Source organism: Pollicipes pollicipes, unplaced genomic scaffold (assembly GCF_011947565.3).
Source record: "Pollicipes pollicipes isolate AB1234 unplaced genomic scaffold, Ppol_2.1 Scaffold_4740;HRSCAF=5597_pilon_pilon_pilon, whole genome shotgun sequence".
Lineage (NCBI taxonomy): Eukaryota > Metazoa > Arthropoda > Thecostraca > Pollicipedomorpha > Pollicipedidae > Pollicipes > Pollicipes pollicipes.
The window spans coordinates 5,583,973-5,655,218 of NW_023596545.1; the positions used below are offsets into that span (position 1 = coordinate 5,583,973).

At 51.0% G+C, this 71,246-nt stretch overlaps 4 protein-coding genes across 9 annotated transcripts in view; 1 reads left to right on the plus strand and 3 right to left on the minus strand.

Annotated features, from left to right (window-relative positions):
* The window catches only part of spin (lysolipid transporter protein spinster), a 23,312-nt gene extending 13,544 nt beyond the window's left edge, over positions 1 to 9,768 (minus strand). For both annotated transcript variants that reach the window (XM_037221439.1, XM_037221440.1), the window contains exons 1-3: positions 9,162 to 9,768; positions 8,417 to 8,613; positions 1 to 149 (exon numbers count right to left, since the gene is read on the minus strand). The exon at positions 1 to 149 is cut by the window's left edge and continues 3 nt beyond it. In XM_037221439.1, coding sequence (XP_037077334.1) covers positions 1 to 149; positions 8,417 to 8,613; positions 9,162 to 9,378 — 563 coding nt within the window. In that variant the 5' untranslated portion in view covers positions 9,379 to 9,768. The remainder of the gene's footprint in view (positions 150 to 8,416; positions 8,614 to 9,161) is intronic.
* Positions 9,769 to 24,888: 15,120 nt separating this feature from the next.
* On the minus strand, positions 24,889 to 34,046 carry LOC119099150 (thioredoxin-related transmembrane protein 2 homolog). 5 transcript variants are annotated; one of them, XM_037222254.1, is made up of 7 exons: positions 33,982 to 34,021; positions 31,875 to 31,984; positions 30,526 to 30,711; positions 29,778 to 29,958; positions 28,944 to 29,127; positions 25,630 to 25,825; positions 24,889 to 25,003 (listed from the first exon to the last, which is right to left on the minus strand). In XM_037222254.1, the coding sequence occupies exons 3-7, from the start codon at positions 30,664 to 30,666 to the stop codon at positions 24,905 to 24,907; spliced, it is 801 nt and encodes a 266-aa protein (XP_037078149.1). In that variant the 5' UTR covers positions 30,667 to 30,711; positions 31,875 to 31,984; positions 33,982 to 34,021; the 3' UTR covers positions 24,889 to 24,904. The 5 variants fall into 5 exon arrangements, with proteins under 5 accessions (XP_037078149.1, XP_037078145.1, XP_037078146.1 ...); XM_037222250.1 differs by lacking the exon at positions 31,875 to 31,984 and having other exon boundaries at positions 33,982 to 34,046; XM_037222251.1 differs by lacking the exon at positions 31,875 to 31,984 and having other exon boundaries at positions 34,007 to 34,036.
* A 498-nt stretch (positions 34,047 to 34,544) lies between these two features.
* On the plus strand, positions 34,545 to 44,161 carry LOC119098803 (dystrophin-like protein 1). The gene is made up of 2 exons (XM_037221846.1): positions 34,545 to 35,723; positions 43,372 to 44,161. The coding sequence occupies exons 1-2, from the start codon at positions 34,926 to 34,928 to the stop codon at positions 43,747 to 43,749; spliced, it is 1,176 nt and encodes a 391-aa protein (XP_037077741.1). The 5' UTR covers positions 34,545 to 34,925; the 3' UTR covers positions 43,750 to 44,161.
* A 1,131-nt stretch (positions 44,162 to 45,292) lies between these two features.
* LOC119098937 (putative proline-rich protein 21) lies at positions 45,293 to 55,902 on the minus strand. The gene is made up of 2 exons (XM_037221992.1): positions 54,957 to 55,902; positions 45,293 to 45,438 (listed from the first exon to the last, which is right to left on the minus strand). Exons 1-2 carry the CDS (start codon positions 55,900 to 55,902, stop codon positions 45,293 to 45,295), a joined length of 1,092 nt encoding a protein of 363 aa, XP_037077887.1.
* Between the last annotated feature and the right edge of the window lie 15,344 nt (positions 55,903 to 71,246).

Genomic DNA, 71,246 nt, shown 5'->3' on the forward strand with positions numbered 1-71,246 from the left:
CCGATGGGGATGGCGAAGTAGAAGACGGCCAGCATGATGGAGCGCATGTCCTTAGCGAACATGTCGGAGATGAGGGTGGGCGCGATGGTCGAGTAGCTGGCCTCGCCGATGCCGACGGCGGCGCGTGTCAAGATGAACCCGGTGAAGGTCTGAAACGGGCCGGGCGGGGCGGATCAGGGCAGGCCAGATAGTGCTAGGAAAACAGCGCATGCCTACGGAAGACGTACTGTAAATCGAACATCATGCCGATACCTCACAAGTTGCCCAGAAGCGATATGCGGTAATTGCGAAGCATACGCAAGTTGGGTCACTAAGTTTAGGAAACATACAGCACACTTAAAACGTACAATGCCGCCTCCACGGCCAGCAGAAAAGATACACTTCTTATCAAGCGGGACCGCGTACAAACAAGATTCCGAGAAAACGCATCGCTGTGTACGACTGGATGAAAAGGTCAGCGGATAGCCAGTCTAACAGGGTCATCCTGGCTCCCAACCGTATCGGCACAACATTGGTGGTAAGCTCACAGAACTCACAACCAGCTCTGGTTAGCAAGTTACCTGAAAGCAAATTACCCGTGCACACCATCCAAAACACATAAGAACACATAGGAAGAGGAGCTTTCATCGGACAAGAGCACAATGCGAACAGCACCAAACACAACCTGCATACAATCAACCTTTCTCCATATTTTCGGATGCTGAAATGCCGCAACAATGCCCCCCCTATAAACAAGTCCGTTTTATATTCAACGTGACATGTGCAACACCTACGCAGGTTTTGCATGAGAGGCACGTAGTAGTTAACAGCCATAAGCCGGAATTCTGATCCAAGTTGAGGTATAGGTTTCTTTTTTTCTTATCCGCGTTTCTGAGACTAGAGGGGAGATGTCAAGATCGGATGGGTTAAGCTGGAATGACGGGCAACTTTACCGGAATATTGTATTCAGAGAGGGAAAATGTAAGAAACGTGTATTATCTTCGGAGTCATATGCTGAGCTCTAATGCGCCTGATTTTTGCTATATCACGACAGCTGCAGTCAAAAGAGCCAAAAGTGACAAAGGGTACAAAAGGGCACGGAGCCAAAAGTGACAATAGGGTGTCGTTGCAGAATGTTGCCAGTTGCGGTGTTTTTTTTCTCCCTTCGTTACAACGGAGTCATTTAAGGTTCGTAGCAAAAATTGTGGGTAGGTTTCAGACATATTTCGCCAAGCATATCTTAGACGTTTTGAGGACCATTAGAACACTTTTCATACTCTAGACAATATATACAAAATGCATGCCGTTTTACAAGTAACGGATTTCGTGATCAACGCTTTTGCGGGCAAAACTTTATAGAACTACTGAAAAGTGTTCTTGAAACAGTGCATCATCTGCTATGCACTATGAAGCATCGTAACTGCAGCCCGGCCCATTTTTGAGATAACAGTTATGTATTTTGTGCCAGCTTCATATCACTCATATTTAGCAAATATTTGATGCTTCTGTCTTTGTCAAAAAGTCGCATACGCATAATGAAGCTGTTAGTCGGTACCTGACTAATCTCTTTCCGAGCCGATGAAATCTCGGAATATGCTCATTATCAGAATGACCAAACTGCCGATAGGAGAGACGATACAAGCGATACTGATAGGAATACACAGGGCTCGTCCGCGAATTGTGCTTACGCAACCATGATCTTGGGGTGGGAAGTTCCACAGTAGAAAACTGGGAGGTCATCTGATCTTCACCGCATCGTAAACTCCGTGGCCTCTGACCCCGCCAGGATGATGGAACTGACCCGCAGGCTCGGACTGCATGAGCCACGCATCGTAGCACGCCTCTTGATCCAGCCCGTTCCGGACGTGAACATGGTCAGGATGCCGTCCTGCTCCGACGGACCACTGATGCCTGCCGACGGCTGCGCCGGCTCCTGCCTCACGTGCCGGACACTGGCGGGCACCACCCGCCGGCTGACGAGCGGCCCGGCTCGAGACGGCAGGCTCGGTCAGATCAGATCCCGCCGACGGCTGCGCCGGCTCCTGCCTCACGTACCGGACACTGGCGGGCACCACCCGCCGGCTGACCAGCGGCCCGGCTCGAGACGGCAGGGTCGGTCTGATCGGTGCCGTGAGCACGTCGTGATCAGCCTACGAATGGCGATGCATCCATCTCCGTCGAGGCGGCGAGTGGACGGTGTTCATCCCAGTGCGCTCTTACAACACGGGTTGCTGGGGTCAGCCCGTGGGGTTTAGCAGTGAGTCAGGTCCGTATGATCAATACCCTGCCTCCACATTAAGTGCAGGTGTGTCACGGTCTATCGGATGCGGCCTTTTGCTTGGGCTGCGATCCTTGCAGAAATGCTTCCCCAGGGTTTGAGTAAACGAGGAGAAAACAGTTGATTTCTATGCTGCATGCATTCGATGCCACGGTGCTATCGATCGCTAATCGTTCGCGACGTTTGATTTGTCCAATGCAAAGCACCACAGATGCATTCTATGGAAGCTGATCGCGTTGCGAAAGTGCGACCTCAGTCGCACGCTCGGGCGAGGCATCTCCAGACGCTACCCGTCTGAAGTGTGACTGCTACCGAACCCATACAATACCGGCCGCTCGGGCGAGGCATCTCCAGACGCCACCCGTCTGAAGTGTGACAGCTGCCGAACCCATATCTGGACCCGTTTCTCCGTTCCGGTCCGTCCATGCCGGTCCACGGTCTATGGCGAGGCGCCCGACCACGTGATGGTCACAGGGCCAGCCCACGCCAATGGCAGGCGACGGCGACCTGACCTCACTCGTGATGGCCACAGGGCCAGCTCACGCCAATGGCAGGCGACGGCGACCTGACCTCACTCGTGATGGCCGCAGGGCCAGCTCACGCCAATGGCAGACGACGGCGACCTGACCTCACTCGCTCAATAATAATCGCCCCGGCCTGCATAACCCGCTCGCGAAGCAACAGTACTGCCCACAGCGACCGTGCCAAGAGGTACAGACACGTCTCAATGCCACACCGTCACTGCGAGTAAGCGGCTCCCAGCTGCCGATAAATGCTTCCAGCGCAGGTTTCTGACGATGCGAACATATATATCACCAAAAGTTTGCGAGCACAACAGGCGAACAGCGTTAAGGTGGGACAGCAACAATCCGGGCACCGTCCGGGCAAACAAGCGGCACCGAAGCGTCCGTCCAACAGCCGTCGCCAGAAGGGCATCACTGCCAGACCGAGCGGCTAATGTTAGACGAGCCTCGGCAGCGATCTGCGACGTAAGGTCACCATCTGCCAAATATGGTCACGCCTCGCAATACGTCGGTAGAACGTTATAAACAGCAAGGCATGTGCTGAAGTGAAAAACCACAGCCCGGCGGCCTGGCATTGAGCAAAAGGTTACATGACACAAAAACGGAGCTCTAGTTCAAAATCAGACGCAGTGTCGTCCCACGCTAAATGTCTGCGTCGCGGCGAACGGCGGCTTCAGATCGGCCATGTCTAATATTGGCACCGTACGGCCAGTAAATACGCGATAGAATGGAAAACATTATGGCGCAGGTGTTATCTGTCCACGAACCAGAACACTGCGCATAGTACATTGCAGCGCGTCCGCTGCCAGCGATCTACTCGAACAAACCCCGTGTGTTTAGTTGCTGCGGGCAGATCCCGTGCCCGGAATGCATACAAACCTGCACCTCTAATCCCATATTCCTGCCAAGTCGAGGGGGTCACGTGGGGTTTCTCGGTTGACCGGGCGCAACCGGACGCAGCGCCAAGCGGAATCACGCGGCTTCGCGGCCGGCGTCGGCGGTCCTGTGATTCCTCCTCCCTCCCCCCCCCCCCCCCTCCCACTCCCCAGACGTGCAGCGACGGCGCCCCACCACGGCGCCACGTCAGCCCACGTGGTCGTGAGGCCGGCCGGCCCGTTAGCGGCGGCGCGATGACGTCATGGGCACGGCCGCCACGCGCCGGCTAGGCGGCGGCGCGGCCGTTGACGCGGCGTGGCGGCGGCTCGGCGGTGGGGAGGGACCGCGAGGGCCAACCGGCGCCGCGGTGGCTAGACGGCCGGGTCCAGCCTACGGCAGGGGAGGGCGGGGCGGGCGTCGGCGGCGCTGAGGGACCGCGAGGGCCGACCGGCGCCGCGGTGGCTAGACAGCCGGGTCCAGCCTACGGCAGGGGAGGGCGGGGCGGGCGCCGGCGCGGAGCAGCGCTTCCACCTGCCGGCACTGTAGGAGGCGACCTCGCCGAGCTTCGGCCGCCGGGCGAACGGACAGCCCGATGAGGAGAGTTCGGAGGAGATGCAAGAGCGATGTGACCAGGGTTCGCCGGCGCTAACCTGGAGATTTGATGTTAGGAGGCCAAATCCAAGGCTCCGCACTTATGGAACCTCCCAAACGTTTTCTAAATAACCGTGATGATCTGGCTGCAACCAAGCGTCCATTTCGCTGAAAACGATCGTGTACAACATATATCTACACGCGGAAAAACGTCTGACATGAGCTGTCTGCGTCGACATGAATATGCTGGATGAGAGAGAAGCTTCGTCAAAAAAGTGTTAGAGAGCAGAGCCCGGATACAAAGCTGAAACCCAAACACGAAAGCACAGAGCACTGCTTCACGGAGTACCACGTACACTTCCCTGAAAGCTGGGAATGGAGCCCCGCTCACAATGAAGTGGAGACTGTACCACTGGGAAATGATAAAGCATTGCCGCCCTCCCTCTACACTACTACCGCGGGCCCCAGGGCAGATGTCTCCTCCGAGCAGGACCTCTTTGGGTAGGGAGTGTCTAGCCAGCCCTGATGCACCCGCTTGGGCTGAGCCCCCTACAAAGCCTGGACAGCCGATTGGTCGCGAGATCTCGTAGCCGCCCGACTGACCGCACCGCACGCCGCACCCCGGCGGAGTCGCTCTCGTAGCGGCGGGTCAGCTGCATCTGACCGGACGGCCGGGCAGCGGCTGGCCAGCGGTAGGCCCCGGGCTCACGAAGACAGCGGCTGACCAGCGGTAGGCCCCAGGCCCCCCAGGACAAGTCGGATCGGTCGTGTACCGGCGTCCGACCAGGAATTACGCCAGCCGCCGGCTAAAGCATCGGACAGGAACAGGCAGCTTTAGCGGGATTGCAAACCGGGGGCGGCCGACCCGCTGAGAGACGAACCGACGGTCGTTGGAGGGACCTGACCACTATCGATTTGGGGGCCAGTATTGAAACGATAACATTGCAGCTGGCGACATACGGTTCACGTAAGGCACCGGCACAGAGGAGGGGGGGGGGGGGGGGGGGGAGGTTAGTCAATGGTCACTGCCCCTATTGGCGAGGCCCTTGATCGTTTTCCATGAAATCAGTGGTACAAAAACTGCTGACAGGTGTGCTACGACGTAACTTCTACCGACAATACCTTTACACAACGTAAGTGCTACGCGACAAAAATCATACTAGTCATTACTTCTACTGCAGACTTATATGCGGAATTATTGCTGTGACAAAACTTACCCTTAAAAACTTATACCAGTCATTACCCCCGCTGCAAGAACTATACAGTCATTGACCACGGGATTACTGCTAATGGCAAGGATTTCACGCAAAGTTAGTGCTACAGCAAATACTTGTGGCAAAGCCTGTTGTAGAAGTAATAATTGTTTCATGCTTTGGCGGCACGAGTTCTGTCGCGTAGTGTTTATGTCGTGTATGAGCTTTTGCAGTAGAAGCAATATCACGCGTGGGTCAAGACTGCGCAAATCTCTGCTGCATGAGTAATGAAGAGCACAAGTTTTTGCAGCATAATTTTTTTCGTGTTGTCCTCATGTCATGTTATTGCAAAAGCAATGCCGCACACAAGCAGGCTCTAGGTTGTTGCAGTAAGCGTAATGACGTGCATAGGCTTTATGCATTATTGTTCTGTGTACCATCCATTTTCTGAGTAAGCGTTTTACTCTGCAGTATAAGCATGTTACGCACGAGTAGTCTAGAAGTTTTTAGAGCAGAAGTAATATCGCGTATAACTGATGTATCACTCCCATCATCGGAGTCTTTTGCCGTCACACTTCAGCCGTGATACCCCTTGGACGTAACTAGAGGTCAGTCGATGACAACTGTACCATAAAAAACAATGACCACAAAAAATCGTCTCTCCGCGCAGTGACCTTTGAAATGGGCGCCTATCAACAGCTATTATCGCAAGTGCTGCGATTCGGTGGCAACGACCAGCTGTAGCCCAGCAGCTTTGACGCAACCACCCTGTCCACGTGCGCAACACACCATCGCCTCCTCCCCTCCCGACCACCGCCCTGCGTGCGTCGCGCCCGCTCGGCACGCCGCGGGCTGCGTGGCGATCAATCGGCGGCCGGCCCGCATACGCCACGCCCACTCGGCCGAGTGGTGACGTCACACCTGGCGTGATCGGACCCGGCGTCGGTGATTGGCCGAGCGCCGAGACGTCAGCTGCCGGCCGGTCGGGCCTTGCGATCGTCTGCTAGCGGTGCCGGCCCACCCCCGCCGACGCCAGCCGCCTACCAGGTGACGGGGAACGGGAACGGCGAGGGCCGTGGACTGCGCGCAAGGTGCGCCGCCCGTCCGAGCGAGTCGCTCGCGCTTCGGGCGGCTCGAAACAATGATGAAAACGTTGCCGCCGAGACCCTGGGCAGTTAATTGGTCATTTCTGGTCACAGAATCACGGGCTCCCCGAATGTTCCTGCACTTGTGGGGAGATGTTGATTTTAAGTTTTTGGGCTCAACGACAAACCGCGGTCGTTCAACGCCCAAAATTGACAGAACCAATCCGAGCGTTGACCACCCGGCGCATACACCGGCAAGCGCGCCGCCATCTTCAGTGAATTCGAAGGCGAGGCTTCGGCATGTGGAACAACTTTAGTGATGAGGTCACTCAATGTCTCCTTCATATTTTGATACTGACTGCACGCTGCAATTAAAATCCGCGGTAACAGGCCGCTCACGTCACCGTCTATTGCCACAGCTTCTCAGGGGAGAGGGGGAGGGGAGGGAGGCTCAAGGCTCCTGCACACCGACTGACAATAAATTGGGCCACGTACGGCAACCACGTTTTCTGCATGGCTTTGAGGTAAATTACCCATTATCTCCGCTCACCCCCGCCCCTCCCAGCTTCTTCGCGAAGCCCACACAAGGATATCCTGATTCCCCCCCCCCCCCAAACGCAGATAGCCTCACACCCAAGGATATCCTCCTCCGCCCGACAGGCAAAGATAGTGTCACCACATTCCTCACGCAGCACGCACCGCTCGTCGCTTGGCAGCTGGTTTGCAACCATGCACCAACGCCTTGGGCCAAGTGTCACCTGCCTGACGCGCCTTTGCACAACGCACTGACCGCACACTGCGGAACTTCACTGCCGCGAAGTGAGCTCACCACGGACTGGAAAACTAATGTTGGCTCCATGCCCTAGAGGCATTTAATCCGCACCAGGTCAGAAACCATTCCTATCACAACTAAAGATTCCGTAGCCAGACATGCGTCTGGAGCCAGAAATAGATCTCAGGATCTGATCCCAGAAGTATGCGACCACAGAACCATAGGAGCCTGGATCCATCCTTGGCATCCAGGCACATGCCTAGCTTGCGCCACAGCATGTGAGTAGCGAGGAAAATACCGGCAATAGAAGGTGCCATTAAGAAAAGCTAGTTAAATAAGCACTGGTTCGGCCCACACATGTTAAACGTCGCCTAAATACAACATCTTGCATCTCCACCAAGTATCTGTTACCATTTTCCGACAAAAATTTAAACAAAAACTGGAAAGACGGTCCCGTTTGCTGTAGCAGCCGCCCTGCTGGGACCCCAGTTCGATTCTCCACGCTGACAGCCAGATAAATCTGTGGTCGAGAGCTCTCTCAGCAGCCAACCGAGATGGACTGTCTGACAGGGTCGTTGCATTAATTTTAGGCCCCGAGTGCAACACGGACACGTCATGGGACGCCACAGTGAGCATTGGTGAGGTGAGGGCTTGTCATGAGATGAGACGCAATAAGAACCCAGGACCAGAACCCGTCACGGGGTGGGACGCGTTCCTGTCCAGGGGACACATCCCACCTCGTAACATGACCTGTGCGGGACCTGACAGGGGAATGCCGCTCCCTGATAGTGCCTGACCATTCACAGCATAGAATGTGCATGTTCATGACATCTATGGCCAGCTAACACGTGGAAGGATAAAGCAAATCCATAATGCAGACATGTGGTTGGATCTTCAAGTGTGAATCCAGGATCACACAGAGTTCTATGGTTACAGGATCCCGATATTCCTTTCCAGGGAGAAGGGGCTCCAGGCACATGCCTGCATGGGGCCACAACTGACTTCTGGGTGGAATGTGGCACAACCATGGGATGTGCCTAGCCTGTCACATGGGACCAATCCATTGGATGCAAACCAACTACCAGTTAGCATGCAACCTGACAAAGCACAGCACCTACCTCCATGAATGAGCCCAGCAGAGTTGTCAGTGACCAGATGAACACACCCAGGGCCATGATCCACTTGCGGCTGTATCGATCGCCCAGGAAGCCAAAGAGTGGGGCGAAGATCATGTAGGATATGATGAAGACAGTCTGGAGGAGGCCAGCCATGGAGTCGTTCACATCAAAGTGCGTCTGGATGTCTGTCAGAATGCCTGTGAAGCAAGGGTTGGTTGCTGAGTATCATGCATGAATTATGAATAAAAGGCATGGAAACCCACAAATCTAATTGTCTCATATAAGGTGTACATGCTATCTTTAAGGGCATTGCTCAGGATGAGTTGTGGAACATAGTAGCACTCCTATTTGAAACAAGCATCACCATTTAGTACACTCATACTTCAGACACATAAAATATTATATGCTACCTAAGCAAATACATAAACTGAAGATATGGATGACTACCTCTGTCCAAATCTGAAAACATGTTAATAAATCATTACACAGTTCATGAAAATCACAACACTGGATGTTCTACACTTTTGGTTTCCATAGCCGACCTCACACAGACTTGAACACCATACCTTGGTTTGCATTCTATTGATGAACTGCAGCAAAAATTTGCTTTCTAGCCACATACTGATACAAAACTTAACAAGCCATACACACTGCCACAATACCACACTGAAGTAAAAGACCCGCACTAACACAATATGTTTGTTGAAAGACAAGGAAAGAAAGGTCTCATAGAAATTGAGCTTACCAGCTATAGTAAATCTGTCCATATAATTTATAAGGTTAACAAAGCAAAGGATAGCAACAGATATTCCTTGACGAATCGTAATCTTTCTGCCAAATGTTGATGATGCTCTTGTAGGAGTCACTTCACCCGATGGAGTTGAAGCGAATTTGACATCTGGCACATCACCATTCTTGACCAGCGTTTGCTGGGATATATTTGGTTTGATGCCTTCCGCCATTGTGTGAGACTGCTGAACAGACGTGAGTAGCTGCTAGATGCTTTGTGAATGCCACCGGTTTGTTTTCAACGCACTGTTGGGATTTTTGGTGCTATACACTTGACAGCTCAGTAGAACAGCTACCTGGACGTCTGGGCACACAAACAGCGATGACGTCCCACGGCACGTCCAAACAAATCACAAGTGTTTTTCGGCAACGAATTTTCCCCAATCCGAAATCCCGATCAACTACGGGAGGATTGCTAATCTGATATGTTTGGTGGCTGGCTGGTGCACAACAGCAGTCCACTTCCTTGTCAAAGAATGATGGCACTGAGCAGCAAACTCGCGACAGGGCAGATTTCGGCCCGGCGACTGACACCACCGGCGGCGGCGATACCGCTCCCCGAGGCGCTCGAACTGGAGTGACGCCAACGGGACAAGTCGAGTGTAATATTGGTTCAAGGTTTCGTTTCAGTAGATCTGGCAGCTAAAACATCCTAAACTGCTGCTTTGAAATATCGTAACAAATATTGAGCGCTGCAGTGGCTTAATCGAAACAAAATTTCCAAGCAGTTATGAAATGGTGCAGTGCTAGCAGGATTCGTGACCCGTTATACCTGTTTGAATATATGATGCCGTAAACTGCATTCAAATTCACCAGGAGATATAAGCGATAAGGTCAGGGACATTGGTTAAGTCCCAATGGTAATGTGTGATAATTGTTATCACTTTTGGCACATCCAAAATCCGCAAGCTGTTCGTTATCGATTTTGCATATTCCACTGACGTTTTTACACTGGATTCCAAGGTCACCGACCCAGGCCACGTCAGAGGTCACCAATTAAGATAGCAATCGCTGCCTGACGCTTTTTAGTAGCGATTTTAGAAGAATGCAGAACTGATGGAAGTGGTCAAGCACAGCAAGCTATATTTTTTCGTATGCTTCTGGAAGTTCAATATCAGTGACCCGAGATCAGCTCAAACCTGCCCTTTATGCCACTTTGCCTTAATATTACAGTCCCAGCGAGCATGTCCAACTGGGAACCTCGTGCGTTCGAGGTGGGCAGTCATATGGGGCCCATCGGGGCTGCCCACTGCGGTCCCACGTGGGCATGCCATGGGCAACCAACTGGGTGCCACATGAGCAGCCCACCTGGAGTCATTTGGGCTGCCCAGTTAAGACCCATTTCGGTCCTATGTGGGCATCTCATGGGCAACCAACTGGGTCCCACATGGGCACCTCAACTGGGGCCCATTTGGGGCTCAACTGTGACCCACATGGGGCCCACCTGGGTCACCTAGTTAGGACCTACGTGGGTATGTTCAGCTAGGGCCCACGTGGGTATGTCCAGCTGGGACCCATGTAACCAGTCCAGATGGGACCCATATAACTAGCCCAGATGGACCCTTTTTTGACCGCCCAGATGGGCCCCAGTCTGGCTTCACCGATCCGCTCTTTCAAATTCCATCTGATTGATGGACCGCCGTAATTTCAGGCAGACTGCTTCATGTCATCAATGATGAGCTGGTTCAGGTTTATGCGCCATATATTTTACCAAAATTGCCTTGGCACCATTGCACTAAACATACACTTTTCTGTCATCATGCCCGATGAGCTAATCACTAAACCATTCAACGCATGTTATGCGTTGCCGTTGCTGCCGTTGTCGGTGCAATGGCTCCTGCCGTCGTCGCAGTCTCTCCCGCTGAAACCATTTTCCTGGTGGATACCAACCAGAAGACCTACCCCCAGGAGACCTACGCTCACTTGACCTACGCTCACGATGCCTACGCTCGCTGAAACTACGCTCGCGAGACCTACGCTCGCTGGACCTTCGCTTACCAGACCTACGCTCGCTGGACCTACGCTCAAAAGACCTACGCATGCTGGACCTACGCTCAAAAGACCTACGCTTGCTGGACCTACGCTCACGAAACCTACGCTCACTAGACCCACGCCCAGGAGACGTACGACAGCGTGATGCCCATGTTATCGAGTCACTGTTGGGGGTTCGTCGCCACTAACCGCGGAGAGGGTAAACGACAGCTGATATTAAAGGCACTAGATAGCGTTGTCCGCTGCTCCATGGGTGTGCATGGCACCTTAACATCGTAAACGGAACAAAGGCGAGGGAGGGAGAGAGAGAGAGAGAGAGAACCCATTGATAAAAGTGGTACAACTCCATAACAATGGACATTGACACATAAGCGTTGGAACGTTTCAAGAAGTGGAAGGGCCAAACTCAGGACGTACTTCAGGAACTTTTCTGGAAAGCAAGTCCGCTGACCAAGGGGAGGTGGGGGTAGAGATGGAGGTTATTTTTGCCCTTCATTCAAATGTCATAGCTGCTATGCTAGATATGCATCTAGAGCTGTTTCTCACTGGTGCATAATCTTTCCCATTTTACTCATATATGTCATTCGGCAAATATGGCTATCCAGCTTCCCAGGGTTATTCGTCGATTTCAACAATGTCTTTCCTGGGGAGACGAGATTCCATAAACGAGTAGACAATCTAGGTCATTGGGGAGGCAACTGTTTCCACAGAGTAGATACCAAAATGCTGCCTGGACATAGACCGGTGAGAATTTTGAAAGTGAATCGATGGCTCGCAGTGCGACGGGTTTTTCATGCGCCTTCATTTCGCTAGCTGTTTTTCAAAACAAGACTTGTCGCAGCATTTTAGGCGGAAACAAATCCAGACACTCAAAACTGCCCGAAAATGTGAAAAAAGCCATAGAACTGGGATTCTCCTTTCAAAACCAAGCCACCGAATGAAAGCCTTTCTGTCATATATTCCTTATCTGGGCCCTGCTCCCGTCCGCCGTCGGCGGCCACTGACCTGGCCCGCCTGTCTCCCGCGTGACTGACTGCGAACTGATCATATGGCTGCTTTGTTGCACATCTCTGGATCAGCGTTACTACTGATTGGTGCGTAAAACATATGTTGGACACCTGCAGCAGTATCTTTCTCCGAATTTTCTTCCCCCACACCACACCACCGCAGGAAAAAACCTGCGGGAAGGTGCCTGCCCTAGGTATAAGTTGGCCCAAGGGACATCCACTTGCCCATCATTCAACGTAGACGACTTGATCTGATTTTGTGTGTAGGCAGGGTCGAAGTCAGACCCTTGTCAAGGAGGAACACAAGGTTGACAAAAGCCCCTCTAATGGTGAGTCCCCCCGCCCCAAAAAAGCGTTCCAGACATAGCTTGCTTGTAAATAAGGGGCACGATTTTCTCCGTTTTATCGTAATTTTCACCTTGAAACCAGAACAGAAATCAGAAGCTACCGTGAGATCAATTTTGTTTGGATTTTGAAGTCAATAAGTTGTAGAAATCACGCGTTGAAAGACTGCGTGGAATAAATCGCCGGCGCCCTTAATTTATAAGGGTTAGTGGACTCGATGAAATTCGGAAGCTCTATCAGAATTGTATCTGGATTCTACAGACGTTAAAGACATCGCAAAGATAGATGATAGATCGATATGTTTGATCGAAAGTTGAAGATGAAAATCTGATTGTAGATCGAATGGTCAAAAATGTGTATCAACATGGCCATGCCATGTTTATCTGGAAATGGTCAACGTTCGGTAAGAACCGATTAGTGATGCAATTTATGTGAAGTTTTTTTTTTAACACGTCCGCTCGCAAATCTTAGCAGCAAAAACCTCTACATCAGGCGTTGCAGTCTCCGTAGTCCGCGGAGTGTTAGCCCAGTGGCTAATTCTTAACCGTAGCTCACCAGTGGAAGAAAATGATGACGCTTCTGAAATCATCACCTACAACACTTAAATCGTAACTGATGCAAGCTATGTGACGTAGTTTTGAGCATGCGCACTCGCAAGCCTCGACAACAGGCGTTGCAGTCTCCGTAGGGAGCGCTGCGTCGGTCCAACGGCTTATATTGAGCTGCGACCGACGAGTGGACGAAGATGGCGACGCTTCTGAAAGGACTACTTTTGAACTCTTCAGGACAACAAGTCTTACATTTAAAAAACGGTATGGGCGCATATTTCACGTGCGCGATTTGTAGACTGATGATAAGAACGGACAGGCCCTTAAAGCACCATAAAGTGGTGTGGAATCTGGTGATGGAACTGGAAGAGTAAAGCTAGAATCCCTAGTTTTCGTGTTTCTGTAACTACTAATTTGTCCACAAGACCGATTAACTCGGCGCCCACCGCCTGGTGGCACTTGCAATGGCCGACGCCGTTCGGTTTTACTGAAGCTGCAACCCAGGCCATCGCTGTCCTTTCTCTCGAGGTTGCGGGCGGGCATGATCAAAGCATTTAATGTAATTGGTTTCACTAGTCCACTTAGGAAAGAATGAGCGTGCTCAGGCAAACCTTGGTGGCCTTGTGCGTTTTTGATACTCATTTCGACCCTCTCTGTTCAACAATAATGCAACAACAAAACCCATTCTAATCAACAATATTGAGACACCTTGTTTCCTTCCGGGCAAGGGAACACCAGCGGCACATGACCATTTCCGGTCAAGGGCTGAAGGGCCATTCCGTCCCACTGCGAAGTGTCTTCAAGCTGTCATTCTGGTGACGCGGGGCGGGATCTCCTGGCCGATCCGGAAGCGCTTAGCAGGATACATCAGATCACATTGTTCCTATCGCTGACACGGGAGGCCTTCTGATCCGTGCAGCTGGCCCCAGATCAGCACAGGATCTCTCATTGACGCAGCAACATCCCTGATCGCTGCAGGTGGTTCAATAATTGTCACATAGACTCCAGTTCCATGTTTTTATGTGTTCTTCAGATATATTAAGGACTCTCGGATCGGAGGTTGTAGATGGAATGGCGTCCCAAATTTGTGTTAACACGGCTAATCCATATTCGTATTCAAATGTTTAAGGTTCAGTCAGAACTGATTACTGATAACAATTATGTGATAAGGTTTTGAGCATACGCGTTCACAAGTCACAGCAACAGCAGCCTCGGCGCCTGGCGTTGCAGTCTCCATAGGCCACTCGGCTTCGGTCCTATGGCTGCGACACTGAGCGATGGCCAGTAGGCAAACAAAACAGATGATGCATCTTGAGAAAGATGGCTGGTGATCTAGGTAAATCGGCATGCATGTTTAATGTAGTGCAAAAGTAAATTGAATACAGCCTTAATCTGAAAGGGGAGCGGGCACTTAACACTGCTGCCCCCAATGGAAAAGTGGAGGGAGAGGGACATGGCCCTCCTGCCCCCTCCCCTTATTCCTACATCGATGCAGTGATAGCACGACCGTGTCGGCAGGCCTAAGCGTCCGGCCAATTACAATGTAGCATGCGATTTGTCTAGACACGGACAACTACGGCCGGCAGAAGTCGCAGTGATGTACTCGTCCTTAAATTTCGCAACGTTTTTTTGCAACACGTGCACAAATTACCAAAATATGTGGGTGCTTTGTGTTTTCCCTCCCCGCCTAATCATTTAGGATAATGGCGTAGTCTACACTCACCCATCACAGTCCAAACGAAAACCCTGCGTTCGTCGTTAGCCATCAGTTTATTACATCGATTAGCCGTCTAACCGGAACCACCCTCAGAGCCAATTATCAAGCTCCATTTGGACATTTAGCTGCCAAGTTTAACTCATGTTGCCATACAATGGCGCGGACAGGAGGTATAGGGGCACACCCCCTCCCCCAAATCGGGTTCGACGATAAGGGACCCGATTTAAAAGCTCGAAGGGCCCGAAAGGCCGGCTGGAGGTTGTATTCAGGGGGCCCGGCCCGCATGGCCGGACACTCCAATGCCAGCCACAGAGCTTTGCGCCGATCGGGAGCTCTTAACTCAATAAGGGTGTATATGTCCGTCCGACATCACCTGTATCGCACAGTCTGGTCCGTGTCGGTATGAGCCTAAGGGCCCGCTCCCCCAAGCAGTGATAAAGCGGACGTCAGCGATTTGCATTAGTCGAGACTTCCGTATCAGGGACTCATAGTGCCAAACAGGGGTCCGGTGTTAGCAAGGGTCGATCGAGAGCAGTGTTCAATAATGCCCGAGGAGAGATCCGGGTCCCACCAAAACCGACGGTCAAAAGTCAGATAAAAGGGCGCAAGGACTCAAAAGGCCGGATGTAGGTCACACAAAGGATCCCAGTCCGTAGGGCCGTTACGTGAAATATCAGTCAGAGGGCCTCTTGTCCTTACTGAGAACCGCTGAAACCGTGCAGATGTCTATGTCGGCCAGGGACCACCAGCACCGAACACTTGGCTCTGCGTTGGTCGGAACCCTGGTGTCCCATTTCCCAAGCAGGAGCAAGACTGGGGCCCACGATTTCCACTCCTCCTCGTTTCAAGGTCTGGGTTCTAGAAACAATGATCGGGGCCCTTGTGCCGGTCAGAGACCCACAGCGCGTACAAGGGGGCCATGTGTCGGCAAGTGGCCCCGAGTCCGTCACTGGCTTTGTTAGATGAAACTGGAAGGGGGGCCCGAATAGTTTCATCTAGTGTGATCTTGTGTATCTCGCTTGTCGTCTCGTGATTGAATGATCTCGCGGTAGCTTTTGACTTCTGTTCCAGTAATAAGCGGTAAAAACCATAACACAACCGAAAAACGTGCAACGAAAAACCATTAACAAATGAACAACATCCTGCAATTTTGGGAGCGGCTTTCCGCCATCGTGGGGTCCTTCTTCAACCGTGTAGCTTCCCCTGCTGGCTCTGGCCACGGTGATATTGTCATGTCTTCCCGAAATAATTTCACTTTCAGGATCCACCCTGATCGAAAGAAACTGAATGCTCTCTATGAGTGAACATACGTTTCACTCTTCGTTTGCAAGGGTGGTGCAAAGGCGTGCTCAGTTTTTCCATAAAAAATATGAAAGAAGAATCTGAGAAATTAATGGCCGAAATCCGATATTTCTATCTTGGAGGGGCCTTAAACTCCTCAAATGCCCACAGGGTTGCGTGTTTACCCATTAGACGAAATCCTGGATCCGCCACTCGCTTCCACTGCCAACGTCTCGGGCAAGACCGAACAGCCGGGTATTCCCACGCCGGCCGCTCGCTCCCTCCCTTGCCTCCTCCCGCACGCTCAGAATGAAAGGACCGTTCCCGGAAGGGAGGGCAGGTTTCCGCAGTCTTCGGGCGAATTGGAAGAGGTGCGCCAGGAAGTATTCAGATCATCCGTCATCAATGACAATTCAGCACACGCCCCGCCGAGGCCTCTGGCCTGGTCTGGTCTGCGACAAAGCCGCAGCACCGGTCCACAGACCCCTCAACGGCTACCTGCATTAGGCGCCATGCGCTCAATAAATTTTTGGTCTTCCATCACGTTTTCAGCATAGTGAGCCATACTTGCCAAAGACAGAACTTCATTTCACGTCACAAGGCAAGCTTCTTTCAAAGGTTCCAAGACACCAACCTAAGTTTGAAATTCGTGAGCACGTTATAAAAGACGTTGCGCAACTTTGGGACGAGCACGTCATTGCTGTGTCTTCCGGTCATAGCTGTCAGTGGACAGTCTGGAAAAATCACACGCATTCACACGCAATCACATTGTAATTATCCGGATGCTTAGGTCTGCTTACATGGACCTGTCACCAATGTCCATTGCCATACCGGTTCCGTACAAATTCTATAAATGCGGTCTCTCTCTCTCTCTCTCTCTCTCTCTCTCTCTCTCTCTCTCTCTCTCTCTCTCTCTCTCTCTCTCTCTCTATCTCTCTCTTTCTCTCTCCTCTCTCTCTCTCTCTCTCTCTCTCTCCCTCTCTCTCTCTCTCTCTCTCTCTCTCCTCTCTCTCTCTCTCTCTCCTCACTCACACACACACACACAAACACACACACACCACACACACACACACACACACACACACACACCAACCACACACACACACACACACACACACACACACCACACACACCACACACACCACACACACACACACACACACACACACACACACCCACACACAACACACACACACACACACCACACACACCACCCACACACCACACACCACACACACACACACACACACACCACACACACCCACAACACACACACACACCACACACACACACACACACACACACACACACACACCACACACACACACACACACCACACACACCCACACACACCAACACCACACACACAACACACACACACACCACACACACACACACAACACACAACCACACACCCACCACACACACCACACAACACCAACACCACACACACCCCACACACCACACACACACACCACACACCACACACACACACACAACACACACACACACCACACACACACACACACACACACACACACACACACCCCACACACACACACCACACACACACCACACCACACACACACACAACACACACACACACAACACACACACAGCACACCACACACAATCACACCACACACACACACACAGCACAGGACACACACACACACACACACACACACACACACAACACACACAGCACACACACACAACCCACACAACACCCAACACACACCACACACAACACACACACACACACACACACACACACACACACACACATCCCCCCCCACACACACACACACAACAACACACACACACACACACACACACACACACCACACACACACACACACACACACACACACCACACACACACACACACACACACACACACACAACACACACACTTTTCTCGTAACGGCGGTGAGATGCGACGCAGAACTATGGAGCAGCAGCCATCGCTATTTCGCACCTTTAATAGTCCGAATTCGTTCACCCTCCCCATAACAGGTGGCAGCCGGCCAGCCAACAGTGACTCGATAATTTGGGAATGATGCTATTGTAGACCACATGCGCGTAGTTCCAGTGAGTGCAGGTCTCCTGGGCATAAGTCTCGTCAGCATAGGTCTCCTGGGCGTAGGTCCCGTGAGTGTAGGTCTCCTGGGTGTAGGTCCAGCGGGCGTAGGTCTAAAGGACGTAGACCCCCTGGACGTGGGCCTCGTGGGCCTAGGTCTCGTGAGCGTAGGTCTGGTGAGCGTAGGTCTCCTGGGTGTAGATCTAGTGAGCATAGGTCTCTTCGGTGCAGGCCTTGTGAGCGTAGGTCCAGTGGACGTAGGCCTCCTGGGTGTAGGCCTGAAGAGCAGGTTTCCTGGACGTAGGTCTCCTGACGCGCCACCATCCTGGTATCTATTCCTTTTTGTTGCGGGAGACTCCGTTACGGGGTGTGTTGCGCGTGACCGGCCCCGAAAATGACGATGTTTAGTACCTCACATCACTGCCCCACTGCCTGAGTGTGGATGATTATTCATGTTCACAGATTTTGGCACTGAAAGGACTGATTTTGTGTTAAGTCGTTTAGCGAGGTTGATAATGAGAGCAGCCATTTCGAATAACAAAGCAGAAATGCATGACACATGCACTCGCTCAGAGTACTTGTATGGGAAAACTTTACGTGAGGCCACTTGCATGGAGTACTTGCACGAAATACGACTTGAGTTATGCCTTCTTGCGGTCACAATAACAAAGACATCAAACTATTAATGGTGCCATTAATGAGGGTAACCAAGTGAAACGTTTATATTGTGTGTGAAACAAGTGGAGCGTTATATTTTATTTTTTCAGGACAATGGAAACAAACTCATCATTGTCATTATTAGAAAAATTGGATCATTATAGCTGCCAACTGTCTATACCGGAATCCATATTGTCTGCATAGATCTTTGGGGAGGGGGGGGGGGGGGGGGGGGGGAGGGAGCGGCTGCTTTCCGATCCGCTCACTCGTTGAAGGGCCAGTTTAGGTCGTTTTTGGCACTCGCTCTTCGCCCCTGTAATGGAAGGCCTGCAGCTGATGGCAACAGAAGCAGTCGTTAATGATTAGTGTCTGCACTTGTTAAACATATCCGAGATAAAGAATACGACAGCAAACCCGGAGAAACACTGCCAGTCCAGTTTCAAAAAAGAATGCTGTTATTTCTTTCTTAGTCACGGTTCCAAACCTCGGTTTGCCGATGTCTGTCCGTAGAAGTGCTCAGAGAAATGAAACAGATCAAATGGGTTCTCGCCGTGTTCATCTTGTGGAGTTGCCAAAAGTCACGGAAAGGAAATCCTCGCAGTAAGTTTTGGCAGCATTGCGCGTGCAGTATAGGCTAAACGGAACGAACCAATGTGGCAAAATACTTGCTTTTCCAAGCATGAGGATTCTGGAGCAGCACCTTTTGTCTTTGATGGAGGCCTCGGATTGTTGTGTCAGCTTGCTGGCAGGCATCAAAGAATGTCCTTCAGCGCCATCTGTGAATACATCACAAATTCACCTGGGTTATTTTGTTCGCACCACAAGCCGTGACTTAATCATTTTTGTTCTCTACCCAAGAGCCAAAACCAAATTTCGGATACTGAAACACACCAAATCAATTAAAACAAATTGCGTCACACGAAAGCAGTGTTCAAAACGGAAATGATATCGCACAACGCACTCTCACAGATGCACCCAGCGCGCGAGCAAAAACACTACCAGGAGCCATCATCCCTACGCGTCAACCTGGCTGGGGAATGCAGCCACCCTTCCCGAGCTGCGCACTGGAACGGGCCTACCGCCCCCGTCCACCAGCCGCCAGCAAAGCAACCAGGACGCCGAGGCGGGGACGTGACCAAGCATGGGCGAGGGAACGATCGCATTATTTAGAGGAGGACTTTGGGGGTACCGAGTAGATCTCCCAACAACTGAGGTAATTTAGCAGTTGGCTTGCGAAAATATATATGGAAAAAAACACCCTAAGTGCCTTCTGCCTCCCCCCCTCCCAATTCTTGGCAACTTCCCTTTGGCGCAAAATGACCTTAGTAGTCGGCGCGCCCTAAAACCCTACTCAACAACGTGGCAACTTCCTTCGCTCCTACGACCGAGAGGGGGGACGGGTGGGGCAGCGCCGGCAAAAGCGAGGGCCAAGGTCCGGCAGCGTCAGGCACAGCGGGGCGCAATGTATGAGACAGCGTGTCTGGACAGGTTGACTGCCGGCGGCGCCGGCGTCGTGTCAGTTAGCGACTCCGTCTGCCGCCCTCGTGGTTTGGTGCAAGGAACATCCCTTGTTTGTGAGGGAATGCCCATGTTCGACGGCATGTTTACATTGGGGATTTCCACTCAGCTCCAGGTTGAAATCATAGCTTAATTACAATAGTCTCGAATTGAGTCATAACAGTATGAACTAGCTGGCACTGATCGCCAGTCGTGTGCTGCTGTTGCAGGCGATTCTAACGTTGGAAACCTGTTATCAATCACCACACACCCAAAGAGTAAAACTATTTCATTTGGCGAATTGTTTCATAATGTCTTATATGCCTCTCCTCAACGGTACACGCCAGCTCCGCCCACATCCGTTTCCTCTCACGCCGCGGCGCACGCAGGCGACGGTCCATTCACTCGCTGCTCCAGTGTCTCTCAAATGCACCTTTGTTGTAAAGATTCTGGTTTAAGTGTTAGTGCCAATACGCACAACATTTTCACATTACGAAACTGACGTCACACGCAGCTTGTCTTGGCGGACTTTACGCGTGCAAACTTGTAACTTGCAAACAGTTGTCACACGGTCTTTTCTGTACGTGCTTTTGTCCGCAAACAGAGACAACGCTCGTCGGGTGTCATCTGGTGGCTGGACCAAATACTCCGTTGAGGTCAAAAATACACACATAAGAAGATCACACAACTTCTCCTGAGATAATGTATGCATGCCTAATTAGAGTAGAGCAACATAGGAATGCTTAAGAGCTCGTCATACAAAAAGTTAATCGTGCAAACAGCTGCAAAAGATACAGGCTGTGTGACAAAAATACGCCTGGAAACTTTTGAAGCAAACACATTCTGGGCGGAAAAGTTCATGGGAAAAAGTCTTATGAGTTGCTTGACGGCCGATGCCCTCCAGCGGTAAGAAATCGTAAGGATCCACACGTTGTCATGTAAAGTTTTTGATATTGATGATACGTTTGTACGCGCACATTCATACATATATGCTCCTCAGAGACTGAGTTTGTTTCAGCTAAATGCGGACATCTCGCATCAAGTATCATGCATTGCTCATATATCTAAACATTTTCAAGCTAGCTCACATCATGCATTAAGGCAGTTATCACATTCGCATAATCGGCCATCATGAACCATGCACGTTAAAGTCTGGTCACCGACTTTTTATGAGAATGTGTGCAATAACTTTCCTATTTCAATAGTTCTGTGCTCCGTGTATGACTGAGTTATACAAAGTTATATGATCTGCACGTGGATTTCAGCTTTAGTGCGTTATGTATTAATACTGAATACACCACGAAATATGCATGCATTTGTTTTCCTTTTTCCTGGTTGTTCCACGAGGAATAAAGCTATCAGTACCGTCTTATGCATGTGCAATGTTTCTCAGGCTCTATAATACTCAGCAAATGTTCGTGGCGTAGATAACGTTATACACATATAAATAACAGCCTCGTGGAGAGGGATTATCGATAAACACGTCTTGAACAGCACAGGCTTGAGAAAAGCGATTATCACGGATGTTCGGCGGCGATTTGACTTAGGTGGCGTCTCCCCCCCCCCCCCCCCAGCTTGTTGCTATAGAGATCAGCACCGACTGTGGCAGATAACGCCATACATGAATTATGTGAAGAGCCCAAGCGCTCTTATAAGAGGCTTCTGGCTGCCCTCCTGCTGAATGGTACACAAAAATACAGCATAGTCTTTTCCTAATGGGTCTAGATTTTACGTGAACACGACGAATTAAAAGCATACGACAAATAAAATAAAGGTAACCGTTTGTCGGTGGCAACCGGTCACATATTTTCACTCTTTCACTTCACGGATCACTTTTTAGATGTGATGGTTTCAGCGTCACATGCAGAGAAGTCCTTGCTGAATAATGGCTTCTAGTTGCAAAATAATGTTGGACGTCTGGCTCTAAATACATAATAATGCACCGATACTCTTTCAGAGCGACATACGTCTCTGAAGTGGCAAACACTTCAATCCATGCCTCATCATCCCTTTTTCTTACATTTGAATCATGTCGCATAGGAAGTATCTATAAATGTTTTTCGTCACGTCCATGTCATACAAAGGATCACACACTTCAATATGGATTCACAGTTCTGTACCCTGACCCTCACTCTGCTAAGGGGAAGGGCGATGCACCCTTACCACCCCCTCCCTCCCGAAGTTTCTGAGGATATCTCTGGAACGTGCAATCGCGCTGAATGTTTCGTTATCCTATAGCCATTTATTGTGTGTTTTGACACCAGAAACTTGTCTCTTTCAGTCTGATTTCTGAAAAGCGAAGTTATTGTCGGAATACTCCATGGCCGGCGCGGGCGGCGGGCGGCAGCCGACGAATCCGCCGTTGGCGCACAGCGGCCGACACTGTTGCATCAGCAGAGCCATGCATAAAAACGTGTATTCAAAACACTTCCCATATACGTTTTTACCTATCCGTATATATATATATATATATATATATATATATATGTGTGTGTGTGTGTGTGTGTGTGTGTGTGTATGTGTGTGTGTGTGTGTGTGTGTGTGTGTGTGTGTGTGTGTGTGTGTGTGTGTGTGTGTGTGTGTGTGTGTGTGTATGTGTGTGTGTGTGTGTGTGTGTGCGTTTGTATGTGTGCATGTGCGTGTGATGGCATTAAGAATCAAACAGGAAAAACCTTTGTATAAGTGGCACGCCGTTAAGATGCATCGTTACGTAACCATGCGTATGCATTGCTGAAGAACGTCGCTCTTGGAAAAAATTCACATTTGATCTGTCCTAGTGGATTAAATTATGGACCAACAGTCAACAGTTTCACCGAGTGTGTAAATTTAGACACCAGCAACATAGCCCAATCGTCTGACATGGTCACATTACCTGAATACCCATGGTCAAACAGGGCTTTGCCCATAACGTTGGCCCGAGATGATGACGCACCAATTAAGTGCATATTGTAGAACATGTATAGCTTGTCCCAAATTATTAATTTGCTGTTCTCAACGGTGTAAATGGACTGTGCTAGAATTCACTGCCGAAAATAGCGGATTTCTGGAGGTCATCCGAATCAATCACGCCTTGAGAACCCGGCAGCGCAGTCTTATCGTTTGCGACCTTCGTCACTCTAGCAAATACAAACAATGCCAAAGGCGAATCGCGAAAAGGCATCTTCCATAAAAACGCTCATACTAGTATTCATCCCTACGTGAGTGCTACTTGGTAATATCATTGCGAGCGCTCACCATGCCGGGCTAAGGCGCTCTGTATCGGTATGCTCAGGGATGAGTGGTTGAAAACCCAGATCCTATCTTGCCGGTAGCCAGCGCCAGAACACGTTAGGATAATGTGGATGTAGATCATCTCTTAGTTCATGTAGATGAATGAAAAAAACATCGCTCCTGGATAAGTTTAGAACATCCCATGCATCTCATATTAGTTTACGCGCATCCTCAACACAGGGGGGGGGGGGGGGGGGGGAGGCTATAGACATAGCGGAGCGCACGCTCCGTCCCTGTCAGCTTCACGGTGATAGCTTTGTCCGCAGTCAACACACGCGCAAGCGCATGACGGATACTGGTGGTCAGGTGGGCTGAATTCATGTTAAACGAATTTCCGAACGCTGCGTTTTGAACGGCTATGAGTTCGGTGTTGAAAAAATCATTTTCAAACCCATAAAGTGCGAACACCGACAATATGGACGAATTTGAGCTTTGCTTTCGACCATAGCGAACATTACTTCGGCTTCCACCTTCACGACATGAACTGAAGCGCAGCCGAAATTGCAGCCCGACTCAGGTGGTGTTTGCTGCGCAGCGGGCCCGTGAGTAAGGTCAGCACTTTGTAGATATATGAATGAAGCGTCTGTCGCAGCTTTCTATACTAAACTGATTGACAATTCTTGATAGTCACAGGATCTCTTAACAGCAGTTCAGTCTTCTTCTTGAAGAAGGGCGGCATCAGCGGTGTTGCGATGCGACGGCGATGCTTGTTGCACTACAAATTACCATAAGCAGCTTCCTCTTGGGTTTACTCCAGAATTGACATGTAAAAATAAAACAAAGAACTGACAGACCCTCGGAATTCGCTCCACCTTGAACACAACGACAAAACGAGTACCGTCATGAAATCTTTTGCATCACTACAGCGTGGCACCACAATCCACGAGGTAATCACGTTCCTGAGCCTAGGGGACAACAGGGATTTGATGAATATTTCGATACGTGTTTTTACAGAATTGAAGGTAAAAACTTTGTTTTACGACGGCACTACGACGGTTCTATGGAAATGGGGAAGCAAATAACGTTCTAGCAAAACTGGACAGACCTCAAGTATTAACACCCACGAAGAAGTACGAGATTCGACCCTGACGCGACGCAAACGTTGACAAGTTACGACACCGGAGGAGCCACCGCGATCCCGAGAACACATAAAGACTCACCATCCCCAACATGGGAGATGGCTCCGTTTGTCGCGTCTCGAGTATTGCACTTCCTATTGTATCCCTCCCCCCCCCCGCCCCCCCTCTCAGTCTGCGCATGCACATTACACACCGATACGCCCAACTCCACAGACACCAGGCACTACTTGGTCTTCTTCGCCTCGATCTTCCTGAACCTGGGCAGCTCGTCCTTGCATTTCTTGTGCACGTTGTTCAGATCAAACGCAGCGACGACGTTATCCTGAAACGGTGGCAGACGGATACAGATTGCAAACTGAATCTGCGCTGTGCACCCTCACACATTGAGCAAGAAGTCAAAGGAGATCTCTTGGAATATCATTTTCTGTTACTAACAGTAAGCCAACATCCAACCCAATGTAATGATCATGCACCTAGTCACCAAGACGAAAGTGATAAGCTTCATGCATGCAAACCTCCCTTTAATACAAACAAACACAAGCTGTGATCCATCACAGTGATAAGCCTGTAAAAGAAAAAGACAACAGCTTTCTACCCTGACCCAGGTCGGATACAGCCTATTCACCTGAGCACTTGTGAGGTCGGAAATCTGTTACAAAACACACGACCAGGGGCCTAAACAGATTGGGGAACGCCACGCGGGCCACATTGAAGTCACACATCACATGCTCAAAACCTTCAAGGTGAAAGTACAAAGTCTCACCTCAAACATAACGGAAGGCCGGGCACATAACCCTCTCATTAGACTGAAGGCAGACTTAATTACACCTCTCTGACCTGTCCCAAAATGGTAAGACATCCCTCCAAGTCTCGCCCCGGCCAGACGTCGCACCACCACCACCTCCCCCCGTTCCCCCCCCCCCCCCCCCCAACGCCGCCGCCACGGACCTCGCTGAAGGTGAAGGGCACCAGGCGGCCGCGCTCGTCGAAGCCAGGCCGCCGGCTGACCTCCTCGCCGCCATCGAACAGCACCACAGTCGGCAGCTGCCGGCTGAAGCTGGACGTGCTGATGCGGTACTTCTGGGCGGCGTCCGGGTGGCGCGTCACGTCCACCTTGCCGAACACCAGGTTGTCCAGCGCGTACCTGCGGCCGCGCCGGCCGCGTCAGACGGAGCCGCGCCGGCGCCGGCCGCGTCAGACGGAGCCGCACCGGCGCCGGCCGCGTCAGACGGAGCCGCACCGGCGCCGGCCGCGTCAGACGGAGCCGCACCGACGCCGGCCGCATCAAACAGAGCCGCACCGGCGCCGGCCGCGTCAGACGGAGCCGCACCGGCGCCGGCCGCGTCAGACGGAGCTGCACCGGCAGACGGAGCCGCACCGGCGCCGGCCGCGTCAGACGGAGCCGCGCCGGCGCCGGACGGCATTCACGGACCACCGGCTCCGTGATGGACACACTCGGGAAAGGACACAGAAGCTTACACAAAACCCGAACTAGTGCTGGCGGACCACGCGTTCAGGCCTCACCAGACGTGGCTTCACTCTGCGCCCGTCCATCTGCGCTAGCCTCCAAAAGATGTAAATGCTGCGACGCTGATGATGACAGCATTTTGCACAAGCAGCAACCATGTAACAAATGACATTCTGTACGCGCCTAATGCGTTTAATTCTCAAGGCCCTATAACAAGCCAAGCTGATTCCTTCGTATGTTAAGCCAGCCTGCAAATGTTTGACAATTATTTTCGATGACAACGTCCAGAGTGGGATAAAGAACAACGGACTTCAATATGCGGCAAGTTTTGAAAGTACGGAGTGGCCCAGATTAAAATCAACGCATATTTTACCCCAGCAGTGGCCAGCGCATTCATCGCATATTTGCGGCTGTGGTGGTTATACAACGCGGTCAGCGACAGCGGTAACCATCAGTGCCCCTTGCTTAGATTTACTCAGATACTTTTCAATGGGTTACACCCCATTCTGAGCTCTTTAAAAAGGCATCTCACATTACTTCAAATGTAGGAAGTGAATCCTCCACAGGAAATTGGAATCAACGAAATATTGGTCTTATTTTTTAACATTGAGGACGCAAGTGGCCGAAATCGGGGGAGAAATCATGTCTATAGGGAGGGTTAGGTGAGCCTCTTCCGGCTGACCTCGCCCAGAATCCAATCTAGAAAGTGACACCCCTTCCCTAACCTCACTTTAAACAAGTACACGTTTCCTTCGGCGCGAATCGCTTGAAGCTCTCCGTTCGTTACATGCCTAGCGTCATACATGTAAGTGATGTTTTCGGGTCCTACCGATAGGTGGCGCCACATAAAATTCACTTGTGTGCGCTCGCTACATGAGAATGACTTTCACTCAAACAAAACAGGCAGTAGCTAATTTGCGTGACAGTCTCCGTATGTGGGATCAAACAACCAACCAAAAGATGTGCTCCAAATCGACTCCTTTTGACTTCAACATATGAGTGAATTACAAAAGTACTAAAATACCCTTGAATTGTTCTAAGCATGCAGAAAAGCTGGAAATTGCAACAGGCTTCTTCTATCAAAACAAAATTCATGAGATAAAATCATGCAGAATGGTAGTTCGGATAAGTCCAGATTCCCAGATCAGACAACAGCATCTGTCCTTCTTTCTTCATCCAAAATTTATTTCATCCAGAGTCCCCCCCCCCCCCCCCCAGGGGGCAAGTTGCATACATCAGCCATGGGCGTTCCTAGTGCTCCTACACCACACCCTGGAGGAAGCCCTCTCCCCCCCCCCCCGAACGCCTCCATAAAGCCCATAGGTTTTCTGTGTGCGGCAACTCTCAGCATGAAGGGGGGGGGGGGGGGGGAGGCTGCCGCATGGTCACGGTCTCACCGCACCATTCACTTATCTCCTTCATTCCATAATACTGATCTCCTTCATTCCATAACGCTGAAAGTTATTGCTGGGCGAAAGGGCTCCAAGTGCAACCAAGCCACACAAAAGACAACAAAAAACATTGTGGTGCAAAGCCTCAGTGATGGTACGCTTTGCCAGTGGCGTAGCCCAGCTTTGGCCCACGGAGAAGCGACCACACACGTGGCGCCACCATCGCAGAAGAGTTTACCAGGTCCCCGCCATCCCAAAACGCCGATCAGTCGAGACACCTCCGTGGGTTCATGGGGAAGTGGCTGCCACTCCGCTGCTCTCTTGTTTTGTATCAACGCTGTTGGCACGGTAATGTCCACTTACGACACATAAAAGGACGGGCAGTACATCTGTGTCCAGTATACATTAACATGCCCATGCAGCACATCCCTAATATCGCGATGATTACGAATACAGCACGCGGACAATGTAGTTTGGGTGACGATTCGACCGGGAGAATAAGAGGAGCAACTGAAGCTTCGCCACGTGTTGCACATTTAATCGTCAATTCAAAAGTGGCACGGACGACAAAGAGCCCTCGATTTCCCTAATAGAACCGCAGTTCGTTTAAACGCAGCACGGACTGCGGCCTTGTCATCGAACACGGACGCTGGTGCAATACTTCTGTGTGACTCACGGTTTATTACAGCTGCTAGCCAATGGGGTATGACGTGTCGATTGCAACGAAAAGCATGAACACAAAGCTGGTGAGATAAAACTGAAAAATGAACTAAAAAATAGCCAAACTTACGGAACTATGCATCGAGTGCAGTGTCAGGCTTATCGATGCAACCCATCGTACATTAATACATCACCGCACCCGCACCGCTTTTAGGACGACTTTGTTGTAAGCCTCCTGCATGGTTGATTAAACAACAGACTTCACTTTACGAATGAACCTCACGCTGACTCTCATGGCCCAGCTGGAATCTGCCCCGCTGTCATTGCTTTGTTGTAGAGGCTTAATGGGCATAGCCTTACAATTTTTGCACCACGGAGGATCGGGCTGACGGTACTTTTCATCACATGTTCATGGGCGGTGGATGGAGGTATGAAATCTAGCTGTTTCAGAGTATCAAGCAATCTATACTTTGTAAAGCATACCCCCCCCCCCCCCCAAGGTACTTGTGTGGGCATTCTACGAAGCATCCCGAGGGCGCGAACAGGCGCGCCCTTGGCAGCAGCTGTGGTAACAGCGCATACCAAGATGGGCACATACAGACGTCTGTCTCGATAGAAATGACAGTAGTGTCTAGATGGCAGTGACAACATAAAAAAGTGACCGGCCATGACTGGGACAGTCTTGTGTTTTCCCCAGGCCTCGTCCACCCTCGACCTCCACCCAGACCCAGCGCACAACTCACGTGCCGGACAGCCTGGAGAAGACGTTGGCGAAATTGACGGAAGACGGAAACCAGGTGGCGAAGAAGCAGACGAAGAAGACCATGTTACGCTGCTCGGCCAACGTGTCCTCAAGCTCCTGGTAGGAGAAGTAGGTGACCCGCTCGGGCACGGTCGAGACGGGCTCCGGGAACCACACGTACACCACTGAGGGCACACACGCAGAGAGCGGGGCTACTGGCGGATGCCAACGTAGAGCGGGTGGCAGCGGCGATGCTGTCATGTGGCCGTTCACTGCACACGAGCCCGTGCTGTTGTCACTGATCCCACATGTGCGTGACGCACCGAGAGGCATACAGGCATATACACCTGCATGGCATACCAGTCAGAAGTAGAGACAGCATGGTGAACAAGGACAATGCCAGCTAGCGACTTGTGCAGAACAGCGGGAAAAACTAGTGAATTGACCCTCCCCCCCCCCCCTAAAGAACGGGAGAAACGAGTCTGGTGTCTGTCATTGGGGCTTTACGACGTACTCAGCTGTTGAGACCATATAGCGTCGCCTGCCTCTCACTCTAGCAGGAAGGGCAGGCACCGCGGGAACCCCGTACCTCTGGTTTCCCAGACGCGTAGTGGTAAAATCGTGGCTGATATGGACAGTATTTCCCTAACTATCTAAAACGCTACGTTTCTCGTCAAGGTTCAAGGAGGATTAACTTCCTTGCAAATCCAGCACACACACACTGGCAGGATCTGGTGCTCCAGCAGTCGGTGCAACATTGACCTGATAAATTCACAAACACATCACAAAATCGGAAACTCTGTAAGGGCCAAGCATCGTCCATAATGATGCTCACTGGTCGCCAACACCAGGTAGATGACGCCTTTGACGGGATCTGAGTAGAACCAGAGCACCAAGCTGAGCAGCTTCAGGTAGGTATAAGTGGTGCTCAGGTACGGTAACACGCCGCGAGCTCCCGTCTTCTTGGTCTTTGCCCAAATGACGACAGCGACGAAGAACAGCAGTTTGCTTTCATTCTGAAAATGGCGTCCTTCTTACTGGTCTGCCCTTTATATACTCAAAGATCATGCAATCAGACAAAAGTATAGCTGATCAGACACAGTCGATGTTTACATACTATGTGCATTAGCTATGGAAAGTCACCCCACTACAGTCAACCAGACTGAAACATCAAACAATCCACGTCACTTCCGTTGCCAGCATACTCGATCATTTGTTGGCGACGGCGGTTATAGTGTAAACAATACCAAAACGTTAAAATCCCAAACAATGACCCTTGCGACCATGGAATGTCCTCCACGTAGTATAATGAGAACAGGTATCTTTACAGAAAAAAATGCCATTCCTAAACAGAAATGAGGAAAAGCTTAGCAAACTCAGCTAGCACCCCAAATAAACAAGAATCATCCACCCACAAGCGTCGAAGTGCACTGTAACCCGTCGTTGCCTGGCACTGAGAGCGCTCATCCGTCCCCAGCCGGTGCAGGCGCCCTGCCCCCGCGCCAGCCAGCCGCCGAGCGGAAGGCGAGGCGCCCCCGCTCGCCGAGAGTGGGCCGGCGGTGGGCAGCGGCGCCCCGACTCACATCGGACAGCTCGCACGGCTCCGGGCCCGGGAACACAAACTCGCACACCACTGGTGTGTACTTGAACACCAGGAAAGAGGAGGCCAGCAGCATGTTTAGCACATGGTGCGCCGTTAGCAGTGTCTTGATCTCGGACAGCATGATCTCCGAAGAGCGCACTGGCGCGATCCAGTCGTGACAGAGCAGCTGCTGATGGATAGCGAGAGTCAGATCAGAAGTTGCAGATAATTTGCACACTAAAATAATAACTGAAGTCAAAGCAGCTGTTAGAAGCAAGACACAATATTCATGTGGCTGTCATTGATCGTTCAATGACAATGACATTGCATGGTGTGTTAATATACACCCCCTGCCCCCCCCAAAATGCACACACACACACACACACACACACACACACACACACACACACACACACACACACACACACACACCACACACACACACACACACACACACACACACACACACACACACACATGCATATATATATATATATATATATATATATATATATATACAATTTAAATAGCAGACAGCAAATCTAACAACAGGTTGCTGGGATGTATTTGTACTGCTAAGAGAAAGATGTGGCCAGGGCCTCTGCAAAAGCCCGTGACAAGGAAGGACTGATCTCCAAGACACCTCTGCAGTGCAACATGGTAAGAGCAGTACAATGCCAGCCATGAGAGTTGTCATTTGTCACCATCCAGATAACGCCATAACTAAACTCATGGAAGATTACACTCAGACATCCTTGCTGCCAATACTGACAGGTCAATCAATATGTTGGACAGTGTAACATTCATGGAGCTTTACAGGCAGGGGTCCTCTGAAAAAAACACTTACGTGCCAGTTCAGAAATAGCATTCCGCGGAAAATAGTTGGCAAAGAGTCAAGTTAGGGCCGACAATAGCAACCAAAACATAAATCAACCTACAATCCATTGACACCCTTTCAACTGTGATCAGAACAGTCGAAATAGTTTTTTTGGGTGGGCATTCACCATAACAAACTAGACTACATATCTGTGTAGTTCTCATGGGCCATATCTCAGTTAGAGGCAACAAAAGCAGGCTTTTGAGATCAGTTCCAGAAACAGTGATACCGGCCATTTTCTAAACATTATTTGAACATCCGTGGATCAATTTTGAGATATGTTACAGTGAATAGTAACCAATGCATTCACCTACACCCTGCAGTTGATTTAATCTAATTATAGGCTTTTGGATGCAGGATCTGACATCAAACCCACACATCCTAAAATGATGGATCCATCACTTATAGATGACAGTATGACCATCTGCACATGTCCATTCACACCTTGGTAATTTGATTGCTCATTTTCTCACCTGCCAACTAAGAATTTGTTGATCTTGGGTCACTATTATATTTTGCCATGAAGATTTTGACTTGGTTCTGAGCTGTTTCTCAAGCTAACTTCACACTTGCAAAATTTGCCCTTTTACATACCAATGAAACAGCAGATAGGAAAGTGTTCTACTACTAGGACATGGCAGGAAAGCCCACAATATCAAAGAGCTTGCATACAAATGGTCCTCATCAACATTTGTACCTAATGCTGCAAGAACATGTGTATCCATTGATACTTTCAAGATATGAAATGCCATAAACAATCATAAAACAGAAATATCTCAGGGGTAACTTATCATCCTCCCTTCAAAACATATTATTACAATAACAGCAACAAATATTGGTCTATAATAATGACAGTGTCTGTAATATTAATGGCACAGTACCAATGGACCAGTACCATTTCAGCAAATCAAGGCCAGCATTTCCTTTTCACAGTGGAGTTTTTGTGTACTGCTCGTTGGTGAATTGAAGCGGCCTACTATGAAAACTTAATACAATAGAAATATGGCACAGAAATATGATGTTGCACAACACACCACTGAAACAGAGAGAGTGAGTGATGTCTTAAAGAGGCATTATGTGAGGAATGACAGGCATAATAACAAGAAAAAGTAGCAGTAGGAGTAGGTAGGAGTGAACATCAGAGTGGGAGTGGCAATGGGAGTTGGAGAAGTGGGCATGGAAGGAGTGGGAATAAGAGGAGTGGGAATCGGAGGAGTGCAGGTGAGAGCATGAGCAGGAGTAGGAGTACAAGGGTATGGGTGAGAACAAGTGAAGGGGTAAGTGTAGGGGTAGGGGTAGGGGTAGGGGTAGGGGTAGGTGTAGGGGAGGGGAATGGGTTATGGAGTTGGGATTGGTTTAGATGGGTGGGGCAAGTTAGGAAAAGGAAGGTTCACTAGGTTATATCATTGACTTACCAACACTCAATACTGGCACTGGATAGCTTGAACATCACATCAATATCTCACTAATACATCATATGATCCATTATGTTGAAAAATCAATTATTAGTATGCAAAAGCTAAGCCTTGAAAAGCAGATGCTGGCCTTGATCTGTGTGGATGGCCTTGATGTGTCAATATTGTGCCATCAGTGTTATGGATTTTAGCCTGCTATCCCTGCCATGATTATTAGATTTTGAGGTAAGATGTAAGTGATGGATATGATGTCCCTGTTATGATGTGTTCTGTTGTTCTGTTGTGATTTATCTACAATGAACTCTATAAAGTTAGGTACAAATGGTCACCTTGACCAATGCAAATGCCTTATAATGAAAAAAGCCTATATTTTGGAAATTTTGCATGCTTCTCTGCATTTGCATATCTCTGAAAACTGCCTGAACCCTCATCATTGATAGCAATAATACTGAATTCCAAGAAGATTACTGACTGGGCAAATCAAGTTTAAGTTACCAATATACCACATGTTTCACTCACATGTCTCTATGATTTATAGTTATACATATATGCATACTTCCTAAACATGTGTGTTGATGTTTAAACAGATTTCCCAATGGCATTGCAGTGTCCGCTCTGCAATGTAATATGTAACCTTTTGCAAGAAGATTCCAACAGTGGCTGATTAAACTAATTGGTGTTGCAATAGATAAGGAACATTGCATACAAGGTGTGATGTACTTTATTGTATATACAGCAAGTACAGTATTTGATACATGTTGATAACCAATTTCAGTGTGCAGACAACCAGTGTTTCAAGGAAGCATGCTGTGGCACAGGCAATTTCAGGCCAACGCTCAACAAATTTGATGCATAAGTTAAGCACAACTTGGCCTGGCCTGATTTCAGCTCATGCAGTAGTCAGCTGTCAAAACCACCCATAAACGTGAAATTTCAGGTTCAATTTCGAGAGAACAACTAAGTCAATTCCATAAAACACTTGTTTTTAAACACACTTTACAGCACTTAGAAATTTTAGTGGTTAGCTCCTCCGCACACCTATTTGTTTCGCGAAACAACATCCTCGACCATAAAATACCCAATAATAAGCCGGCCGCAAAGAGCAGCGGCTGGGAAAATAGAAAATCTCCTGCAATGCACCCGTCGACATATGAAGCGTACCAACCCTTAAAAACTAATACCACATTCACCGATATCCCGCCAATCCGCCGGCCACCCGTCCGTTGTCACTACCACCGCAATCACCGCAATCACTTACAGCCGCATTTGAAACAAAAGCTCTGTAATTGTCTCTAAACTGGGGCATACGCAGGAAGAGTACAAAATGAATGCACAGATTCCTGTACAGTAAAAACAAGTTTCAATCTTGTAAAAAAATAGTTTATTTGCCAAAGAACAAATTTAAAATATCAATTTAAGATTTCAATTAAACTGAGTATGCTTTATTGCGTGCTTTTTTAGATTAAGAAAACACTATAATCGTGAAATATCCGTGTTCTATGGCAGCTTATGGCTCATCGGAGAGTGCTGATCTGAAGACAAATTACTAATAAATCATTTAGTTGAGCATAATTTTTAACATAGTGAAAGTAAAATAAAAAACAATCGGGTAAATTATTTCTTAGAACTAGTTAAAATCCCTAAAAAAGTTTTAAATACATGCGACGAACATAGCCAGGCTCGGTTCTGCATTACCTCCTCCCGCCGTAACCGGAATTGGCTCAGCGCGCGGGCTGGAGCGCATTGTTGTCAGAGAGGTGGGGGAGGGAGGTGCGCGCCAGCGGGCGTCCGTGCAAGTTGGCCAATTGACACCTTGCCTTTTAGTTGTGAAAATCTGAATGCGTTGTTGGTTTGGGTCATCGTTTTCTTCAACTTTTATTTTTGCGACTTTAGTATTGGTTAATAGCAATTCTACGAAATAACTGCAGGTGGTCGATTTTTCCATGAAGCTGATTCAACTGAGGATCGAACTCGGAACTCAAGCGCATCTCACCATAAAACTGAAGCCATCTTCAGCGCACCCAGAAGATCTCAGGCAAACCTGCTTAGGCTGTGTTCATACAGCATTTTTCGTGCGTCGAGGTGGCACAGATAACGATCGTCAGCAAGATGACAAGGAAGCAGTACGATTTAGTCAATAACGACGATGACGAATATGATTGCCGTGTCCCCCTCCATCCTGATGAAGCATTTGAAGAAGGGATTACGTTTAAAGCAAAATGCATCGGCACGTTGGATGTGCCAAGACCTACCACCAGGCTTGAGATAGTTTCAGCTATGCGAAGAATACGGTACGAATTCAAAGCAAGAGGAATAAAAAAGAAAAAAGTGGCAATCACTGTGAGCACAGAAGGTGTAGAAATCGTGCACAAGAAAAAGAGAAGGAAGGGCAAGAGACATTCCAAGGATGAGAGCAAAGTTCTAGTCACACATCACCCCATTTACAGAATATTCTACGTGTCGCATGACTCACAAGATATGAAAATCTTCAGCTACATAGCCAGAGATGGCCATACCAACATCTTCAAGTGCACCGTTTTCAAAGCCTCGAAGACGAACCAAGCCATGCGCGTGGTGCGCACGATCGGCCAGGCGTTCGAAGTGTGTCATAAGCTGGAGTATGGCGACGACCACCCGGGCCATCTCCAGTTGCCGCCGTACGACTCCGGCGACCTGATCGACACCACCCTGCAGAGACCGGCGCACTTGGAGCCGCTGTCGCGACCTCTCGGCGACGACGGCCGCGCCCCGGCCTCCGGCATGTTCCGCTCCCCGCTGGCCGACGAACTGGGCTCGGCCACCACGCTGCCGGAGGCGGGCGCTCCTCTCTCCTCCCACCACGAGTGGCAGCTACTGAGAGAGCAGCTCGACCAGCAGCAGCACCAGACTCAGGCTGCTTTGGCTCAGGTGAGTGGCGCGTTAGCGCTTGTAAGCTGGCTGTACTCGGGTACTGTGGGCTTGCTGCAAAGAGTTTGTGTGCTATGCGGGAAATGTATTTGCCAATGGGAAAATGCTCAAATAGCGCTGATTTGAACACCGGTCAATACTTTTGTGATTTAGTGCCATGCATTTGAAAAATACGTATCAGTGGTGAGGTAAAGGAGGTATGGTATTTCCGTTTCCATGTCTGCTATGCCTCTTCCACCCTCGTGTGGAGAATTAGGTAATGTACACGGAGACACGTGCAACACATCTGTTGTCTCATACGCAGTGTCTGAAACTTAGGTGTTTCTCGGTGTTTTTGGCCCCAATAATTTTATTGCTCACAAATGTACACCGGAAAGAACATAACAAATTGTTCCTTGTGAGCGACGTGAAATGACGGCAAGCTGTTCCTGAAACCTCGACGGCATCGCGTGCCACACTCACACAACTAAACGAGGGGTACTGCTCGCGGGTTTCAGCCGAATCACAGCCCATATCACACACAATCTTTCCTTTCAATACACTCAGCGCCCAGGTCTGTTTCTGCTCACCAGCACACGTTTAACCCACCTACCGTCCACCAACGACACCGACACGCTCAGACGCCGGGCCCGAGCCCACTCTAAGAAGAACAGTGTCTCTTGATGGGTCAGGGAGAGGCGGGAGAACAGAGAACACCTCATATACGTCACAATGCAACGTTTCTGGATTGCACGTGGAAATCACTGTAACAAAATACAAATTAATACGAAACGACATGGTGTCACACTAACATCGCCCTAAATATAGTGTGAATTGATCATATATTGATGGAAAATTATTTGGAATCTCTTCAATAGCATCCTTATTAAGTGTGCATTAAAAGCTGTCAGAAATAGAGACTGTATAGGAGGTATAATGGTGACGCCAACCACCATGCCAAACGATCGCTCGGACTTGCGGAAATCCATGGCTCCGCGTGTTCCGGCTCTTGGGGAGGATTCAGCATTGGAGAGAAGGCATATGCTCCACCAAGAAATCCGAGCTGAATAGGTGATAAAACGCGTAACATATACATTAAACCTTTTAACCGATAAACAACTTTCAGCGGCTCTTTCGCTGAAGACTGTTATTCCATGCGCGCCATTTATGTAGCTTCCGGACGTTTTTTGGAGCAGCCGCGTGCAGAGCCATGGTGGGCGGTGATGGTGCGACTGGTTGATAGTATAGATAAAGGCAATATATAACTTGAGCTCAGCGTCATACACTGGGAAAAGTATTGTCAGACTCAACGTCGGTGAGTAGATGTAGCGATGCTAACTTTGTATAGATCGCTTGCTCTATGAGGAGGCGTGCCCTGCTACATTGACCTCCGAGCCCCGATCATGCAGCAGCCTGACGTCCCAGATGGTGTAGTTTTGTACGTGAATTTGTGGAGTGGGTAGGCAGAGAAATCTTTAACCCCAAATAAATGGTGCAAACCATGTTCTCTTGATTTTGACCACTTTTCTTCCCAAAGTTGGGGGAGGGGCTAGCACCCTATTCAAGTAAACAGGAAACTTTACCCCTGGTCACGAATTAAGTATATATATGTCAGTAAAAGCCTAGGCGGGTGTCACACTGTCCCAGAATCTTTCTCTTAGGTGAGGAAGATTGTGTCTTGGCTGGAATGAAGCTGCACTTACTACTACGCCCCAGATGCTCCTACTTATATTATTGTGGCTTGGCATTTCAGTCATAAATTTGTCATGATTTTCTCAAGAGAATCGTTCAATAGTTGTACAACATTTTAAGCATTGGTTTCTATCAGCCGTAATTGGGACTCACTTTACTGGGCCTTTACTACAGAATTGTTAATAACAAGAGACTTTGGCGGCGTTCTGTAAATAGTGTTACGTTTTCCGACTGTGATCCTATCAAGTTCGCCGCTCGTCCAGACGTCACTGCGCGAATAGAAAGCGGCACACATTTGCTCCGGCGTACTGTGAGGACGGCCGAGCCGGTTGTTATCAGGGCTGCCAGTGCAATTACAGCACATGTGTATGTGGATGTATAAAGAGTGTCCCGATGGCAAAGCGCCACCGTCCTCAGACCTGAAACGTCACCATGGCCCATTTCTGGTGTTGTCCCATTGTATAGGATCAGAGCACCCAGCTGGTCAAATCCGTCCTACAGTTACCGGGATCCGCCCGCACCGATCCCGGTGGCTTTGTCACGCACTAGACTGCAACGCTGTACAGGTGGCGGGCGCATCAAACGGTAGACCAGACCCACCTTTAAAGCACGAAACGTCGTTTGGTATCCTGTCTCAGCGTACCCACCATTCTTCACAATTGACCCCGGGGGTACAGGTCTCTGACGACGGTCTGAATTTCAAGAGGACCCTCCAATGTCATCCCATCGAATCGAACACTTAAGTACGTTTTAAACTCGTTGCGATTGACGATGAATCTGTACAGAGAAGGGAAGTTATCCATGCCTGGTCTGGTGGCTTTTATTCTGGCTTCGCCTGGCGCGATGCGTATTCATGGCTGGCGTTTGGCTGTATGTCAAGCGGCCTGATTCTTGCTTTTCTCTTGTTTGTGGGCTGTGATTGCGGCCAAATGGTTGGCAATCATCTCAGCCCTATTAAAGCACTCACTTGGGGATGGCACAATTCCTTGTGTGGTGATTGGTCCGTGGTTAGCTCAGTTCATATCTGAACGGCGGTGGCGTGTGGAGCATTTTCAATGACTTCGTCAGTGTGTAGGCGGGTGTTTCCGTTCTGAAATAAGGTGGCTTCACGTTACTGTCCACGCAACCACTTAGGGCTACCGTTAATTTCCTGAAGCGGTGGAATGTAGCTACATCCCCAGAACAATGAAACAAAAAAGTTGCGCTCGTGGGCGCTTTCTCCTTTGAGCGTGTCCGCCCCCCCCCCCCCCCCCCCCCCCTCCTCGACCAGCCTTTTATCCAGACGTTGGGAACCGGAAGAACGAGTACTACTCACGCGTTGCACAGGTCTTATAGGGCTGACTATTTACCTTGGAATGCAGGGTAACCTGTCGAAACGTAATATCCGGTGCCATCGCTTGGATGATTCATCGCGAGCATCGTGTCCAGCTCTGCCCGAGTGAGAGGCGTGCATTAAGTGGGGCCCGTCTAGCCCGTGTGACTCATGTTTTTGATGCCTGATCCCATTTCCACTCACGCTTTAGCATAACAAGCCGTCGACCTTGCTATCTTAGCGGCATCCGGCGCGTGGTCGGACTGCGAGAACGTTGTGATTCATCACCAATACGTGGTTTACTCCGAGATTCCGCCAAATCTGGGCGTCGATCTGCCCGACATGGGCGTTTGGCTTGTGTCGGACCAGATCCAAGACTTCGTCGGACCGGATCCAAACATCCGCCCAACCAGGCTAGAGCGTTTCTCGCGGTCAAATCCAGGGATGTTTCGGGGCCGATCGGAGCTCGCCTTAAGCGATATCGGGGCGTCTGTTAGACGATACCCGGACGCGTGTCTGGCCGGACACGAGCGGTCGCCGGACATCTGTCTGGTCAGGTCCGAGCGTCTGTTAAAGCGAACCCTAACGTCTGTCGAAGCGAACCCGAGCGCCTGTCAGTGCGAGCCCGAGCGTCAACGGTCGGTGGCGGCGCCGGCGGCGGCTGTCGCGTCCGTCTGCCGACCGCATCTGCCTGCCGAGCACCGGGCGCCGTGGGAACGCCAGCCGCCACGCCGGAAGCCGAGCTGAGCCAGGCGGGCCTGCCCTTCGCCTCACTGATCCGCGGCATTGGCGCGTGCTGCCCGATAGCCGATCTAGGACAGAGGTGGATCGGGTCCGCGGCAGGTTTCTGCGAAGCCGGGTGGCCGCCGATTCCGCTGGTTGGATATATTTACAGTTGAATGGCGGAAGTATGCTATACGCGTAGAGCAAGAGCTGTTTCACATTGTCATGTCCTTGTTCTGAGAATGAGGTGGGGACTGATCTTGTCCGCTGCATTTCGGAACGCGCTGAAATTCCGCTCATTCGTCGGTACGTGCTATCCATGTCAAATCTGATCCGATTCCATCGTTACGTGGCGTCATTTGCAAACAATTACAAATGCGGCTCCAGAGCATGTGCTCGTTACAAAGCGGCACAAAGGAAACGTATCTGTAGCCGTGCGCTGTGCGAGCTGCGACCCGCTCGTCTAGTTCACCGGACCCTGCGCGGCACGCGGTGACGTCACAAACCGGCTCCGAGCACACCCTCGGGTCGTGCCTTCCCGTCGAACCTTCCGATGTCGAGCGGGTTCCCCCAGCTGTGTTAACCTTCTCGGTACACTGAGGTCAGACTCCGCAGAGAAAGTTTTCGTAGTTTAATTTCGTGGGCACTCATCTCGCATTTTGTTCGATGCATTGATGCCCTGCTCGCAGGGCATTGACTTTTGTAGATCATTGTTTGTAGATGAACAATGGTATGAATGTATGCACGCTAGCATAAATTGCGATTATTCGTTTGCCTCTTGACGTAGACTGTATCACCGCAGGCAAACTTCGTTCCTGATGTCACGAGTGATGAACGGAAATAGTCATGGGCGCATCGCACGTCCACACGCACTGATGCGCCATCGGCGGCCATCTCACCAGCGGGGCGTAGCTCACCGGCGCCGCGTGTGCGCTGTTAACAGCACCGTGTCGGGGGGTTCGGTCCATCAGCGGAACCGGGTCAGGCACGACACGACACGGCATGGCTGGATACGGACGCCCCGGGCTGCCGGCGACGGCAACGGCCGGACATCCGGCTGGCAGTCGGGTCGTTTCGGCGCTGGCTGCGTCACTGGCAGCTGTGGGCCCGGAGCATGAGTCGGACAAGGCCTGGCGAGCTGGCCTGGGGCTGTCCTGGTTTGTTCATGCTTTGTGGGGCTAGCTTTAACGGGCGCTGAATGGGGCTTTCTGACGCTGTATGCATTTAGTAGAAAGAGCTTGTTCCGCTGTATTGATAGTTTTACTCACCTTGTTCTCAGTTCAGTGACCATAACTAGTCGACATCATATATTTTGAGCTCCGTCATGTCACACGGGTGTTGAGTCTGCTCAGTCCACTGTGCCGTCAACAAGTCTGGCTAATTGTCCTTGGTGACTGGCATATAGCTGTCCGCCGGTCCGCCGCCCTCTCTCCCTGGGGCGTCACGAGTCCTTGCCCATTTCTCCGAAGTCACCAAGGTTCATCATAGGTGCGCCTGTCCTCCGAAGTAGCTTCAGTCGAGACGTTTCATCGCTGGTTGGATCTCCCGCATGTCCATCATGTCTGGCCCGGTTTTTGTCATCCCTCATGAGTGCTGTGGATGTCATTCGGTCGTTTTTGTCGTCGTTCCTGCGATGGCGTGCAGTCCAGTTCTTAGCGGCCGGCGCTGTTGTCGGCCCGAACGCGGGCTAATCCGGTCGCGATCGGCGCCACCCCGCCCGCCTCGTCGCCCGCGTCGGCTCGGGGTGCCGCCGTCACCGGTGGGGCGCGGCCTGGCCCGGCCAGGCCCGGCCCGCTGTCGCCGGCCACCCGGAGGTCAGGCAAAGCTGGCGTTCCAGCCGCCGCCGGCGGCTGGCGGCCGCAGCTGCCGCCGTCACGCGAGTGCGGAGTTGGGTGTCGTCTCGCGTGGCTGGTGTGACGCCCGTCGCCTAGGGCGGGGCGACGGCAGGCGCGCGCGCGTTGTGGCTCTGGTTGTGGCTGTGGCTCGTTGTGAATCTGGGTTGGATCGACACGAATTCCTGGGTTGTAACCCAACACTTCACAGCTCCCGCTGTCTTTCGTACCCGGTGCCGCACGTAGAGCCAGCGCTGAGTGGAAACGTGCGGGATGTAGCCGGAACCCGCGGCCGGCGCTGTAGCGGTAGGAAGTGTCCGTCAGCTGGCAGGTAAGCGCTGAGCGGTGCGGACAAACGTCCGTTCCTCGGCGCGGACAAACGTCAAACCTGGGCTATCGGTCTGGATCACAATGGCGGCGGGGACCCGGCGCTTAACGGGACGAGCGCCGCCCCGGGAATGGAACACCGCACGAGCGGCACGCCGGCCAATGAGTCACTTATCGGCAAGGAAAACGGGTGCCCAGCCGCGGTCCGGCCACCTACCTACCCCGGCCCTCGTCCGGACGCGGTGTAGAGGAAAAAATCCGCTCTGGGGCTATCCCTGCAACAGTGCCGGCCCCCTTTTTTCTCCGATCACGTCCATTCCCACGGCCCATTTGGGTGAGCCGGCCCAGACTGCCACGCCTCGACGCGGCGCCGTGCCGCGCGGCCGCCGATCGCGGACGCCGGCGGACTGTTAACAAGGTCGTCGCCGCCACCGTCTGGCTCGGCGGCCGGGCCGGGCGCGCGCGCGCCCCGCCGCCCGACTCGGCCCTGTTGTGACCGTCGTCAGCCGGCGCGAGCCGGCCGCGATGCTGTTTTCCGCCGAGTCGCTATTGATCGGGCTCGGGGCGGCGATGAGCGCTGACATTTGCCGGCCGGTGGCCGCCCCTGCGCCGCGCCACTCGCTTCGCGCGGCCCATCTGCGTGGCAGGGACCTTGGGCCGCGCAGGCCACTGCTAACGGTCCGGCGCAGCCGGTGCGGAGAAGTTATCTGCGTACCAGGGTCGCCTGGGGTACGCGGAACCGAAGTTGTGACGAAGGCTGTCGACCGGATTCTGGAGCCGGGCGTTCTCGTTTTTTTTTTCTCTCCCCAGGTGGAGCTGCGTGAGCGACATTGGGCTCACATGAACGGGTGTTTGTACCTCCAACGTGGCCGTGCGCCTCTCGTGATGAGCCCTGTCCCTACGCGCCACAGAATTGCGGCAGTGAGCCGGGAAACATTGCGGCCACACCACCTGCGCTTATCCTCCTTGTTTTGGATCTCTGCAGCGGAGGATGACGTCTGCGGTTACGTTACTCAGCCACTTTCCTGATCCTCCCGGCGAGGTATTTGGCGCCGTGAGCTCCCACGGCGCGGTCACGACCAGGGCAGGCTGCGTGAGCTAAGGGCAACCGCCCCCGCACTCCAGCCGGCCGGAAACGCAGCGTCACGATCGCCCGCCCCGCCCCCGTCGACCTGTCCCGCGGTGCTGCGGCCGGCGGCGACTGAGTCAGCGGCGGCCGCGCCTCCGCCGGCCGAGCTGGCGCGGCTATTATGTGCCGCGCCGCCCGACGGGCCGACGGCGATGCCTCCGGCTGTTTAGGGCAGCCCGCCCCTGGTGGCGTAATGACGGCCGGAGGGCCATTAGCCGGGCGGCTGTATCGATAACACGTGGGCGCTGGTCGGTCTTTGACCTTGTCGCAGGCCTTGAACTGGTCGGGCCCAGCCGACCGTGAGGCGTGATGGCAAGTTGTGTTGTGTGGTACGCTGCACCGGGCCGTCGTGCGGTGTGGGATGGTCGTGGCGTGTCTGTCACGTGACCAACAACCTGGTGTCACGTTGTCCGTGTTGGCGTGTCGACGTGTCATCCGACCTAGCCTGACCTGATTTCTCATCAGCTCGACTTGACCCGCCCGTGCTTACAACCTACTTGCGATGTTTCTCAAGTGGCACATGTTCCATTTTGGCAAAATCCATGCGCATGCTGTGACCTGACCTGACCCATCACTTATTTGATCGAATCATTGACCGATGATTGGCGAATCAGTATAATCTGCCCTGACCTAACCTGACTCGCCTGTCTTCAGGTGCACCTGCTGCGCGACCAGCTGCGGGCCGAGACGACAGCGCGGCTGGAGGCCCAGTCGCGCACGCACCAGCTGCTGTCGCACAACCGCGCGCTGCTGTCGCACGTGCGCTCGCTGGTGGCGCAGCTGCAGCTGGACGACGCCGAGCTGGAGCTGGAGCTGAGCAGCGCCAGCAGCGCCACTAGTGCCTCGGCCAGCTGCGAGGACATCAAGCGCGCAGCCTCGTCCAATGACTCGTCCATCGACGCCGAGCTCTGCGCGATGGGCGACGCCATCGCGCAGCTGGCGCGCGGCTCGTGGGCCGACGAGGTGGACGAGGAGCCGGACGAGGAGCCGCACGAGGAGCCGCACGAGGAGCCGGACAAGCCTGACGGCTGAGCGGCGCGACTCGACGCGGCCCGACTCGGCGGCCTCGGCAGCGAGGGTCGCCTGCAGTCGGGCCGGCGTGGAGAGGACCCCGCGGCCCGGCCGACGGCTCGGCCCCGGCCGCCCGTTCCTGGATCTGTGTGGGCTGTTACCCAGTCTGTTACGAAGCCCGTGCCGTGATCTGACGTTCAGTGGTAGGAAGAGCCGTGGGCCGCTCAGGACATTATGAAGCGTTGTTTTGTTAGTGCGTGGCGCGCGGACGGCGGCGGTCAGCCGGCCGACGCGTGCCGAAATTGTCTCGCGTCGTGTTCACGAACTAAGCGTATTCCGCAACCGTGCGGTAGACGAGTCTCCGCTCGTAGACAGGCAGCTCCGCTGATAACACTGGTGCGCGACGGTAGAAAATACACGGCTCTCAATCGCAGTCGCAGTGGCTGCCGGTGCCGACGGAGAGTTCAGGCAAGCCAGACACGCTACCGCCGTTCGCTCGCGGCGAAAGGCGTGACAGGTACGGTGGTGGTGGCATCTTCCGCTGATGACGTCACACCTCCGGCTCTGTGATTGGCTATGGGCTCGGCCGACACATTTCATTGGCCGTAATGGGCGAGGACTGCTGGGGCCAAATATGACGGGATGGTTTGCAAGGTGCGGCCTCCGGGGGCGGGCGAAAACTACAGTAGCAGGCAGGGCTGGCAGTGCCAACCAGGGCCAGAGTTGCGTTCTGTAATTGGCCGGAGCAGTGACGGACCAGCCACCGCCCCCCCCCCCCCCCCCGTCTGACTACTTCGTTGAGCACTGACTCCCGGTCGTTGCATGGGGAGAGGCGCGTGGTAATAACGCTGACTGACTTCTCATCTTCTCAGCGGTTTCGCCGTTGTGGGTTGACAGCACGCCTCCCGCTTTCGCGAAGATGCAGCATTCCACCACGGAGCCAACCGCAAGCAAGGTTGTGCCTCGTCAAGGCAGGGGGCCTCTTGGGAGGGTATATGCGTCGTGCCCTCGAGACCGGGCCTCACCCATTACCGCGAGGGACAATCGTAAGCGCTGTTCGGTATGTTTAGGGCCGGACGAGAAACATGCTTCGCTTCAGAGGTGGTCGCATTCGACAATGACACGCCGTTAGCGTGTGGTGTATCGCGGTTCACATCATGTGACATACCGAGATATCGCGCCATCCAAGAACCACCAGGTACGGCCTGGTACCAAATCGACTAAGCGTTAGTGATAGACACGAACGCGACGATGAGAAAGTGGAGTCCGTTGTAAACAAGCATATCCATCGGCGCCGGCGTGTCATGCGCGAAGTCCGACAACTTCGTGGTGCCACACCGGTCATCAACATGCAGACATCCGACCCGAGCATCGACAATGCTCGGTACCAGCGCGGGTAAGCTGAGAACAAATACAACCACCAGGGTGCAGAAATGTGCCAGCGACGGCATCAGCAGCCGCGTCCACGTGTGCCCATGTCTGACGTGACGCCATGAGCATATGGCGCCGTACACACGCCACACGCGTGAACCGGTGATTCCCGACCACGCCGACGAGCGCCGCGTCACATGGCGTCGGGCACGCCCGCCTCCGAGGCCGTCTCGTCGCCACCGCTTCGAAGCACGTGCCGCCGACAGCGATCGACAGGTAATCGGCGTCGCCGGCGATCGATCGTTGGCGTCGACGCATCGGCGACGACGCGGCGGCCATCTGCCCGGCGGCGGCGGCAGCTGCGCTTGAGGCACCGGCCGACGGGGCGGCCGCGCCAGCCGTCGTCGGGCGACGCCGCCGGGCGCGAGAGCTCAGGTTACTTGGACGGAGCACGCCTGACCAGCGGGTGACACAGGGACGGCTGGTGACTCGGGTTGGCACGAGCGGCGGGATCAGGGTCGCTGGTCGCCAGCGGGGACGGCCAATTGAGAGACGCCCCTCCCCCCAATGAAATAAGACCTAGCCTGCAGAATAAGATACCGATCCGAGGGATGCGTGCCGACTGCGTGCTGTTGTGGTAAATCATGTGCGCGTTTTCTTGCGTGCGCCGCATGCAATAAAATGTAAAACGGTTTTACAGAATCAGCTGACCACTCAAAGGTTTATGCAGAATAGTTGTCAAGTAGTCGGCGTAGCTGCGCCAAACTTGGTATAGCGGCAGACAATTGAACAGCGTATCATTTGGTTTGGAAAATTTACATGTACCTTGTAAGATTACTGGCCTAAGGGCAGGTCTAAGTCAGGCCGTGGCTGTCGGTAAAGGCCATTTCTATGGAATTTTTCAATTTCATGTGACAAAGGGGTGATGGCCGAAGCCATGCATCTCTGAGATAAATTCTTAAGCAACGAAGCAATTGAATTTAAGATAACAGCGAAGCCCATTAACCTTGGGGCGGGTATGGAAGTCAGACCGAGGTAAAAACCAACCTGCTTTTTACTCGAAAGCTTGCTGTATGCGGTTAGCTTATTGTGTTCATTTTAAATATTGATGACAGGAACTACATCAGGCATCTTCCATGGGCTTCTTAAAGGCCAAAATAGGCCACTGACACAAAATGACCCAGCTCAACACTTTGCTTTTAGGAGCATACCGCCTAACATAATCTTTGCCGCCTATTCAAATGTAGAAATCGAAGCAGTCTTGTATGATTTTTATCACAATGACCTTCTAAAGACCAGAAAAGGCTACTTACCTTAAAGAACACCAGTGACCTTTTGCTTAGAACAGTATCTGGGTTCACGGCAGCTGCTTGAGGAGGTCTTGGAGACTTTGGACACCAATCTCGTGTTTGACATTGCTTGACCGTATTTAAGTTTTCATTTAGTTTTTGAGATCTTAGGGGCCAAATTGCCCCTCGCCACCTGAGCAGTGTTCAACCGGCTACCCGGGCGCGTGTCAGGCTTACAGTTAGCGATGCTAGTGGTAGTTGTAGATGTATTTGGTTGTTAAGGCACATACCCTTGGAGGAATATTTCTTTTCGCAGCAATTTTTTTTGTCCAAGGAAGTGTACTAGCTAATCAGCACAGTTTTTTCAAAAGGCCGTGGCGTTGGTCCTGTTCGCGAACGACTGCAATGAAGAAATAAGTGATGAAGCCATGCAGGAAAGGTGGTGTGAAAGACGTTGGATGGATGCTTAATGATTTTAAACGTCCAGGAGTAGCGCGAAGTTTTGTGAAAGGAGAAAGGGTCTGTGAAGTGAATAATGGCGAAACCTAACCCAAAAATACGATAGCGAGTAGGTTCCCTCGATCTGGCCGACTTCTTCTCAAGGTTGGGGACTGGAGCCCAATTTGGGGAGTGCTGGAGCCCTCTTTCAAATGAATAAAATCTTCACCAATGCCCACTCGCCCTTAAGGCGGCACTTGCAACGCATTTGAGCATGTGTGCCCTAAACTAACTCATGAACCCTAACATCGTAGGAGGGCGCTATCGAATATATTGCGCGCACCGACTGACCGAAGCTGACTGACGGCTGCACAAACCAGATCTGGCGACTCCACAAACCAAATCTTTAACGAAATCACTTTCGCAAACCAAATTTTCCAGTGGGCCACCGAGATTTGCGTAGAAGTTTGTGTGAACAAGAGAGGGCCACAGTTGGAGCCAGCACAACCTAAACTGATTCTGTTAAGTGCGCTGATACGACTGCTCGTGCATTATCGGGCTTTTCGCGGAGATTTGTAGCCACTTAACCAACATTCATGGCGGGCAATTCTAAAACTCCCTCAACCAAGGCACGCAAGTAATTGGAATAGTCTAACGTTAAGCGCTTCCACTGGACCATTTACCACTGTTCGTTAAGATTAATTGCGGTACTAAAAGGGTAGGCATGACATCAAAAGCTAAGTTGATGGAAAGGATTTTCTTCGTGGCCAAGGATTCCGAGAATTAAAACAACGCGTAAAATCCCGCTTTCTTTCAGTAACCAGCAAACCTGAAAACACGTTACCAGGACATGTCGTGTCCGTAAACATGTCTCGTAGGCGCGTATCGTACTTTGTTGCCTGCGTTTCAACACAAATCACTTCAAAAGCTGTTTCTGAGCTCACCGAGTCCCGACATGTGACGGGATATTCGAACATTCCACGTCCAAATCCAGTTCAGTTCTAATGCACATATCACGATTCATGTCTGCCATTGTGCAGTTGAACCGTGCCTGTCTGCCTGGCGTGCTATTATTTTCGATGTCCTGCATCCTCAGCCGTGGACCCGTGCGTTGCGGCCTGGCTGCAGCCAGTCTGCGCTGCTCCCCGTGAGCGGGTGGTGCGTCCCAACAGCGAAGGCAACCAGTGCGTGACGCGCAGAGCTCGGTGTTTACCGTCGGTGTAACGACGGCGACGTGGCGGCCGAGCGAGCCCGAAGCCCAGCAGCGCGGCACCCGGCGCAGCCCGTGTGCAAGGAATGAGTCCAATCTTGCAGCGCCAGCTCTCGCCGCGCCGCTGGCTGTGCGTCATGGAACTGGGCCAGGACGGTAGTTTTCTCCGGCGCACGGCGGCCGAAACCGCAGGCGAGATGATACGACGTATGGTCTTTTGCCGGGTGACGGCTGAGAGTGGCGGCTAGGAGTGACGGCTGGGAATGGTGGGTGGGGACGACGGCTGAGAGTGACGGCTGGTAGTGACGGCTGGGAGTGGCGGCTGGGAACGGTGACTGAGAGTAACGGCTGGGAGTGACGGCTTAGAGTGACCGCTGGGAGTGGTGACTGAGAGTGATGGCTGAGAGTGGCGGCTAGGAGTGACAGTTGGGGGTGGTGAGTGAAGGTGACAGCTGAGAGTGGCGGCTAAGAGTAACGGTTAGGAATAGCGGATGGGGGTGACAGCTGACAGTGACGGCAGAGAGTGGTGGCTGAGAGTATCTACAGGAAGTGACGGTTGAAAGTGGCGGCTGAGAGTGGCGTCTTTTACAGGCTAAGAGTGTCACTAGATACCACGACGTCACATGAAGGGCGGTACCTATCCATAACTCTCCAGCATTAAAAAATGGCAACACGTGAGCATGACCACCACTCTCAGCATGATCTAAAGTACACATCAATTTTAGCGTCGTGTGGCGTTAATATATCCATATGCGTACGGCACGTTATCTTGAGCCCTAGATAGTCTAGGACTTAACTTGATGAAGGTTTGGGTAGCCCTTCAGATGTGGTCCCTGTGGCCTCGAGGTCGGGACCTTTCTGGCGTGTGAGAATGGGAGAAATCCCCTGCACTCGGCCAACCCCCCAACCCCCTTCTCACACGGATATCACATCCCTATTACCACTCGCAGTGGTTGTTGCCGTTTTTGATTCTCATCATACTCCCATCATATATCGCAATGAATTCTTTCCATTTTTGTTCTTTAGGATCCCTCAAATCTCATCTTTTTGCCTTTTTTATCTGAATGCAACGTCTATTTGTTTTTCAGATGCCACACCTGGCAGACTCGGTGCCCCCTTCAGATCGCTGTGCCCGCCACAAGTCTCAGGAGTCCTGCGCTGTCAATTACAGCTGTTATATTGCAGTGTATGAACCCGAATCGCAAAAATAACGCAAAAATAACGAGAAGTGACTGTAATTTACTTATTGTTTCAGTGACTTTGCTTCCTACAGAACGGATAAACCATTTCATTCTGGACCCCGCCATGAAACAGTCGCTCACTGCGCGGTTCCTTGCTGATGTCAGCATGCACACTGAGGCCACGGTCACGGGGCAAGTCCTTTCAAGTTGAAACGTAAGGGAAGACGTGAAAGCAATTTTTGAACCTCTGTTTTTTTAATTCCCATAGGTTCAACGTTACATTTTTATAAATTTCCGGGGCACAGCCCTCGTTCAGGGGCACAGGAGACTTCCGGGGCACAGCCCTGGTTCAGGGGCACAATAAATTTCCGGGGCACAGCCCCTTACTCACTCTCTGGATTTGCTCCCCAGCGAGCTCGCCTCAAGCAATTATCCGACAACATCGCTCCACGGTGAGTGGGCTTGTGTAAGCCTCCAGCTGCTGGCTTCGCGTATTCGATCAGAAGGAGAGATCAAAATCATATATATATATATGGAGAGAGAGAGAGAGAGAGAGAGAGGAGAGGAGAGAGAGAGAGAAGAGAGAGAGAGAGAGAGAGAGAGAGAGAGAGAGAGAGAGAGAGAGAGAGAGAAGAGAGAAGAGAGAGAGAGAGAGAGGAGAGAGAGAGAGATAGCGAGAGAGAGAGAGAGAGAGAGAGAGAGAGAGAGAGAGAGAGAGAGAGCGAGAGAGATAAGAGAGAGAAGAGAGAAGAGAGAGAGAGAGAGAGAGAGAGAAGAGAGAGAGGATAGAGAGAGAGAGAGAGAGAGAGAGAGAGAGAGAGAGGAGAGAGAGAGAGAGAGAGAAGAGAGAGAGAGAGAGAGAGAGAGAGAGAGAGAGAGAGAGAGAGAGAGAGAGAGAGAGAAGAGAGAGAAAAAAGAGAGGAGAGATAGAGAGAGAGAGAGAGAGAGAGAGAGAGAGAGAGAGAGAAGAGAGAGGAGGAGAGAGAGGTGGAGAGAAGAGGAGAGAAGAAGAGAGAGAGAGAGAGAGACGGAATGCCAATTTCCAAAATATCCTGAGCTTGCTGGGCACGCTTGATTGCTGCTGTATGGCGAGGGCCTTAGACATTCTGACATCGCGTCCGTGTCGAATCACACATTGTATGATGCAGGTAATCTGATCCTTTCCACGTCATCGATCAGCAATATCCTGACGTTCAAACCTGTCAGTGAGGTACCAATATGTGCACGGCTGCAAGCTTTTTTCGCTTTGCAGCCAAATGAAGCTGACAAATCAAACCTCATAGCGTTTAATGGGACCAAACCGCTGTATGTTCGCGACAGGCAGCCTGCGTCGAACGGTGAGTATGGTCTTGCTCGGTATCGATGTGCCTACGTGTGGGAGGGTGCCAGCGACAGATGGCTGCAGTTTCCTGTCATCAAGTGCACGTCCATCGACTGACCTGGCAATGACAGACACGAATGGCACGATACCGGTGTTCAGCACTCATTAGTCACTACTCAGCTGGTGCCGGACGGTTGTGTCTCAGCCCACATTCGCAGCATATATATATATATATATATATATATATATATATATATATATATATATATATATACATAAACCCGGCGAACAAAACGTGCGGCCCGCACTCCATACATCGTAGCTTTCAAGGGATTCGTCGCGTCGTGCTGCCTCAACTTACTGGACAAGACATGTGCCGTCAGTTTTCGGTCTCATGGGTGGCACCTTCCCTTTAGATGGTTTTACTCCAATATTGTATACATGCACCAATTGTGGTGCACGACCCAATAAATGAGACACAATAACTTATCACGTAGTAACGTTACTTTAATGAGGAAAAAGGCGTCTTGTGCAAAAGCTCGGTGCTTTCTTCGACTAAAGCAGTCGCTTTATTGCACTGTCCAATACAACTGTTAAAAGTTTTGTGGATGCCGAAGGCGTAGTAAGAGTTCATTGTTCTAGAATGAGCGGGGCATTTTGATATACAAAGCAAACCTTTTTATCACAACAAAACCCTAACAATCGAAATATTAACACCATTGCGCATTGTCTACGGCTGTAAAACTTTTAACTGAGACATTGTCACCAAAAAACACCGCCAGTAGCATGTCTTATACAACGTTTGTTGGCAGTCACATTCTAGCTCGTACAACGATAACTAATCTTTGTAAAAACATGCGTCATAGAAATAAGAACTGGTTAATATCGCTCGCAAAAAAATAACTTTACGCGTCCACGCTCACTGATTCACAAGTGTTGGTGGAATCTGCCTGCTGAAAAATTATTTGTCTCAGAAAAGCCGACTAATTATTGGCCCTGATGCCTTAGGTCGAAGATCGACCGAAAGTTCATAAGAGAGGGAGTGCAGAGATGTTCCGAGGCTCGATCAAAATTGCTTGAGAGACACCTGGATGTATATGTAGACGCCTGCCTACTTTTATGCTACTTCTGACATATCGAGTATGGTGCAAGAGGAGGGAGTGCAGCTTGGCCCCTCCTCAAGCTTATATAGCACGAGTATCCGAGCACCAGGCCACCAACTTTGTCAAAATTGAGTAGCTCTGTGAGCTTTTCTACCAAAAATGACGTTTAGTACCCGACCCGCCCCCCCCTCTCAGGTACTGCAGGAGTCGCCGCCTCCCATATATAGGCACAGTCTCAGTAGCATGGACATAACTGTCACTGTGGTTTTTGGGATCCTAACCCTAGTGCCCTTTGGGCAGATCGACTTTTTGGGACCATGTCTGAATACATGGCAACAAGACAGGAGTGGTTCCGATGACCTCTAAGGCTTGATAGGTAGGTACTACACCACTTGAAACGAACGAACGCGAAAGCTTATAGCCCCACTGTCCCCCTGTCCCAGGTTTGCTTGAACAGTGTTGACTTTTTGTGGGGGCAGGGCTCTTAAATCATGAGTCTTATAAACACCGATCTCGTGTTAGTCAGGAGTGCAGTACATACTGAGAAGCCTTTACTGAGAGGCCCCTGGCCCCCATCACAACAGGGGGGGGGGGGGGGGGGCGGAGCTTTTGAATCCATGATTCGTTTAGAAATAGGTCGGGTGTTGGTAAGGAGTATTGTAGCCATTGAAAAACTTTCGCGCACGAAATTTCCATTTTTTTGCTTACATCTGCTTCAATTCGTGAGATGGACGCATGCTGGAATCGATCCAGTTGTAAATGTGCTCGGTCATCAATATCTGTGTTTTAACTTGGAAACATTTAATTTCCATCTGAATGATTTCCAATTCTTTTTATAATTTTTATTAAACGCAGCACAGGGTAGTTCTCTTTGCATTTTGATAACTGTCTCGCACTTCACAGAGTTCGTAAAATTTCTGCTCGCCGGTGACCAATTACAACTATGTTTAATTTATACAAAACCCAGCGTGTCAAAGCACAAACAAAATTCAAGAACAGATGCAGCCTGTGGTTTTCCAACTCTAAACTGAAAGTCACAAACACAAAACAGATTTGTGACACACATGACGATGCTAGGAGAAAGGCTACAGATGGCACTTGCTTCCTGTTAGGTCCATGCTAAGGCGAAACGTTCCATAGTTTGAATAGCGTGAAGAAAGCAAAATATCTGACAAAAAAGAGATACCTTATGCACCACGGGGTATGCTGCAGCTTATTAAGCATTTCACAGAGCAATTTTTGTGGAGGCAATGGAGGCTACAGAAACGAAGTCAGGTCAAGTCAGGAACGAAGTCTAGTCTACAGTCAAATCGCTTAGGCCTGGGTATGGACCATTATGCCAACACTAAAATGACTCTCACGCTTCTCAGTTGCTACAATTTGAGAAGCATGTGAGTCATTTTAGTGTTGACATAATCTGCGTGTCCTATATTCCTCATGAATCTTAACTGGAAGCTGTGTTGCCTCGCCCCAGCGTTTGTGGAACGAAAATCACCCCTCTCTCTCTCTCAAACAAGATGTCGACGTACATGCCTAATGACATAACTGGTTAACTTTTCTTTACTCAGTTACTCCAAAATTTAAGAAGTCTGTGCCGAATGTGTGCCCTAAACCATGTTAAGCCTGAAGATCTCCACCAGCTTTGATTTCTGAGCTCCCATAGAAATGCAAAGCAGCATTACATAAGGAAGTATGGGCTTCAGTACCACCATTTATTTGCTCACGACGCTGCTTTAGACACGTTTTCAACTGTTAATGTGATACACCTGAATATTCAAACATGTTTAGTGAGCATAAGGCGTGGGTACACTTCACGCCACATTACGATATCAAAACCAAAACAGACGTACCAGACCAACAGAGGGCATAAATGGCATAATAGCCGATCTGTCTTGTCTCAAAAAGTCATCAGCCCCAGACGGACGGTCTTGGTAATAATACGCCACTTTTGGACCAGTATAATCGCTACTTAATCATGACCCAATGTGACAGCTATTTCCATTAGTACAGCCATCTTTCATTTTGAGTGGAAGTGCTAACAGCCAACGTTTCCTGAGGTCAACACACCGACAATCTATTGTGCATTGGTATACGACGCCTAGTATTGATGATCTTTTGAATTTTTACCGAAAATATTCTGACCTGCGAAGCTCCTCCGAAAAGCCTGCGAATGGCGTACGTTGTATGAAATATAAAAAAACGACGCATGTCAGCATTCCAGGGAGCTTTTACCAACGAAATTTAACAGTTTTAACCAGTAGTATTTGATGCATGCTAAGCCGAATTCCTACCGGCTCAGTGCACGACCTGATTTCAGCTTTCAATAAATCTCAGTGAAGGTTCGCAGAGCCCATTTTCCACGATACGGCGTGACACACGCATAGCAGGACCGGTTATGTGCGGCGAGGAGCCGTTATGTGACGGTGTGAGCAGACGTTGGCGTAATCGTGCAAACTGCAGCCGCATGACGAAATCCTGAGCTTTTAGACTGAACATTGACGCCACGTCTTAGGTGCACCGTGCGTGTTGCATTGCATACAGGCATTTGGTTTCACACATGCCCGCGAGCGCTCCCAAACGAACCCCTGCTAGATTTTCCACAGGCTGTTACCACTCTCTCTCTCTCTCTCTCTCTCTCTCCTCTCTCCTCCTCTCTCTCTCTCTTCTCTCTCTCTCTCTCTCTCTCTCTCTTCTCTCTCTCTCGTCTCTTCCCTCTCTCTCTCTCTCCCTCCCTCTCTCTCCTTCTCTCTTCATCTCTCTCTCTCTCTCTATCTCTCTCTTCTCTCTCTCTCTCCATCTTCTCTCTCTCCTCTTCTCTACTCTCTACTCTCTCTCCTCTCTCCTTCTTCCTTTTTCCCTTCGTGCTCTTCAACGGCATTGCATTGGTATCCTGGTCAGCCGTTTTGGCTCATTTTCTTGTTTATCTTGTGATAACATCAATCAGGGACGAGAACGTAAACGCATCAACTCCATCACTGGTGCCCGCTACATCTCGAGCTTTCGAGCTACGTAACGCAGCTTTTCATGCTGTATTGTTCCTCCGACTTTGCACAGCGGTGATCACAGTCTTCCCAGAATCCCGCCGGGAAGGCCGCCACTTCGACGAGAGCCGTGCCTGCCACGGGTTGCCGCCAATAACGAAGCCGGGGAGACACGTCCGCCAATCGCAAACACGCGCTGACGCTGACCCAATATCGGCTGGCGAGACGGCTACGGGCCGGCCCTGGAACGGCTCGCTCGAGGAACGCGGCGGTCCAGTCTCGCCCAGATCAGTGACGCACCTGATCAGACTGGAAGTCAATAAAACACGAGCACCGGTGGATGCGATCGTCTCGGTCGAGTACGGGCGCGGCCGGCGCTCAGCACTGCCAGTGTCGGTCGAGTACGGGCAGGGCCGGCGGCCAGCACTGCCAGTGTCGGTCGAGTACGGGCAGGGCCGGCGGCCAGCACTGCCAGTGTCGGTTGAGTACGGGCAGGGCCGGCGGCCAGCACTGCCAGCGTCGGTCGAGTACGGGCAGGGCCGGCGGCCAGCACTGTCAGTGTCGGTCGAGTACGGGCAGGGCCGGCGGCCAGCACTGCCAGTGTCGGTCGAGTATGGGCAGGGCCGGCGGCCAGCACTGCCAGTGTCGGTCGAGTACGGGCAGGGCCGGCGGCCAGCACTGTCAGTGTCGGTCGAGTACGGGCAGGGCCGACGGCCAGCACTGCCAGTGTCGGTCGAGTACGGGCAGGGCCGGCGGCCAGCACTGTCAGTGTCGGTCGAGTACGAGCAGGGCCGGCGGCCAGTACTGCCAGTGTCGGTCGAGTACGGGCAGGGCCGGCGGCCAGCACTGCCAGTGTCGGTCGAGTACGGGCGCGGCCGGCGCTCAGTACTGCCCGCGTCGGTCGAGTGCAGGCAGGGCCGGCGGCCAGTACTGCCAGTGTCGGTCGAGTACGGGCGCGGCCGGCACTCAGTACTGCCCGCGTCGGTCGAGTACGGGCGCGGCCGGCACTCAGTACCGCCCGCGTCGGTCGAGTACGGGCGCGGCCGGCACTCAGTACCGCCCGCGTCGGTCGAGTACGGGCGCGGCCGGCACTCAGTACCGCCCGCGTCGGTCGAGTACGGGCGCGGCCGGCGCTCAGTACCGCCCGCGTCGGTCAAGTGCAGGCAGGGCCGGTGGCCAGTACTGCCAGTGTCGGTCGAGAACGGGCGCGGCTGGCACTCAGTACCGCCCGCGTCGGTCGAGTACGGGCGCGGCCGGCACTCAGTACCGCCCGAGTCCATCGAGTACGGGCGCGACCGGCGCTCAGTACTGCCCGCGTCGGTCGAGTGCAGGCAGGGCCGGTGGCCAGTACTGCCAGTGTCGGTCGAGTGCCGGCCGCCGGTAAGTTAGACACCGGAATACTCTACCTCTGCAGTTGTCACAGCGACGCTCCACCACAGCGAGTCGCCACCGCATAGATGCGGCCATCAGCTGATGTTAGAGGAGCTGCTATCGCCCCTGTCGTCCCCCGGTCCCAGCCCAGGTAGATCATTCTAGCCCGGGGGAAGAGGGAGGGGGCGAAACGTTGACCATGTTGTGTTGTAGCGCGCAGATCGTGGGCACTGGACGGCGCTGCCTTGACACCAATGACGACGCCAATCCGCTTGCGGTGTGGGATGTGCCGAGGCGACCAAACCGGCCGTATTTTTTACAGTCATTACATAGTCGTGAGTGGATTATCGTAAGTTAATCCCCCCCCCCCCAATTTCCACAAACCCCACCAATATGACCCAACCTGGGGGGCTTGCGACCGGCGCAAGATGAGGGATTTGATGTAGGATTACAATCACTTCCCCTGGCAAACGATGTGAGCAGGAAGGACCTTGGGGCGAGGATATCCGCTTTGTCTGAGTTATCCAAATCCATGGTATTTAATGGCTTTGCAATAGCCGGCATGAGTTCTTACATGTCCGGATGGCACGCTCTCCGGAAATCGTAGTCGATGCAAAATCCTAATTCGTTAGGCACATTTGCAAGGCACGTTATGCATATAGGTAAGACAGTACTAATAGCCTTGTTCCTTGAAGAATAACCAGGAGAATGGAAAGATGGATGCATCGTCATAATGCATCTGTCTCTCTATTCTCCTTGTTATTCTACGAGGAGTACAGTTATTGGCACTATCTTATCTAATTGATGCTAAGGAGGCAATGTCCTCGCCGAGTAATGAAAGCCAATGATGGCCGGATGTGTTGCGTCTTGAATGCCACTTAGATCTTCCGAGATAATTAAGATATAGATGTTTCCTATGTATTAATTGAATTATCAGGCACATTACCAAACAATTTGCATTTTGCTAAATGAACCCATCTAATTTAGGCATGCCAAGCTGATTTAGGTGTGCGCTGCGTTAGCCCCCACGATGGACAGATTCAGATTCAGGCGGTTCAGAAATTAAGATTTAGGTGACGTCAATCAAACGGCATTCGTCCCCTAAATCTTGGGCTAACGCTTTTCGGGTTCTTGGGCGGGTGTGATAGCCTCTGCCCTCCTCCGCGGCTAATCGTAAATATCATAGCCGCATGGCGATGGCGGTGATCACCACGGTGCACCATCTTTATACCACCCTGGAGATCATATAATTAAGGTTTCAATGCAATGACAAATACAAAATCGTGCATAAAAACTAAAAACGCTTGAACCATTTGGGGGTATGAAGACATCACGATTGTTTGAGTATTGCATTGTTATATTAAATTTATATATATATATATATATATATATATATATCTATAAATGCATATATATATATATATATATATATATATATATTAACTTTCATGACTGGTGAAATTTATTTTAAGCGAACGGACAGCACTTCGCTTAAGCCGTGTTCATGCACGAATTTTGTAACTGTTGCAGCGTGTCCATATCCACTGCCGTAATATTTCCAAATGTTCCCCCCGATGCGCTGATTCGCCGTTTGGTTTGGGTACCCGCCGGTTTGTCGGGTCCGTGACGGCATGCAGCGTGGTGTGGACTCTTGCGCGTCCCGGCGCTCGTGTGTTCAACTGATGGACGCAGCCGAGCGAGACCAGTTCATGGGCGTCACCCATTCACTTCCTGCGCTGTCGGAGCGTCGATCCCGCGGCTTTTGCTACCTCGCAGCACGGCTCACAGTGAGTGCCAGGTGGAGATTCGTGGGGCCGGCCCGAGCTCAGAGCAAGGGGAGACGGGGTCAGCAGGAGCCAGCGCCGTGCGTGGGTGGCATGCTGCACTTTGAGCTAGCCTTCGGGAAGCCCAGGTTAGGCCGGGGCCAGGAAGTGATAGGCACGAGGAGGGCAGGATGTTGACCGACTGACGTCAAGCTTTCCCATGATGGCATCAAGCAGAACTTCGCATGGAGCGTGACTGAGCGGAAGGACCGGTCCAAGAGAGCCTGCCAGTAATGAGACGGCAAGAATTTCCACTGGAAATGGAACCGGCGTGTATCATAACATAAATCGACTGAATTTCAGCTGCCTTTCAAGAACGCAATGCTCACATTTATGTCGAACTTGCATGATAATAACTATTATAGATACAACCATGCAACCATGCAGCACTGTATTGTATATGCAGACACACCATGCAGTATTGTTGGCAGGAGTGAGAGAAGTGTCTCTTTTCTGTCAACGACGACATTTGAGACCGTCTAAATTGCCACCTGGAGCCGAATCTCTCAGAAACCGTTGCGGTATAACTCTAAATGCAACAAACCACAAAACAAAGACAAATTTAATGCAACACGGCATAACCATCACACAATTTTTATTTTGGGAGTTCATTTCCAGTCAAGTATCATTTGCTAGCTGTCAAACACTGAATGATAGTTGGGAATTAGGTAATAAAATTATCAGGTAAAGGCATACCGTATCAAGGCCTAACATAACCAGCTGGGAGGCGTATAGTTTCCTATTCATATAGGGGGAGTGATTGTGCCTCTTAGCCATGGATGTAGTTTCCAATTTTTATGAACTATTCTTCATAAATCACCATTATAGGGCTTAGCCCCCAAACTAATTTTGATAAGTTACACTCCTGATCTCAGCTGTGAACAGAAAGTGCGTGAAATCTGTGGGTAAAAATGTTTTGAGTGTATTTTGGAGGCAGACTCAGTCATTTTTCTTGCCTCGCACTCTCCATACTTCAATCCTACATATTTTGCAAAACTGCATCCCCGTAGCCCTATATTTATCGACAAAATGACTCTACAAGCACCTGAAAACAATATCACCTTTGGTTTTGTGACACCACCACACAATCAGTTGAGCGCACATGCCACCTTTACTATCTTCGAATAATCATTACCGGTACAGAGCTCACACCTAGTAACATGTTCGCAATCGTTTAGAGCAAAACCCACGCAATATTGGCATCAACAGAAGCAAACAGCATTTTTGAACACCTCTCCCATCTCTATTCAGTTTTATATGCAATAGACTATAGACTGAAAATAAAAAGCGTTTTATTTAACGCCTGTCCGACGATCAGTGCGGTAAGCCAGAAGTGCAACGGGCGATGTGAGAGGCCTACAACAGTGATGCTCATCCTCTTGCCACAAAGCCGCCGTTACTCGCAGCGGCAGAAAGCCCCCGATAAATCTTTGGCATGTGTCGCTCCGACGTCCTCCGTTTCCTTCTAGAGCTACAGCTCAGGTAACCACAAACAATCATCCTAGATCGGCAGGGCTTTTTAACGCTGTTGCATTAAAAAGCTGACGATTAGCTACGTTCTTCTGGCCAGTCAGCCTCTCACGACATGAACACAACTAACAGCAGCCCACAGTCTCTCACAGAATCCGACGCACCATCGCGCGGCGAGCGTTCGAGCCCATCTGTCTCAAATGGCACAACGCTTTAAAACGCTGTGCAGCAAGCTGATCACGCTCGTCGCAAGATGCTGGGCCCAGCTATGATCCATACGGTTAGTAATGAGCCTAATTATTTGGTATTTATGCTGTTTAGTACGTGAAGTGAATCTTGGCTGGAAAATCAGTGAAAAACGCTGATCTAAGGGGCATTGGAAAAACACTGTGTCACCGTTGATCTGTGACGTCAGCATCGATAAAGCATAGTTTGTGGTACATTTCTGGCACCTGCTAAAAACTATCCTGATTAAAGGTACTATGTTTGGTAGCAACTTATGGCTCAGTTTGCTCATACGGCGAAACGGCAACATTTCGACATGTGTTCTACACATGCTCACGCTGCAAGTGTTAACACGCGCCCGGGTGGCTCGTTGGACACCCTTCGCTCGGGTAAGGGGGGGGGTCAATTTGACCCCAGCCGAGATCTCGGAAACTAAGAGAGTTAAAGGCACCAAATTCACATGATGTGTTGACCTGTACGTGAACTCACTTAGGTAAGGGTTTGAGGTTCCTTGGGCGTGACCTTCGGGTCAGATAAGGTCATACAAGGTTAGCTTCCAAATTGGTCTCCAGAACCTAGGGGCCCCCTAGAACCTAGGCAACTGTTCTAAGCAAAATGTCACATGCTCATCTAAGGTCAGTAGCCTTGTTTGACCTTTCAAAGGTCATGATTAACAAAGTGATATAAGACTGCTTTGAGTTTTGCATTTGGATAAGCGGCAAATATTACGCTAGGCAGTATGTTCCCACAAACGAACTGTTGACCTGGGTCATTTTAGGTCATTGACCTATTCTGACCATCAGAAGTTCATGGAACTTATGTAACGCAGTTCCTGCGATCAATACATTCGAAACGAGCACCAGGAACCAGTCCATACAGCAAGCCCGAAAGTAATAAAGCGGGTTGGTTTTGACCTTGGTCTTACCTTTATACCTCGCCCTAGGTCAATGCTATTTGTTTATTCAATTGTTGTGTTGCCTAAGAAAGCATCTCAGAGGTGTACAGCTTCGTGTAACACTCCGTTGCTTGATCGGATTGAGCGATTCCCTAAAACGTGCCTTCTCTGGAATAATGGCCTGACTTTGACCTGCCATAGGTCAGCGACCTTACAAGGCACATATAAATTTTTGATGCCAGACGATCCGCTATTCAATTGTCTACAGCTATGCAAAGTTTTCCGCCGTTCGGAAAAAAATCCGCGAAAACCTTTGGCGGGATGGGGGTCAATTTGACCCCCCCTCATCCGAGAGCGTGTTAACGAGCACAGGCCAATTCTAAGTTTTGAGCTTTCTGTTAGCTTGGATAGGAAGCTGTAAGATGGTCTGATCTGTTAGAATTTGTATGCATTTACGCGATTTTGTCAGCAATTGGTTCGCAAAAGTCAGTTTTGTCACCGATCATATCCGATAAATCAGAAGCTTTTTCACCCCTCATTGTTTTGGGCTAATGTTACCACCAAGGTCAAATTGACAATGAAAAACTCCAACATGACATGGACTCTTCAGCGGCATGCTGACTGATCGAAATGCAGCGAACATCCATGTCACATTCAAACTGGCAATTTGGACAGAGAGAAAACACGTTATTATTATACGCCTCGATATCTGCCTAAACAGTGGATGTTTCTCCGAAGGCTCAAACTTGTGCATGGTCGGAAATCGTATAGGCGCACTTGCTCATTTAGCTTAGTCGTGCCCTTGTTCATAACTCCAGCCTTAGGTGTTCCGAATGAGTCAGGGGCCACATCACCGCCTCCCTGCTGTTCACCTAATCTAACCCCCGTGTTGTGAGTGATCACGAGATGAAGACGCTTCCCTTGTTGTAGACAACCGCGGGAATCAGCCTCTTCAAACTAGGCGCGTGTGTGCAGCATCGGACCGACCCACATCAACGCCAGCTACCTTGAATCTCAGACGGAGGGTCGGCCGACAGCTTCCGGCGCAGGTTCAAGGTCCGCTGGGCCGTAAGTGTCGGCGTCTGTGGCGCCGCTTCTACGTTGAGCTCAGCGGTGCCAGGCAGCTGAGCCGAGTGCCGACGCGGCCCGGACCCCGGATATTGGCTGGGTCGGACGGATCGGGCCAGGCTTTATGGTCTGGCCGCCCCGTCCTGGACGTCTGGACCAGTGTGATGCACCCAGAGGCCTATTAGGCAAGTAGCAGACAGGAAACGTTTCAGCTCAATGACAGCTTCAGGGTCGTCTATTTTATTACATATTTGTAAGACATCGATCCGACATTAAGGAGTCATTTTACATTTGTCCCTTGTCTTAGACTGACTTCAACACCCCAGTACTCCCTCACGCCCGATGCGACCCGAGTACCCCGCACCACCCCCCTCTCCGCGCCTCCAAGGGCACCACAGACAACATCCCACAACCACAGACAACACGGCCTGCAGTGGCCCGTGCAGGACCGCTGCAGTAGGTCCTGTTGCTGCAGGGGCGGCACCGAGCCTTGCCTGGCACGCCGGGAGCGACGGGCGGTCCCGGTCCGCTCTCCCCCTCGCTTCCCACCAGCCAGCCGGCCCGCACGACAGCAGCGCCGCAGCGGGCCTTGCCTGGCACGCCTTGAGCGACGGGCGGTCCCGGTCCGCTCTCACCCTCCCTTCCGACCAGCCAGCCGGCCCGCACGACAGCAGCGCCGCGTCGGCCGCGTCGGCGCGGCCGTCAGTACAGCGTGCATAATGTACGACCGACGGGGGCAGGAGTGAGCCCGCCCGGCCTGGCGCCAAATGTCACGCTCCTCACCGATCACTTCGGATGATTGTCGGTCCCCACGCGCAATCCATCTTCATACCCCGGCAAGAGTGGTGCGCCACTTCCGGCCACACCCAGCCCGCTGTCATCTCTGCTCGTGCAGCTAGCATCAAGGTTATCACGCCGGTGCACACCGTAATATCCCATGACATGCCACGTCCTCATATGCCATTAGAGGATATCGCACACTATATGATCATCTCAAGCACCGTTTGATGGCCTCACACAGCATTTGATGACATGCACATTTTGGCGGCCCGTGTGATCTGTCAAGGCATTCGCCACGCCCCTGTTGCCATTGTATACGCTGTTTCTAAAGTCGTTGAAGAAACAAACAACGCGTAGTGTTGTTATGCAAATCTGTCACGGATAGTATGCACCGTTGTTCTGTCCCTACCATTGTCATGCTCTCACACGTTAACATGGTGTACGTGCTCCAGTATTTTGGGCAGGGCAAAAGCGAATCTATGTGGTACCAAGATCCACTGACAGAGCAGACTGTTCGAACTCCGCTGGAAGCCAGAGCCACTAACAGAACAGACAGTTCAAGCTTTCACTGGAAGCCAGAGCCACTGATAGAACAGACTGTTCGAACTCCGCTGGAAGCCAGAACCACTGACAGAGCAGACAGTTCGCACCGCGCTGGAAGCCAGAGCCACTGACAGAGCAGACAGTTCGCAATCCGCTGGAAGCCAGAGCCCCTGACAGAGCAGACTGTTCGCACTCCGCTGGAGGCCAGAACTCCTGACAGAGCAGACTGTTCGCACTCTGCCGGAAGTCAAAGCCACTGACAACAGGCAGTTCGCACCGCGCTGGAAGCCAGAGCCACTGACAGAGCAGACTGTTCGCACTCCACTGGAGGCCAGAGCCCCTGACAGAGCGGACTGTTCGCACTCCGCTGGAGGTTGGCTGATGCTCAGCTCAGTATCGTATAATACAACAGTTTTTCAGCTGGCCTCGCTGTGCAAATAATGGCCCATGATGTGTTGAAAAGGGTGAATACTTCGCCTCACCGCAAACCAGCCCTGACATCGAATATGAATTTAATTACATATGCTATGGCATGCACAAGCGCACGGGTAGTGCACGCTCCGCCCAGAACAGGAGGGACGGATGGCCACTGCGCAGGTAACCCCACCCCTTGTACTAGCCAGCGCACGCCTCCATGACCCGCCGCTATGCCCGCGAGCGATCCCCGCGGCAGCGGCTGCCGCAGCGACGCTAACCTAATTCGCAGGTGACGGACGTCTGTCGACGCGCGGGGATCGGCTGGTGACACCTGTCGCTGCTACAGACGTGACACGGGCGATGGTCGCACGCGGGAAAGGGTAGGCCACACGACGCACGAGCAAACAGAGTTAGATAACTATGCGTCGTGAACGTGGGCAACACACTCCAATTATTGGACGAAGCGACGCAGCGGAAGCCATAGCGTTTGTATTGCGTGCGAATGAACCATTCGAAATGACGCCTTCCATCATTGAGCGCCATGCCGCTCCTGAAGAGAACGCAGCGGAAACACCTCGACTTGGCTCCCGGAGCACGGCAGCTTGGTTCAGCGGTGTTGATGGGAGCACGTCCGACACAGCACGCTCGTTAACCGCGCTCTCTGGGAGCAGAACGCCATCGATGCGGAAATGGAGCAGGCCACAGCCGCCGCCCCGCCCCGGCCCGGCACGGCGCGAACACGGAGGCCCTGGTTCGCGCGCACGCCGCCCGTTCGGCCAGAGCCAGACCCCTGCCAGGGGCGCCGTCCGCTCGTGTTCGGTGCGGGTCTGACCGCAGCATGTACGGCCAGGTCGGGTGGCGCACTGTCCGCGAGAGCAGGTTTGCCGAGGAGTGATTGAATTGTCCGGACGGAGTCTGAGTGACATGTCATCAGAGAGCCGCAGGCACTCGGCACCGCCGTCTCATACCAATGGAGGTACTGGACGAAGCTCGGCAGGCGGGGAGGAGCTGTGTGAACACGAGGAGAGAGAGAAGAGAGAGAGAGAGAGAGAGAGAGAGAGAGAGAGAGAGAGAGAGAGAGAGAGAGAGAGAGAGAGAGGAGAGAGAGAGAGAGAGAGAGAGAGAGAGAGAGAGAGAGAGAGAGAGAGAGAGAGAGAGAGAGAGAGAGAGAGAGAGAGAGAGAGAGAGAGAGAGAGAGAGAGAGAGAGAGAGAGAGAGAGAGAGGAAGAGAGAGAGAGAGAGAGAAGAGAGAGAGAGAGAGAGAGAGAGGAGAGAGAGAGAGAGAGAGAGAGAGAGAGAGAGAGAGAGAGAGAGAGAGAGAGAGAGAGAGAGAGAGAGAGAGAGGAAAGAGAGAGAGAGAGAGAGAGAGAGAGAGAGAGAGAGAGAGAGAGAGAGAGAGAGAGAGAGAGAGAGAGAGAGAGAGAGAGAGAGAGAGAGAGAGAGAGAGAGAGAGAGAGAGAGAGAGAGAGAGAGAGAGAGAGAGGAGAGAGAGAGAGAGAGAGAGAGGAGAGAGGAGAGAGAGAGAGAGAGAGAGAGAGAGAGAGAGAGAGAGAGAGAGAGAGAGAGAGAGAGAGAGAGAGAGAGAGAGAGAGAGAGAGAGAGAGAGAGAGAGAGAGAGAGAGAGAGAGAGAGAGAGAGAGAGAGAGAGAGAGAGAGAGAGAGAGAGAGAGAGAGAGAGAGAGAGAGAGAGAGAGAGAGAGAGAGAGAGAGAGAGAGAGAAGAGGAGAGAGAGAGAGAGGAGGGGAGAGGGCTAGCTAATGTCACGGCTGTCGAATGGTCCGACTCTCAATGCGAGCTCCCAGTCTGCAGAAGTGATGGTGCCCTACTGAGCACGACCTTGGGCAGCCAGAATGGGCTGGAAAAGGCATTTATCCCGGAATATCTGGCTATTCGGCAATCGGGACTCTCTGGCTGACAAGGCTACCGGGTGATATTGCGAGAGGTAAGTATGCTTACTGCAGTGCAGAATTACACACTCAAGTGAGTCAGCGTCATTTAAGCTTACACATCGAAGCACCCGATACTCGGTACTGTACTAATGGATGCTCGAAACAAAGACGGGTAAGCCGGAAGGTATTAATGACGCAGCCAGGTATAAGGCTTGAAATCCAAATACAGCTGTTGCTGCTGCTGCTGCTGCATACTCTACGCAAAAAAGACAGGGTGACGTGATAGGATGCGATGAAATTCGTGAGTGCATTGGCAAAAAATATGTTTTATGCAAACCAAATACACTCAGATACCATGCTGAAGAGTGTTAATGAAATGGGTAATTGGGACGTCGCTTGTCAAGTTCAGAAACGTGTCATACTATGAAGAGCAAAGAAAACAGCGTGAAAGTTGAAACGTGAAATATTTAGTAATGTAGGTGGGATGATTTCGACTCTTAACTAGATTTTAAAACTCATAGTTAAGCCTGACGCTGTGAAACATTAACATTTTCAACACAAATTTTATAACTTATCATCTAACTCTTAACATGACTTCCACTCGCTTGCATATCATATGCAGATCTTTACTGGGATTATCAACTTATTAGAACGTAGCATGTATAGTTACAAACACGACATCGTGGGATTGTGATTAATACGGGAGTGACATCCTAATTTCGCGCCCCGCCTCGCCATGTCAGCAGCGGCACAAACAGGGCTCCACCGGTGGCGCCGCGCGAACTAACCGCCGCCGAACGCGTGCGCGGCGGACGCGCGCGCCCAGCGGCCGTGCGTGCCCGTCACGTGCCGGCCGGCAGCCGCCGGGCACGTCGCGTGCGGGAGCGCGGTGACGGGCCACCGCTGCGTGGATTCTGCCACCTCGCAGGGACGGACCCAGGAGTGGGAACAGGGAGGGCGGACGGCGCGCAGGCCGACAACGGGCGGCAGTGAAATGACCACGTACGCGGCCGACGCCACGAGCCGACCCAGCATCTGACCCGACCGCCGGATGGCCGCCCACCCAGACACAGCGCTGGCTCCGCCCCTGCGCCGCCCCCGCCGTTCCCGCGCGTTTCGGACCGGCCGGTCCCATTGCCGAAGAGCGGGAGGGAGTTCGGACGTGAGTTTGAGGGCGTATGCAGCAGGCGGTCGCGGGCGCGGGGACTCGGTCGAGCAGCTGAACGGACCTCGTCAGTCCGGCGCTGAATACAGCACAGCAACGGGAATACAGCCCGTCTGGGTCACGTACTCAAACGCCAGCACCGTCGCAAGCACGTACTGCTGAAGCAAGGAACTGAAGTGCCGAACGGCGCCAGGCGCTGCCCCGAGAGTGCGGCACTCAGCTCACTTGATTCGGCAGGCGGGAACTGCTATCCTGGGCTCTTTGACCCTGTGCCCCGGCTGGGGACGGCCACCCACGGTGTTTGACACCCCCTGAACTGAGCATAATGTTCAGGCATCGATCCCTGAATTGGGCGTAATGTTCAGGCGCCGGATTCTGAACAGCTTTTGGGAATATAAAGCTATAGTCAGAGCGTCAGCCAGGGGAACTTTTTGTCTAACCTAGTTAGTCTTGGGTTGGTAATTCTAAGAGTCGACATCGTGCTTGTGCAACCATCGAGTTGACGTGTATGATTTGCACTGACTTAAGAAATTACAGGTTTTAAAAGTGCTAGTTCATGAAACCAATCAGTGAGTACACTAATGGGAAATGCTATTGGTTGTTCTACGTAATCAAGCAGACCAGCATATTTGTTGCCAGATCAGCCGTGGGCTGTAAGCTGGATATTGAGCGTGCGCAACGTGCATAAAGGTACGCATTACGATATCAATGGAAAGGGCCAGCGTGGCTGCCTGCTGCATGATTGCGCTACGCAGGAGCGAAACATGCGCGTCGGCATATCGTATGATAGGATCGCATCAGAAAAGCTTGGGCGTCAGCGTCATCGAGCGATTCCCTCATGTGGTTGGCTGAGTAAAGGTGTGTTTCTTGTTTAGCACATAATCGCTGCATTTTCCTTTTTTACTCTCGGCCAAATTACGTTTCATCTACACCACGTCCTCAGCGCCACAGGTAGGCATTTATCTGCCGAGAATGCGATACCTATGTTTTTTCCAGCTCATTTTTACGCAGATTGCTCTGAATGCTACAAATAACAAATTCAACTTTTTCTATGAAATAATCATGCCGAAGCGTTGCTGGGGCCAGGCTGGTTTCCTTGCCAGCGACTGGCCGATCGTTCGACCGGCCTCATCTGGCGGCTTTCCGATGACATTCAAGACGAGAGATGTGTTTTCTATTCCTCACCAGAATGTATAACCGATTCTGGGACCCTGCATTATTCATCAACTATCATCTGGTCACAAAATCGGCTTGCCGGCCCTGACGCCGGTGCCGCGTCGGCTAGCTGCGGGCTTAAAAGCCGGTGCCATGTCGGCTAGCTGCCGGCCCAGACGCCAACGCCGTGCCGGCTAGCTGCGGGCCCATAAGCCGGTGCCATGTCGGCTAGCTGCCGGCCCAGACGCCGGCGCCGTGCCGGCTAGCTGCGGGCCCATAAGCCGGTGCCATGTCGGTTAGCTGCCGGCCCAGACGCCGGCGCCGTGTCGGCTAGCTGCCAGCACAGTGAGCTAGAATCGTTTTTGAACCAGGGTGGGAGTCAAAAATTCCATCGCAAAAAGACCACACAGAAATGAAACATTTGATTAATAAAAGTTGGAACTGATGGGTCATTGAGAGATGGTCCAGCAAACAAAGACATGCCTTTCAAGTTGGCATTGATGTCATACCATAAACATGACAAAACGGTTTTTGTTTTTAGAATCTTAGATCATTTAAGTGAAACAGAATACATAAAAAATGACAATTTCATAACAGTCTGATGAGCATGAAAAACTAGGAAGCACCAACGTCTTGATGCTGCACTTTGTACTTCCCTTTCACAGGATTTTTTAACACGAAACAAAGCAAAGGAGTTCAACAACAAACAACAACAGAAAGCTCAAAAGGCACAAAACATCCAGACAAAAAATCCTCGGACTGCACATCAACACATTACCAAATCGAACAAAATAGACATACCTTCGACTTCTTTTAACACGCGCTCGGGTGGGGGTCAAATTCACCCCCCCCCCCCCCCATCCATAGCCGTAGATAATTGAGTAGCAAATCGTCTGACATGACAAACCGAGATGTACCTTGTAAGGTCCCTGACCTATGGCAGGCTAAAGTCAGGCCATGGTTTCAGCGAAGGCAATTTCTAGGAAATCGTTCAATCTGATCCAACAACGGAGTGTTAGTCCAAGCCACTACACATCTGATATACTTGCTTAGGCAACATAATTTTATTACTCTCGGGCTTGCTGCATGGGGTAGTTTCTGGCGCCCCTTTCGAATTTATTGATGGCAGAAACCGCATTATACACCTTCCATAAACTTCTTAAGGGTCACAATAAATCACTGATCTAAAATGGCCCTGGCCAACATTTTGTTTCAGGTAACATCCTACCTAGCGCAATCTTAGTCGCTTATTCAAATGCAATACTCATTGCAGTCTTGTATACTTTTGGCCACTATGACCTTAAAAGGTTAGACAAGGTCACTGACCTTAAATGAGTGTGTGACCTTTCGCTAAGAAGAGCTATCCAGGTTCTAGAGGCCCTTTGAAGACCAACCTGAAATTTGACCTTGTTTGACCTCATTTGACCTGAAGTTCATGACCTAGGAGTCTGAAACTTTTGATCTAAGTGAGTTCGTGTACAGGTCAACATACTCGGTAAATTTGGTGTCTCTAGCTCCCTTAGTTCCTGGGATCCCAGCGGGGTCAAATTAACCCCCACCCGAGCGAAGTTTATCCGACCGGCCACCCGGGCGCGTGTTAAGAGGGGGCCAGAAAATACAAATATGATGCCACTGTTTCTGACAAAATACCAGTTCTTACAAAATACCAATAAAAGCAAGCTAACTGAGCCTGACCTAAATAATCCTTACCTCATCGCACCCCGTCTAACCTGTTTGTATCACAGCAGCATTTGTGGGTCACTGATTCTTGCCAAATTCCTATTGCCACTTGACATGCAATCAACTAACTTAACCCAACTAAGAGTAGCTCATATGTTGAACATCATCTTAACTCACTTCACCTACTTGTTGACTGTAGCACTTGTGATAAAACATGATAAAGCTTATATTTGACTGGCTTCGACTAGTGTTTTTTTCAATTAACCAACTTAACCTATGTTAGAGAAGCCCACATGTTGAACATCATCTTAACTCACCTCACCTATCAATTAACAGCAGTACTTATTATAAAAACTTGATACAGCATATTTTTGACTGGTTTCAACTTGTGCTTTCTTTCAGTTTATTTGTGTCAGCTTGTTGACACCAAACAAAGTTGACAACATATAAATCAAAATACCTCCACTTTGACCTCCAAAACACCACGAAATCACTTTGAACAGCTTGCTCTGACTGTCATGGTTAGCCTCTGCCAGGAGCAATGGTGGGTGTGCTCCACAAACAATTTCTCTTCTCCAAGCATGACACAACTTATAGATGGCCATACCAGTCTTGCTGCTTGCCTTTTCAGCTACAGGGTAGGCATCCATTAAGATTTGCTTATTCAGGTTTAATTGAAAAATTAGTGATGTTGGCTTCACATTCTGAATGACATGTTCTGACTATTTGCTACATACAGATATCTACCTCATATTGTAATTGTCATGTAGCTTGGAGTATTCCTGTGTGAAAAACATAGTGCAGACCTACCGTACAGTCATTTGCCAGTCAGCAAATCATGGCAACTATGGACAACATCTGGTTAAAGCAGACATGCGGGACCACTTCAACAAACTTAATGCGAGTAATCAAGAGTATGGAGCAAAATCGTTCAATTGCATGTCTTACGGCATCATAATTTCCCTGAACTCAATGGATTAAAACAGGAAGTGACTAAATCTCATCACAAATTATGTGTTGCCAGCATGTAGGGTGAGCAACTACTTGCTCCACAAAAATAAACTTAATGGCTGTTTAAGAGCAGATTTCTTTCTTCTCCCCCCCCCCCCCCCACACACAACTAGTCAATAGCTTTCGCGTGGTTTGCTGACAGACAGGGTCATCCAACCCACCGCCAAAATATAAATATAGATCATGCCCACCAGCCTACAAGATTGAAATGCAAAATGGGTAAGAGGATGTCGGTATGATAAAACACTTTCAAAGACAGAATTTTGCGCTATCAAACACTTCTGTATAAGCCGTTACAGGTCTGTCTGAAAGCAGTGTACGGCAGGATTATGCAACGTGGTGAGGTAGCGTTTCTTGTGAATTGTTTACCCCTTGGTATCATGTCAAACATGTTTGGGATGCCAGGGAATTAATCCAATCTAGGTATAGAATATGTGCAAGCTTGCTGTTGGCAAATTTTGCAGAGAAGCTGGTAGCGTTTTAAGCCATAGATGGCATCTTTAAAAGCAATCGGGATGGAACGAGAAATGAAGTTGCATCGCACTCGTAGGATACCAAGAAAAACAAAAAGATTCAAATAAGTATAAAGACGGATAGTTTCTTTAAGATTCTGTGATCAGCTCCGTTGATTGGAAACCTGTGAAAATGAATGTTAAAATGGTGATAGTCAGCTTTTACATTCTATTTAAAAGACGTTTTCTGAATTTTTCAATCCTGCATGCCAGGAGTGGTTCAGTTTATTGGTCAAGCTTCCTGGGGCAAAATAAATACTTGGAATACAATTTTATACCTGGCTTTGCTCGTGTTTGTACCAGACTGCTTTGGTGTTAGGTTCTGTGTCCAGGTTCTGTAGAGCCTTCATTAAGCTTGATGGTTTCAAGTGAGCTCGGTTTTGGATGGCATCTTAAAGCCTCGGAAAGGATAACATGGGTGTGGTATATGCGGCTAGACAAAATCAGGTATGAGCGAAAGATTCTTCTAAAACATGGAAAAGGGAGTAAAACATTCCTCCTCATAGGGTGTTGCTTTACACCCAAAGTTGGCAATTCTAGGACACTGTGCCAGCCAGACGCCAGTGTCGTGTCGGCCAGCTGCTGGTCAGACGCCGATGCTGTGTCGGCTATCTACCAAT

Bases quoted from the DNA above. Each gene is read 5' to 3' on its own strand.
- LOC119099150 (XM_037222250.1), bottom strand. From the start codon at position 30,666: ATGCTGTCCGAGATCAAGACACTGCTAACGGCGCACCATGTGCTAAAC. The intron at 29,959-30,525 runs GTGAGTCGGGGC...CGCCATTTTCAG, and splicing joins AGCCGTGCGAGCTGTCCGAT to AATGAAAGCAAACTGCTGTT. The intron at 25,826-28,943 runs GTGAGTTGTGCG...GCGCGGCCGCAG, and splicing joins TTCTCCAGGCTGTCCGGCAC to GTACGCGCTGGACAACCTGG.
- LOC119098937 (XM_037221992.1), bottom strand. From the start codon at position 55,902: ATGGACTCGGGCGGTACTGAGTGCCGGCCGCGCCCGTACTCGACCGAC. The intron at 45,439-54,956 runs GTGCTCGTGTTT...GCCGCCGGGCAG, and splicing joins CGAGACGATCGCATCCACCG to ATGGCCGCCGCGTCGTCGCC.
- LOC119098803 (XM_037221846.1), top strand. From the start codon at position 34,926: ATGACAAGGAAGCAGTACGATTTAGTCAATAACGACGATGACGAATAT. The intron at 35,724-43,371 runs GTGAGTGGCGCG...GCCTGTCTTCAG, and splicing joins CTCAGGCTGCTTTGGCTCAG to GTGCACCTGCTGCGCGACCA.